This window comes from Lynx canadensis, chromosome B4 (genome assembly GCF_007474595.2).
Source record: "Lynx canadensis isolate LIC74 chromosome B4, mLynCan4.pri.v2, whole genome shotgun sequence".
NCBI lineage: Eukaryota > Metazoa > Chordata > Mammalia > Carnivora > Felidae > Lynx > Lynx canadensis.
This window is the reverse complement of record NC_044309.1, coordinates 108,930,655-109,002,743: the sequence shown is the minus strand read 5'-3', so window position 1 is coordinate 109,002,743 and position 72,089 is coordinate 108,930,655.

Below are 72,089 nucleotides of genomic sequence, written 5' to 3'. Positions count from 1 at the left end.
CATCTTTGATCGTAGACTTCTGTCTTCTAGAGTTGTGAAAAAACCAATTTCTGTTGTTGAAGTCACCTAATTTATGATATGTTGTTTGCTGGCCCAAGCAGCCTAATACAGATTTTGGTAATGTAAAGTGGAAGGCTCCTGTAACAGGTATCTAAAAAAAGTGGAAGTGGCTTTGCCCTGAGTAGAGAACAGGAGAATTTTTGAGGTAGGTGCTGGCAGAAGCCTAGATTGCCTTGAAGGGACAGTTAATAGAAATATAAATAATAAAGGCAGTTCTGTTGAGGAAGAAAAGAAGAGAGCTATGGGAGAAACCTCTGTCATTGTAGAGAATACATATATCATCATGAATAATGTCATTAAGATGGGCATTAAAAGCCATTCTGGTGAAGTCTCAAACGGAAATGAGGAATAGGCTGTTGCAAAATTCAGGAAAGGGTATCCTTGATACAAAGTGGCAACAAGTTGGGCTGAATTATATTTTACTGTTGTACAAAAGGTAAAACTTACAAGCAGTGAAATTGGATATTTTGCTGAGGATATTTCTAAGCAAAGTGTTGAAGGAGCAATTCCATACCTCTTATAGTAAAATATGAGGGGAGGGATACATTGAAGGAGTTGTTAGGCAAAAAGAACCAGAATTTGAAGATCTGGGTATTCAGCCTGTCCATGTTGCAAAAACTGAGAAGGCTTATTCTGAAGAGGACACTAAGGATGTGATTGAACAACCATTCGATGAGGAAATTAGTATGAGTATAAACTGGAAATTAAATCAGTTTTGTCAGTAGAAGCTGCAAATAGAGTTGGAATTATACCAGTAGAAACACTGCTGACTGGGAATAAAAAAAAAAGAAAAAAGAAAAAGAAAAAAAAAACAGAGAAAATGGGACAGAATGAAGGAAGATTGCTAACAAAACAAGGGATGACTGACCCTGAAGGTGATTCAGAGATCATCACTCCCACATAGGCCCTGGGAGCAAGGTATCTCCATCTCAGTTTGGGAAGGCAGGGCCCTTAATGACAGGTGGAGTCGTGGAGCCATGCTGGAAAGCATGGATAGCCGTTGCAGCTGCCCCTATGGGCCTGGAGGACAGAGCATGGAACCAAACAATATTATTCTGGAGCCATAAAATCAAAGGATTTTAATCAAAATCATCTTAATGGACACTAAAGGCATTAAGTAATCTTTTGAAATATTGTAATCTGATTAAGTAGATGAATGAAGACTTACTTACTATAAGAGGGGTATATTGAATTGAGGGGAAATGTTTTTTTTCTGACTGTTCAATGTACTCAGTCCCCAGATGGCTGAGTAAACACACTGCCTTCATGGGAAAAAAATAAAAAATAAAAGACTTTCTTAAGAAGAAAAAAAACCACACCAAGATCAAATGGAATTTAATTTGCTAGATTTTGGACTTACATGGTTACATCGGATCTGTTCCTCCTTTCTTCCTTGTTAGGTAGTCAAAGATTTTCATGACCTTCATCTCTAGTCTTGTCTTTAATTGATATAGATCACATGTCCGTGCTTAATTCACATATGATAGGGAAGGACACTAATTACTAACACAATGGGTTTGGAAGGAAAGGAGATAAACCCATAAGATTATCTATCATATTTCACTGATTAAGCCTATCAAGCCATCATATTTAAATGAATTGTTAATATTCATGAATCTACATATAAAGAAATAAAGTCTCAGGGCACCTGGGTGGCTCAGTTCGTTAAGTGTCTGACTCCTGATTTGCACTCAAGTCATGATTTCATGGTTTGTGAAATGGAGTCCCGCATAAGGCCCTGTGCTGATAGCACAGAGCATGCTTGAGATTGTCTCTCTCCCTCTCTTCTCTGCCCCTCCCTCATTCATGTGCACACATCACTCTCAAAATAAATAAACACTAAAAAAAAAAAAAGAAATAAAGTCTCTACAAGGTTATATAGTTGAAAAAAATCACCAAGCAGGTGGCAACTTATTAAATTCTGTCAAATAACTTCTTAACTTCATCCACTTGGCTGATTATCTACCGCTCTCAAGTCACTCCAAATAATTATAATCTCTTTACCGACTAGCACAATAGCCTCTAAACCATGTTCATTACCATCAATGTATCTCCTCTCCACAGTACAGCCACAGAATTTTCTTCCAAACATGCACCTGACTATATCATTTTGTGGCATAAAAGCACTTGGTGGCTTACCGATATTTTCAGGACTGAGACCAAAGCACTGCATGAACTTTCCTGACTACCTTTTAAGCTTCATGTTGTATCATTTACTTTTCCTTTCCCTGGTCTTTTTAAGTTTCTTAAATATGTTATACTTCTCATAACACAGAGTATTTACCTGTGAGATTCATTTGCTTAATTTTTCTTTGCTTAATTAATTTCTTGTTACCCTTTAGACTCCATGTCAAGAGTTGCTTTCTCATGTGTGCAATCTCAGCCCCTCCCCAGGCTAGGTCAGAATCCAGTACATATCCACATAGATTTATTTGCTTTGTTTTCTGTTTTTCTTGCCATTATGTCATTATTTGATGAATGTCTCATACACACGCTAGCTAATACACTATGAGACTAAGAAGTTTGACTAATTGTATACTCCGAGTCTTTAAGATGTTGCTTAACATAAATAGATACTCAACAATCTATTGTTGAATGAATAAGTGAGCCAGAAAGAGAAAGTATATTTTCAATGCTTATTATTGCAGAATACTACCCCAGAATAATAAAAACTGAGAGTAAGTTGTAATCCAAAAAAATAAAATATTTTATCATTTCAGTATTAACATTTGTAGTAGATATCATATTCTGATTCTTTCATAGTCTTACCATTTTAATCTATCATCATACATCACTACGATACAATCCATAGATTGCTTCCAAGTTACATGACAATGACTATATATAATAACATGGTTTTTAGTGGTATTTGAATGTAATTTCTTGGAAAAAAGAATTTTCACATTACCTAAAGAATTTTATCCATTTATTAATTGATTAATATTCTTGGTGTGCCTGAAAAGAACTGGAATTGAAATTACCTTCTTTTCTCGATAAAAATCATGGTACTTTCTCGAGATGCAGCATAGAGTATTTATAAGTGGTTTTGATGTTCAAAGTAGCCGCCTCAGTAGGATAGGAAAATAGATTAAGAAGGGTTTAAGTTTTATTATCTTTTTCTCATTATAAAATATTTTGTAAACTGCTCTCTTACTTATATTTCCAGTGCTTCATTAGCACAGACATAATAAAGTTTTATTTTTGCCTTTGATACCAGGGAAATCCTGCAGGACAAAGAAGAGTAATACTGGGTTCAAAAAAGAATTTTTTCCCCCAAAGGCCAGAACATTGCAACACCATTCACTTATTTTGTATCAAAACAGATTGTTTTGATATAAACTGAACTGTGTGTGAAAAATATATATAGTCATTCCTGGTAAGATAAGAGCTGTGTAATTTTCAAATCTTGTAACAAACTATGTCACCTGTTTGAAAAATGTGTCATTTTTATAATGAGTTTATGTCAGCACAAGGTGTCAGATGGTAGCCCTAGGGAGTGAAATTCTGTTTGTCCACTTACTTTGCATCCTATTTTTGATCTTTAAAAATAGACTGAAGTGATATGTGTGTCTTATGATTTTCTGGCTCTGCTATCTCTAACACCTTTCCTTATATGCACTTGTCAAAAATATAAGGATCTTTCATCACTAGCAGCATACTATATTGCTATACAAAGACTATGCCAATACTATGAGGAAAAATGAAAAAAAAATTAAAAATCTGGACTTTTCACTGAAAGCCCTTATTTCCTAGACATTTACATTTTCTTCTGCTTTGCCTAGAGATAACAGATGGCTGGGTGGTGATTTGGGATGCTAATTAGGCTGCTGTGGTTTTCAGCTAACCTTAGGTAGACAGAGTCCTTTGGGGGCTGATTACCACTATGCCTTTTAAAAATGCTAGCAGATAACCATTAAATACCCTTTCCTAATGAACTTTTTATAAACAATAAAACTATGATTAACTCTAGTATGTGTGTGTGTGTGTGTGTGTATAAATCCTATACCAGCAATTCAGTAATTAAATGCACTGTAGCATTGTAAGAGTGATTTTTCAAGTTTTAACTGAGCTCCAAAACTAGTAGGCACACAACAAATGTAGACTAGTAGTATTTTTATGTGAGTCATTGAACCGTCTGTAATACAGTGACACAAAGAGAACTCCAGGCGAAGTAGATTTTCCAGGGGCAGAGTTAAGAGCTGGGAAAATTTAGTCTAACTCAGTCATCTTGAATAAAACACTGAAAACTGAAGGGAAAGAACATGAACATTATCTCTGGTACGATATGTTAGGAAAGAACTATGATTAAATTCACGAATAGGTAATGATATCTTATACAAAGGGAGATTTTTATCCAATTGATGTATGTGTGTTTTAAGATACTGTAAATGATATCTACATCAGTATTTATTAAATAACATTTTAAGTTTATTAACTGATTAAAAGATGCTCATGTTATATTTAGAAAACATACTTGGATAGGAAAATTGTTACATGTGGGGCACCTGGATGGGTCAGTCAGTTAAGTGTCTGGCTCTTGATTTCGACTCAGGTCATGATCTCACGGTTCATGAGATCCAGCCTTGCGTTGGTCTCTGCTCTGACAGTATGGAGCCTGCTTGGGATTCTCTCTCTTCCTTTCTCTCAGCGCCTCCCCTGCTCTCCATCTCTCTCTCTGTCTCTCTCTGTCTCTCTCTGTCTGTCTCTCTCTCTCTCTCCCCCTCTCTCAAAATAAATAAACTTGAAAAACAAAAACTGTTACATGTTGAAATGGAATACCTTCTCCTGAGCCCCAAACAATATTTTTTAAAAATAAACATGAACACATTTCCTTTCAAGAATTGAAATGAAGTTATTTGAAATTGTAATTTGAACTGAGATCTGAAGTAACATTTAGATGTGCAAAGTTGTTGCAAATCTGACACTGAAGGTAAGTCTAATATTTGAATCAGTGCTGACTTTAGTAGCAGTATCAAACAATCTCAAGTCTCCCATAACAATGTGTTTATCTGTCCAGAAGCAGGAGCAGAGTAAAGTAGTTAAAAACAAAAGTTCTGGAATTAAAAAGTCCCTGGTTCAAATTCTGTCTGTAACATTTATTGAACTTGTGAAATTGGACACATTTTTTAACCCTTTTTAACTTCAGTTACCTCAAGTGACTTAACTCTACATGGCTTCTGTAAAAACTAAATAAGGCAATTCACACTAAAGATTTACCACTCAGCCTAAAATGTGGTAAATATAGATGATATCATCATCATCATCATCACCTTTGGAGGGATGTGAGAGATAAAATTATAGGTAAATACAGTATACATTCTAATAGCAAACACAGGTTTGAGGTTTGAGGTTAGAGAAATAATGTTAGAGAAAATAAGGTTAGAGAAATAAGGTTAGAGAAATAATGTTTTCTAGGAGTTTTATAAAACTTCATTCTATAATTGATCTACTCTAGTTCATGTGTTTGGTAATGGTGGTCAACACGAATTCAAAAGAATCAGAAAAAATTTAAATATACATCAACTGGATTTGGATTAGGAAAAACCTTTCTCTGTTCTAAGTTGGCTATGAAAACAGGTTACTTTTCAGTAGAGTTGCACTGGATTTATTGAACTGCATTTCCAATATATGGAAATTTTAGTGGCAAGAATATGTTTTAATTCCTATTTCCCACTATGTTAATATCCCCTCATTTCTAAGATTTGTACACTTCTATATCAAACATTGTTTGAGCATAATCCACTAAAGTGCATGCCCATGTGATTTAGTAGTTACCAAATAGTTTATATGTTAATAGTTTTGGAACAAATTCGTTAAAATCAGAAAATCAGAGATTCGGTTCTGTACTGGCATCAGTATTTTGTCTGCAGAGTCCAAAAGGGGTATTGCCTCCTGATGTGTCATCTTTTACATATTAATATGCAAATTTATATATATGTCAATGTGTTTCCTATTTTAAGTTAAATCAGTTGATTCTAACACAGAATTTCATTATTTCAAGTAAAATTTTACATGTGTTATTTCATTTTATTTTCCGTGGACTATTATCTCTGTTCCAAGATGATTCATTTTGAGAAATTCTACCCCATTTTACAGATTCCTCAGATTTATCTGTGAGGTACACAATATTCACTTAAGATAATTAAAGTTCAGAGAAACTAAAGCACTTGTCTAAAGAAACAGTAAATCAGGGGCAGAACTACAAGTGCAACCCAGATATTTTTAGTTGTATTGCAATGTACTTTCCATTACCTATTTGTTTCTTTATTTTACATATTCGTATGTGTGTGTGCACCTGTGTTTTCTTATAAGGAAAGGTATTTCAAGGCTCCTTAACTGGTACGTATTTGTCATACTATTCTTACATCTTGTATCTCAATTGTCCAATACACCTCCTCTTTATAGAAGTTGCTTTGGGGTGCCTGAATGGCTCAGTCTGTTAAGCGTCAGACTTTGGCTCAGGTCAAGATCTCCCAGTTTGTGGGTTCAAGCCCCACGATTGGGCTCTGTGCTGACAGCTCAGAGTCTGCAGCCTGCTTTGGATTCTGTGTCTCCTTCTCTCTCTCTGCTTCTCCCTGCTCACACTCTGACTCTCTCTTTCTCTCTCTCAAAAATAAATAAACATTTAAAAAATTAAAAAAACAGAAGCTGCTTGTTTACTCTCTGTGCTCCATTCACTCTTCAGACATGTTCAGCTATTTTGAAATTTTGATCAAAACAAAACTCATAAAAAATTTACTAATTTGCTTCTCTTAAAAAAAGGAACATTAAAAAAATAAGCAAATACTGATGTTTTATCTAGTCCAGGATTCTGAATTTGAAATAACAGCAGGGAACAACCAGTTGAAGAATATGGTATTTTCTCTGAAAATCTTGAAAGCCCGTTAACTTCAACTTTTCCATGAATGTAGCACAATATGAATGTACTGTTTCTCTGTTGATTTGTGTTGTTATTGTATTTATATTATGAATGTAGAAAACGCTTATAAATAAAAGACTGCTAACTTTGTGCAGCTTCTAGTCACAATACCATCCTTTTAACAAATCACTCTGCCAGGAAGGACCTCAGGTTTGGTGAACTAGGAAGACTCAGTCCCTGACTTTTTTAACTTTTAAATCTAGTTCAAATATGAGGGGAGATAGACTTATTGCTGTAATGCAATGATTTAGAAAAAATTAATAAGGAACATAGCGTATATCATACCAGGAATACCAATTAGTAGATGGCTGGCCCAATCCAGATAATAGGATTCAAAATATGGCAGTGGCAATGTGATAGAAAAAGAAGAATCATATCAAGGGTCAGTTTTTGTCTCATTAATGTTTGGTTAACTTACCCTGTTTGTCTCTTTTCTGTCTGTTTTCTGAAGGAAACATATTATTCTAGTTTCTTCCCTCACACTATCAAAAAATAACCTCTAGACATGAAGAAAAAAAATAGGCTGATTTCCAATTATTTTATCTTTTATTTTTTTATTTTGACAATTCATTACATTACATTAAAATTACAATCATAGTAAAGACAACACAGATTTCTCAAATGCTTACTTTTTATCACATTTAGGTTACTTTTTTTTTTTACCTCTCACATGCACACACAAACTCTCCCTCATGCACACACATACAAATGTACATACTTTTTTTTTTCTGAACTTTTTTAGACTATGTTGATGTCCCTTTACCCATAAATATTTGGGTGTGTATTTCCTAAAAACTAGACATAATCAGGGGCGCCTGGGTGGCTCAGTCAGTTAAGCATCCGACTTTGGCTCAGGTCATGATCTCATGGTTCGTGAGTTCCAGCCCTGCATCGGGCTCTGTGCTGACAGTTCTGAGCCTGGAGCCTGCTGCAGATTCTGTCTCCCTCTCTCTCTGGCCCTTACCCTCTTGAGCTCTGTCTCTCTCTCTCAAAAAAAGATAAACATTAGAAAATTTTAAAAACTAGACATAATCCTACAAAACCACTATACAATTATTTACTATCTCATGTGTTTCAATGTATCCAATCTAATCTTCAGCAACTCAATTGTCATTCTCTGGCATAAGGTCTGTTTTTCCTCATCTTTACTCTGCTTACCCATTTATTCATCTGTCTCATAAATTTAGATTTCCACGTACAAACCTCTAGCCAATTTCTAGTTATTCCTGGCCCTAAATTTAGGAACATGACCACATCTAACACATACCACAAAAAACCTATACTGACAAGTTGAGGTTCTGATGGAGCCAATAGTCATCTGGCCAGAAATGAGGTTTGAGCCTTCATGGGGCTCATCTGTTTCAGGGAGGAACACATTTTTCACACCAATGTCCATGAAGATGAACTGTGCTAAAGCCTATGCCCTTGAGCCTAGAAAATGGAAGTAATGAAGGTGATTTACTCCATGTAAGTCTAACTTCTACATGGGAAAGTGTTTCCTGTGGAAGAGAGGATGGTCAATGTACTGTACTTTTTCTCTCTCTTCCACCACCCCACCCCCAGGAAGGTTTCCATAACAAAACCAGATAAAATACTTCACAGGCAGACAGTAATCTCTTTTAAAAAAAAAGCTCCTTTAAAGTGCAAGTACAAAATAAATTTACATATTTATACAGCACATATTCTAAATAGTCTGTTACATGAATAATTATACTTTAAATATGAACCTTAAATAAATGCATTCTTCAGTAGGAAAATACATATTTAAATGTGATGTAACAACTCACATATTTATACAGGATATATTCTAAACACCGTGTAACTTCAATAATTGTACTTTAATGTTGTACTTCACATAAATGTTTTCCACTGGCAAAACACATCTTTACTATATAAAGATGAGCATAATGCCCTTTCTCATGAAATTATACATGTGTTTTTGTTTGTTTTTAAGGTAGGGAAAGAGTACCTATGGGAACTAATGTATAATGTCTATTGTGCTTAGTGTCTTATCTATTAGATTCTAATATCTGACTTATTGCAATATCTTAGAAACTGGTCTTCTTATTCCTGACTTGTCATTTCCCTAAATTATTGCCACTAACTAGTGGATACGTTTTGTTGCAAGAAATCAAGATGGCAAGTGTGATCCTGCTTCAGATGTTCGTACTATTTGAGATTACAAAACTGTAATTCACTAATTTATGATTAAGTTATATAACAAAATCATTAAGGGACAATATCTCTTTTCTTACTTATTTTGCGGATAGAGAAATAAAATATTCCACATAATTTCATTTTAGAATACCTCATGTAGGGGTGCCTGGGTGGCTTAGTTGGTTAAGCGTCCCACTTTAACTCAGGTCACGATCTCACAGTCTGTGAGTTTGAGCCCCGCGTCCGCCTCTGTGCTGAGAGCTGAGAGCCTGCTTAGAATTCTCTCTCTCTCCCTCTTTCTCTGCCCTTCCCCCACTCTCTATCAAAATAAAGAAACTTAGAAAAAAAGAATACCTCATGTATGTGGTGTTAAAATTATTCAGTATCTTGGGGCACTGTGTGGCTCAGTGAGATGAGTGATTGACTCTTGATTTCAGCTCAGGTCATGATCCCAGCATCATGGGATCAAACCCTGAACCGTTCTGTGCTGACTGTGGTGCCTGTTTGGGATTCTCTCTCTCTCTCTCTCTCTCTCTCTCTCTCTCTCTCTCTCTCTCTCTCTCAAATAAAAAAAAAGTTAAATTAAAATTAAAAAAATTAAAAAATATATTCAGTATCTTGACTGTGGTGGTGGATACAAAAATCCTACACATGTGGTAAAATTGTATGGAACTTTAAAATGCACACATACACCTACCAAAATGACCACAGGTAAAACATAATAAATCTAAATAAGCTATTGTATCATATCAGTATCTTGGTTGTGATATTACACTATTGTATTGCAAAATGATACCTTTGAGGGAAACTGAGCACAGTATACAAGGAACCTCTGTGTATTATTTCTTACAACTGCATATGAATCTAAAATTATTATGACAAAATTTTAAATTAAAAAAAATGATACTCTTAAACGATTTTGTTCCAGTTGAATATTATTAAGAAAAATATTTGATATTACACATTTATTCTGCATCAATTTGAAGTTTATCTCAAGGAATGTTGTTAAATATATTCAGTTTGCAATAAGACTCTAGGCAAATGAATATCATAAAACATGTACACTCAATATCTGATTATTTAAAATAAAGTAGGACTATTATTTATTATATTTTGGATAAAAATTAAAAATGTTAATTTGCCTGTAGCAATCAAAGAATTCATTATGTTGCTAATTGGGCTTGTTTTGTGATAAGAAAGGTAGATATTTTCTTATGTGTGTTTTACTCTCATTTCTCTTGCTTTCTTTTCCTTTACTTCCCAACTTCTACATCACCATTCCAATCCATTTTCCACGACACAGCTAGAACAGACTTTTTTAAAAATGCAAATGCTTCTGCTACTTCTCCATGCCAAAGTCATCAGTAAGTCTTGTGGCAAGAAGCAGATTTACCACAAAGCTAAAGAAATTTAATCTTTAGGGTCCCTTTCATGCACAGACTCTGCCCAAGGCTCTGTACTTATTTTAGAGTTTTTAATTTTCTGTTGTTTTCTTCAAGAAGGCAAAATATGATTATACTTCAAGAACCATGAAGCTGGAAGCCAACACTGCCTGTCATCTTTTAAATTATTTATTTATTTCAATTTTTAAATATTTATTTATTTTTGAGAGAGAAAGACAGAGTGTGAGTGGGCGAGGGGCAGAGAGAGAGAGAGAGGGAGACACAAAAGCTGAAGCAAGCTTCAGGCTGTGTGCTGTCGGTACAGAGAGCCCGGACACAGGGCTCAAACCCACAATCTGTGAGGTCATGACCTGAGCCGTAGTCAGAGACTTAACTGACTGAGCCACCCAGGAACCCCCTATCATTTTATTTCTTTCTATTTCTAGTGGTACCCTCCAAGCCCCTCATCCTCCTTTTGCCTGGATTGCACTAATGCCCAATGATCTTGTCTTCCTATGGCAAATAGGTCAAGCCTCCCTCAAAGTTCTAGTTCTAAAACTCTAGTCTTATTTATATCCACAGCTATTTCCTAGGCCTCTTCCTTAAAATTGGAGAAGTCCCTTCTTACCTAAATGTATTGAACTGGATTTCCCCCTTCCAACTCTCCTTCAACCAATTTCTTCTTTACTCGCCCACATGTTCACATTTTCCTTCAATTTTAACTTTTCTACATGCATATGTAAACTCATTCAGATTTGTTTCTGCTCAGACACTGCAGCAGCAACACAACTGTGAAGGACACACAAATAGGCCTTGGGATTCCTATTCCTATCTGGCTACTGCTTTTTATGTTACAAACTTCTTGTAAGTAGGCTCTGCACAATTTATGTTTCTCAGTTCTCCCCTCTCCCATTGTCTGAAACTTACTCCCAAGATTATTAATAAACTTTCTGCTAAATCCAGTGTTGTTTGTTTGTTTGTTTTTTAGTCAATCCTAGTTTATGGTTGGCCTGTGGCATGGCTACTTATTCCTTGAAATACACTTCCTGAGGCTCCACGGTATTCACCAGAACCCTGCTGTCCTCCTACTGGCCTGGGTGTTCCATTGGGTTCCTATTCCATTGTTTATCCCTGAAATGTTCCCATACTAGGCTTACTTTTTAAAAATTTTATTTTTTAGAGCATTTTAGATTTAGTTCAACATTGAGAGGAAGGTACAGAGATTTCTCATATAATCCCTTTCCCCCACAAGCAAGCCTCCTTTTTATTTTAATTAAAATTGTGTAGTGTTTATTTATTTTTGAGAGACAGAGTGTGAGCAGGGGAGGGGCAGAGAGAGGGAGACACAGAATCTGAAATAAGTTCCAGGCTCCGAGCTGTCAGCGCAGAGCTGGTCACAGGCTCGAATTCATGGAATGCGAGATCGTGACCTGAACAGGAGTCAGAAGCTTAACCCACTGAGCCACCCAGGTGCCACGGACATAGCCTCCCTTATCATCAACATCCTCCACCCAAGTAGTACATTTGTTACAACTAATGAAACTATATCTGTTAGCCATCACACCATTATCACCCAATGTCCCCAAATTACATTGGAGTTCACTCTTCATGTTGTACATTCTGTTTGGACAAATTTATAATGACCTGTCATTGTAGCATTATAGTGAATACTCTCACTGCCCTAAAAATACTCCATGCTTTGCCTGTTCTTTCTTCCCTCCTCTCTAACCCCAGAAAACCACTGATCTTTTTTCACTGTTCCATATTTTTATCTTTCCTAGAATGTCATAGAGCCCAAATCATATACTATGTACCTTTTCATACTGGCTTTCTTCACTTAGTAACATGCATTTAAGTTTTTCCATCTTTTCAGCACTTGACATCTCGTTTCTTTTTAGCACTGAAAAACAGTTCATTGTCTGGATATGAAATCCATTTACCTTTATCCATTTACCTACTGTTGGACATCTTTGTTGTATATAACTTTTGGAAATTTGTAAGATGCTATAAACATTTGTGTTCAGGTCTTTGTGTGGACATGTGTTCAACTCCTTTGAGTAAATACTGAGGAGCATGATTGCTGGATCATATGATAAGAGTATGTTTAATTGTATAAGAAACCTCCAGACTGTCTTTCAGTGTTGCTATACGATTTTGCATTCTCACCAGCAGTGAATGAGTTCTTCTTGATCCATGTCCTTACCAGCATTTGATCTTCTAATGTGCTGAATTTTGACCATTCTAATAGGTAAGCAGTCATATCGTGTTGTTTTAATTTGCATTTCTCTGATGACATATGGTGTAGAGCATATCTTTGTATGTGTATTTGTCTTCTCTGTGTCTTCTTGGTGAAGTGTCTGTTATGGTCTTCAGTCTATCTGTGTTTTTAGTGGGTTGTTTGTGTTCTTATGGAGGAGTTTTAAGAGTTCTTTGTATAGTTTGGGAGACAGATATGTCTCTTGTATGTTTTTTCTTCCAGATGTGACTTGTCTTATTCTCTTGACATTGTCTTTTACAGAATAGAGGACTTTAATTTTAATGAAGTCAAACTTACCAATTATTTCTTTCATGGATGGTGTGGGTGTTGTATCTAAAGTCATCACCATACTGAAAGCCATCTAGAATTTTTGCTATGCTATCTTCTAGTTTTATAGTTTCGTGTTTTATGTCAGATCAGTGATACACTGGATTTAATTTTTTATGAATGTCAGTTGTTCTAGCACCATTTGTTGAAAAGATGATCTTTGCTCCATTGTATTGCCTTTGCTCCTTTGCCAAAAACCGGTTGACTATATTTGTGCCAGTCTGTATTTGGGGTCTCTATTTTATTGCATTGATCTATTTGTCTATTCTTTCACCAATCTGAGCAAAAGTGATATGCTCATTAACCTTAATTGAATAATCATACAAATAAGTTGCTAAGTATAATCCATGATCATTGTTATTTAGGAAAAATACACTACTACACCCAGTGAGTATATGGCAGCTAGACCTGATATGGAAAGGGTTTCTTTGAGAGCATATATTTGAGCTGAAATCAAAGCAGAAGCAGGTATTAACTTACCAAAAAGAAGATAAAGTATTGCAGGCGGTAGTGGCAGCAGGATAAAGGTCCTGAGGCAGTATATGGAGCTTTTGAAATTTTGGCCATCTGTCATGAGTTGCAGAGACTTTTGTAAAAGCAGTTTAATTTACTTTTGGAATATTGTGCCTCCTCTACTGAATGTACTGGTCGTGTTGTTGCTCAAGTCCTTCTGTCTTCCCCTTGCCAGGGAATGTGTATGTAATCCAAGCGAAGACAGTCATATGTTTTTTCCTTCCAACATGACTTTGGAACAGGATTTTTTTTTTTAATGAAAATAAAATTGGAGCTCATTCATTTCTGTATGGACACATTAAGTACTTCTCTCTAGATTCCAGAAAATCTTCTTTTTCTTTCTTTTTTTTTTCTGTTCCTATTTTCCTGTTTTCTTGTCAGTTCTGTGAAGTCTTCCATTTAATTCTTGATAATTTACCTTTATGCTGAAGTTAGTTCAATTCAGTTTTAATTTTTCACATTGAAAGAACCTAGCGATATATATGAAAAAGAACATGGAATTTTTGAACAAAAAATTGGTCATTGTGGGTGAGTCAAAAGAATGAAAGAATGAACCAAATATAATTAGGGCAGAGAAAGGGATGGATAATACCCATTTTGAGTCTGGTTTAAGGATTATGTATTTTTGTTAAGATAATAGGAGAGCCATTATTATAAAATATTGAAGAAGAGTTACATGATCAGATTGATGCTTTAAAAACATAGTTCAGGATTGTTAGGAAAATACAATGTGAGCAGAAAGAGGAAATGCAATATCATTTAGGAAATTGTTACATTAGGGAAACAAAGTTTGGGAAGGAGAAAGCAGGTGAATTTCAGAAGTATTTAGGTGGCAAAACTGACAGATGGGTCTCTCATGGTAGCAGAAAGGAATAGTGAGTATATAGGATGACCCTTGGGTTTCTTGAAATATCAGATATGGCTTTCAGGATGAGTTTCTTAAGTCTCTGGTGTTTAGAACTAGATAATATAAAATGCCATTTGTAATGAAATGGGAAATAATTGAAAATTAGATTCAGGCATATTTTAGGTTAGGCTTTGAATAAGCTAAATTATTAGCAATTTTGAGCCATACAAATAAAGATGTCCTGTAGACATTGACTATTTGTGTCTGAGGCCTAAGAAATAGTTTTGGGGGTCATCTCCAGCCAAGACTTTTCTGAGTTCCGGATACATATGCCCACTTCCTGTTTGGCATCTCTATTTGGAGGCCTCCAATGCACTTCATACTCCATTTGTACAAAACCTGAAGTCTGCCTGCAGTCTCCTCAAAAAGCACACACTCTTCCTCTTCGACTACTGCTCATCTCAGTGAAGATCACCACTATTCACCCAGTTCCACAGCCAGGGATGATAATTATTTGTTCTTTCTTCTACAGTTCCCATTTCAAAAACAATCAACAAGGTCTTTTTACATCAAAAATTGTTCTCAAAATAAGCTTGACTTTATTATATACTTATGCCATACCATAATTCTTTGCTTTTATTATGCAATTGTGAACATTAAACTTTGCATTTTATCTAGAAGTTGAATATATTCCAAAGAATGATGTGTGTGATCCTTTTAATGTCAGACGTTATTCTCTCTGGTTTTACTATTGTTATTAGGTTGCTATATTTAAATTTAATGAAGCATTTATTCTCAATCAAGAAGACCAATGAGATGATACAATTCTATAAGTCGTGGTATGAAATCAGAGTAATAAACTTTATTTGGTGTGAGATGAGAAATGATTGAATATGCTTTCTATTCATTAAGATTCTTTTATTCTTCTTGTATGATATTTATAAGTCAAGTAAATAATAAAAGGTGTTAGATTTTTTTTTCCCCAATCTTTGCTGTGAACTTAAGTCATAAAGTGTAAAGGCAAATCTTCCTGGAGAAGGACAACCTGTTCCGTTTTATGATCCTAGGATGCAACAATATAAAACACAATTCACTTCTGACATCCCATGGTAAAGTCAATCTTCATTATAAATCTACTCTTCCTAAACATGTAAGTATTTTTAAAGGATAAGGTAAGGGGGGAAATAACACAAAGTAGTGTATGTTGCTTAATAAATATCAAGTTTTGAAATAGTTATTTCAAATGTCAACATAGGAAATTCAGAAATTTTGTACCCAAATAAAGGAAATTAGTGTATGTATTTATAGTGTGTTAATAAAATCTGTATAATGCACATACAATATGTGTAAACGTATAAAATAAAAATTTCTTCTATTGCTCCTAAATTAACTAGAAAAATAAGAACAAAGAAACAAAAATAATTCCTTTCTTAGGCAACTGTTTTTCAATTTTCTCTAAGCAAACAAGCAAAAACTATCCACATTTTGAAAGTTATTCATCCACTGAACTAATTGTTTTTAGTATTATTTTGCCTTGCATATTGCATCTTTCCAGTGCTATTCACATGTGAAGTATTTCTTAGATTTGATCCATGGACCACCACACTTACTAAATAAAAAGATTTCTGATCCCTGCCCCAAACATATTATAGCAGAAAAAATGGGTATCAGGTCTAAGAATGCATTTAAATTCCACTCAGTGATACATTAAATTTTAGAACGAGTGCTATTGAAAACTCCCCCAGGGGTGATTTTATTTTGCCATACAGAAAGTAATACAGAGAGTAAGCATCAAGCAAGAAAAGGCGATATCAAGTTTACATTGCTAAGAAGTAAAACTGATAACATTTTTGGACTTGAAATCCAGTCGCCCTCCAAATAAATGCAAATTTCATGGTGAATATGATCTTTCCAAAGCAAGGAAGAAAACCTAATAGAACAAATGTCATTGTAAGTTTTAGGATTTTTGCCCGTTTTTTTTTTCTTGTGTCTCTAACATGTAACCTAAAATTTTCATAGCCAGGAATAGATGTTTTTAAATTATTGATAATCATAAAATTCCATACTAATTTCAACCTTCTTTATTCTTTTGCACATTCTCTGTATGTGCAAATACAGAGTACATTTACATAGATAAATTTAGAAGGATAAATTCATTTTTGACATACTGTAATAAATTGATTTGGACCTACTAAATATTTTATTTAAGAGACTAAGCTATATATAACACAGGATTTTTGTATCTTCAAATATAGGCGAGTCCTCTAATATATATTTTATGTCATTAGGATTAAAAGATAAGTTGAGGGACCCTGAGTGGCTCACTCGGTTGAGGGTTGAGCTTCTGACTTAGGCTCAGGTCATGATCTCACGGTTGACGAGTTTGAACTCCACATCATGCTCTGTGCTGACAGCTCAGAGCCTGGAGCCTGCTTAGGATTCTGTATCTCACTCTTTCTCTGCCCCTCCCTTCTCATGCTCTGTGTCTCTTTGTCTCAAAAATAAATATAAACATTAATTTTTTTTAAAAAAGATAAGTTGAGAAATAGATGCTTATGAAGAGAATTTGGTTAGCCTAGATTCTGACAAAAGAGTTTATTACCTTTCTGTAGAAAGTACTGAATTGTTTAGTGATTCCTCACACTCCCTCCTCCTTTTTGGTAATTAAATTACTTTAAAAAATGATTTTTAAGTGTTTCCTTATTAGTACATGCCTATTGCTCATATTTGAGATAGATCAAATTTCAGCAAACTGTGACCAGAGGGCCAAATCCAGCTTGCTGCCTGTTTCTGCAAATCCAGTTTTATTGGAAAACAGCCAAACATATTTGTATTGTCTATGACTGATTTCATGATACAGCTGCAGAATTCGGTAGTTGTTGCAGAGACAGTATGGCCTACAAACCTTCAGACATTTACTATGTGGGTCTTCACAGAAAAAGTTTGCCAATCTCTGTGGAATACACCTAGCATACTAGACAACTAGAGTGAATCAATTTTTATTTCTTCCTATTATGGCACATTTACATTCAGTAATAACTGTGAAATGAACTGAAAATAATGGCTAGAAAAAATGCAGGCAGGCAGTGAAAAATTTCTTTTGTTCTGTGTATTTTTATATTCATGCCATTAAAAAATAACAAAGTAAAAAAATTTAAAAATAATGGAAGTATATAATACAAAAAAAGAGAAAAGGGTACTGTTTTACTTTTTTTACATTCAATTACTTTATTTTTAAATGGAAAACATGTACTTATAATTGGCCCATAACAGTCATCAGAAACAACCTCACAGTAATTTATAAGTGAAGTTTAATAAAACTGTCTGGAATGTCTATAAAATACATATTTTAGACAAACAGCAAGTTGCACCATTGATGCAATGCTTCTTTCCTCGATTTTAACAAACACGAATAAAGGGTAGAGAGAAGAAATTTAAATTTTTAAAAATTGCTCAAATATCTTTAGCGAAGCAAAACATTGCACTCAGAGTTTCTACTCCCTGCTTTAAATTTTAAACACAAGTAAAAACTCCGAGTGGAATTAGAATAAAAATGAACACAAATTTTGTTTCTTTGTCTTTACAATCACTGCACGATCATTGTTCATTTCTAATCTATTATTTAAACTCAGTGATATGAAGTACCACAGGAGCTGGAGACAGAAACTGTGCCCAAAGCAGTGCTGAATGATTTTGAACTGCTGTGAATTTATTCTTGAATGAAGTGTGGGTATTCTTCCAGCTGGAATACAAAGGTGTAAGTAATATATCTACATGCTAGTTTCAAGGTTACTATATTTTGAAACTTGGCAGTAACTTCAACAATTACATAGCAATTACTTTATAAATGATTTGTGTTTAAGTCTCCACACACTGTACTTTCTCATTATTTACACAGCTGTAGATATCTCCTATTGCCTGTTCTTGTTACACACTGTTTATGTTCTATTGAATTTTTGCAATGTCTTTATTTCTTAACAATTTGCTTTTCTGGCTCTTTAATATTTATTTTTTCTTTACCTAAAAAGTGAAAATATCTTCCCTAAATATCCTTACTTTTCATGCCACTTTATAAAAATTCCTTTTCAAATTTCAAGCCCCTTGTGTCACTTCATTTATTTGGACCTTTATAAACCCTCACATGCAGAACTATCAGCTTTCTTCTGTGCTCCTCTAGCACTTTATTCATACTGCAATTATACTACTTGTCATATTGCTAAGACCATTTCTCTCCCTGCCTCTCTTTCATTTTTGCCTTCTGAGGCCACATAATGTGCTATGATCATATGATAATCACGAAAGCTAATGCAGTACTCAGATTATACAGTAGGCATTTGGGAAAATTTCCAGAGACAACTGGAGCCAATCTAGATGAGGATTACAAGGGAATCTTATAGTGGAATTACATTTGTGTAATTAGAGTATTGAGTCTTTAATTTTAGCAACAAAAGTTGTTACATATTGGAAAAGATAATATGCCTTTTGAATTCTGTTTGAAGGAATTAAAAATGCACACACACACAAAGAAACAAAAAGGAATTTCCTCATTTCTTTTTCCAGTTTAATACCCCCGAATTTTCTTCTTCATCACCTGGGACACTTATATGAAATTTTTGCCACAGACATTTGATTGTAGTCTGTTTACTGATAGACTAGAGTAATTATTATTGTTGTTGATATTGAATATGTTAATATTATTTTTATTATGTATGTAATTGATGCATTCATTATTTTTTTTAATTTTTTTAATGTTTATTTATTTTTGAGAGAGACAGAGACAAGATACGAGTGGGTTAGGGGCAGAGACAGAGGGAGACAGAATCCAAAGCAGGCTCCAGGCTCTGAGCTGTCAGCACAGAGCCCGACATGGGGCTCGAACTCACAGGCTGTGAGATCATGACCTGAACCGAAGTCGGACACTCAACTGACTGAGCCACCCAGGCACCCCGGTGCATTCATTTTTAAAATAATTTGTTCAGGCAACTTTACCCAATGCCTACTTAAACATTCTATAAACAGGAAAAAAGTAACTACTTTGTGACAACAAATTACATATCATTAAGACAGATTTATATTTTCTTTCTGGAAAAAATAAAGGAGACATTCACTTATTGTTTCAGAAGCTTATAATTTACTTCATTTTCTTCTGAGAGGTAAACTTTTTTTTTCAAATTCTGTTTAGCTCCTTCAACATCCCTTATTTTCCTTTGAGAACAAGGTGGAATGATTCTTTTAGATGCTAGACATTAAAAGAAAGGAGAGAAAAGCTATTGTGGTACTCATTGAAATCTTAAGCCGTGATCTAATTGTGAAAAACACTTTATAATGATGTCTTATCATTTGGCCAAAAATATATTTTTTTCTCTGTGAAAGGTACATCTATCTTGATCTGGACACTGTAGAAACAAACAAACAAACAAACCAAAGATGTGCCTTCGTATTATGCAAGAATATTGGGAAGTTACATGAATTCGGTGCTCCAAAAATTTGTTTTTCTTGAATTTCACTTAGTATTTTTCAATAGTTTCTACTGAGGAAAGAGTGCCTTCTTGTTTTCACTTTAAGAACATGGTGAAAGATCCAGCAGGAAGAAAATTAGTAAGGACATAATTGAACTGGACAACACCATTGATCAATTGATAATTGGCATCTATAGACTATTTCATTCAACAGTAACAGAATAGACTTTTTTCTCAAGCTCACATAGAACATTTACTAAAATATATCATATTCTGAGACATAAGAAAGAAAAAATAGAAATCATACAATATCTGTTCTCAGACTAAATGCAATTGAACAAGAAATGATAACAGGAAAATTCCAAAATACAGAGATTAAACAACATACTACTAAATGACACATGGATCAAAGGAGATATCTTGAGAGAAATTTAAAAGTATTTTGAACAAAATGAAAATGAAAACACAATTTACCAAAATTTGTGCAATGTAGCCAAGTCAGTAGTTAGAGGAAATTTTATAGCATCAAATGCATTTACTAGAAAAAGAAAAGTTCTAACATCAATAATGCTAAGTTTCCACCTTAGATAACTAGAAAAATCAGAGAAAGTTAAACCCAAAATAAAAGGAAAGAAAGAATAAAAATTAGAGTTGGAAAGCAATGAAACTGAAATAGGAAATCAAAAGAGAAAATCAATGAAATCAGAAACTGGTTATTTGAAAAGATCAATAAAATTGATAAAACTCTACCCAGGCTAAGAAAAAGGAGACAGAGAAAGAGAGCTGGGGAGAGAGGGAGGGAAAAGGAAAGAGAAAAAGAGAGAGAGAGAGACATACACATAGATTACTACATCAGAAATAAAAGAAGGGAGATTACTAAAATATGTAGACATTAAAAGGATTATAAAGGAATACTATGAAAAGTTATATCTCCACAAATTTGATAACTTAGAAAAAGTTACCAGTTCTGTGAAAGATGCAATTTGCCACAATTTACACACAAAGAAATTAACTATCTGATTAGGTCAGTAGTTAGTAAAGACATTGGACCAATAGTTAATAACCTTCTGAAAGAAAGCAAAAGGCTCAGATGGGGTTCACTATTAAATTCTACCAAACATTAAGGGAAGAAATTACACCAATTCTCCACAATCTCTTTCAGAGGATAGAGAAAGAGGAGATACCTCCTAACTCATTCTATGAGGTCAGTGTTACCTTAATATCAAAAGCAGGCAAAGATTTTTTTAAGGTTTATTTATTAGTTTTTGAGAGAGAGAGAGAGAGAGAGAGCACGAATGGGGGAGGGGCTGAGACAGAGAGGGAGAGAGAGAATCCTAAGCAGGCTCCACACTGTCAGCACAGAGCAGGATGCAGGGCTTGAACTCATGAACCATAAGATCATGACCTGAACCGAGATCAAGAGTCAGAGGCTTGGGGCGCCTGGGTGGCGCAGTCGGTTAAGTCCGACTTCAGCCAGGTCACGATCTCGCGGTCCGTGAGTTCGAGCCCCGCGTCGGGCTCTGGGCTGATGGCTCGGAGCCTGGAGCCTGTTTCCGATTCTGTGTCTCCCTCTCTCTCTGCCCCTCCCCCGTTCATGCTCTGTCTCTCTCTGTCCCAAAAATAAATAAATGTTGAAAAAAAAAAAAAAAAAAAGAGTCACAGGCTTAACTGACTGAGCCACCCAGGTGTTCCCCAGACAAAGGCATTTTAAGAAAGAAGACTAAAGATTAAGATTTCTCATTAAAAAACATGCAAAAATCCTCAAAAAGTATTAGTAAATTGGATCTAACAATGTTTAAAAATAATTATAGATGCAACAAAGTGGCATTTATCCTGATATTTATCCCAGATGTGATCAACATTTGAAAATCATTTAATGCAATGTGTCACATCAACACACTAAAGAAGAAAATGCACACTATTATATCAAGAGATTCAGAAAAAGCATGTGACAAATTCCCACACCTATTCATGCTAAAAACTCTTAGTTAACTGGGAATAAAAGGGAACTTTCTCACCTTTATAGGGAATATGTAAAAAAAAAAACCAAACCAACAAACAAATAAATAACTTCTCCATCTAACATCATATGTTGGATGGTAAGAACCTTAAATCTTTTCCACTAAGATCAGGTAGGATGTCTCCTCTCACCAGTCCTTTTCAATATTGTACTGGGAATTCTAGCTAATAAAAAAAGACAAGAAAATGAAATAAAAGGTACAGATTGGGAAGGAAGAAGTAAAATTGTCCTTGTTTGCAAATGACATGACTCTTTAGTTAGAAAACAAAAAATTAGACCAAAAACTCCTGAAGCTAATACACAAAAAATTATAGTACAATGTTAACATATAAAAACCAATCATTTTCCTATATATCAGCAATGAAAAGGTGAAACGATATTATAAACACAATGCCATTTTTATTAATATCCCCCAAAATGAAATACTTAGGTATAAATCCAACAAAATATGTATAAGATCAATGAGAGGAAAATTACAAATCCGTGATGAATGAAATCAAAGTATTATTAAATACATGGTGAGTTATTCCATGTTCATGAAATGGACTACTCAATATTGTCAATATGTTCTTCCCAACTTGATCTATATACTTAAGGCAATCCCAATCAAAATCCCAGCAAGTTATTTTGTGAATATTGACAAACTTATTCTAAAGCTTACATTGAAAAGCAAAAGACTTAACAAAAAAAAAGAGAAGAACCATATGATCCTGTCAATCGATGCAGAACAGGCCTTTGACAAAATCCAGCACCCTTTCTTAATAAAAACCCTCGAGAAAGTCGGGATAGAAGGAACATACTTAAAGATCATAAAAGCCATTTATGAAAAGCCCACAGCTAACATCATCCTCAACGGGGAAAAACTGAGAGCTTTTTCCCTGAGATCAGGAACACGACAGGGATGCCCACTCTCACCGCTGTTGTTTAACATAGTGCTGGAAGTTCTAGCATCAGCAATCAGACAACAAAAGGAAATCAAAGGCATCAAAATTGGCAAAGATGAAGTCAAGCTTTCGCTTTTTGCAGATGACATGATATTATACATGGAAAATCCGATAGACTCCACCAAAAGTCTGCTAGAACTGATACATGAATTCAGCAAAGTCGCAGGATACAAAATCAATGTACAGAAATCAGTTACATTCTTATACACTAATAATGAAGCAACAGAAAGACAAATAAAGAAACTGATCCCATTCACAATTGCACCAAGAAGCATAAAATACCTAGGAATAAATCTAACCAAAGATGTAAAGGATCTGTATGCTGAAAACTATAGAAAGCTTATGAAGGAAATTGAAGAAGATATAAAGAAATGGAAAAACATTCCGTACTCATGGGTTGGAAAAATAAATATTGTCAAAATGTCAATACTACCCAAAGCTATCTACACATTCAATGCAATCCCAATCAAAATTGCACCAGCATTCTTCTCGAAACTAGAACAAGCAATCCTAAAATTCATATGGAACCACAAAAGGCCCCGAATAGCCAAAGTAATTTTGAAGAAGAAGACCAAAGCAGGAGGCATCACAATCCCAGACTTTAGCCTCTACTACAAAGCTGTCATCATCAAGACAGCATGGTATTGGCACAAAAACAGACACACAGACCAATGGAATAGAATAGAAACCCCAGAACTAGACCCACAAACGTATGGCCAACTCATCTTTGACAAAGCAGGAAAGAACATCCAATGGAAAAAAGACAGCCTCTTTAACAAATGGTGCTGGGAGAACTGGACAGCAACATGCAGAAGGTTGAAACTAGACCACTTTCTCACACCATTTACAAAAATAAACTCAAAATGGATAAAGGACCTAAATGTGAGACAGGAAACCATCAAAACCTTAGAGGAGAAAGCAGGAAAAGACCTCTCTGACCTCAGCCGTAGCAATCTCTTACTCGACACATCCCCAAAGGCAAGGGAATTAAAAGCAAAAGTGAATTACTGGGACCTTATGAAGATAAAAAGCTTCTGCACAGCAAAGGAAACAACCAACAAAACTAAAAGGCAACCAACGGAATGGGAAAAGATATTTGCAAATGACATATCGGACAAAGGGCTAGTATCTAAAATCTATAAAGAGCTCACCAAACTCCACACCCGAAAAACAAATAACCCAGTGAAGAAATGGGCAGAAAACATGAATAGACACTTCTCTAAAGAAGACATCCGGATGGCCAACAGGCACATGAAAAGATGTTCAGCGTCACTCCTTATCAGGGAAATACAAATCAAAACCACACTCAGGTATCACCTCACGCCAGTCAGAGTGGCCAAAATGAACAAATCAGGAGACTATAGATGCTGGAGAGGATGTGGAGAAACGGGAACCCTCTTGCACTGTTGGTGGGATTGCAAATTGTTGCAGCCGCTCTGGAAAGCAGTGTGGAGGTTCCTCAGAAAATTAAAAATAGACCTACCCTATGACCCAGCAATAGCACTGCTAGGAATTTATCCAAGGGATACAGGAGTGCTGATGCATAGGGGCACTTGTACCCCAATGTTCATAGCAGCACTCTCAACAATAGCCAAATTATGGAAAGAGCCTAAATGTCCATCAACTGATGAATGGATAAAGAAATTGTGGTATATATACACAATGGAATACTATGTGGCAATGAGAAAAAATGAAATATGGCCTTTTGTAGCAACGTGGATGGAACTGGAGAGTGTGATGCTAAGTGAAATAAGCCATACAGAGAAAGACAGATACCATATGGTTTCACTCTTATGTGGATCCTGAGAAACTTAACAGGAACCCATGGGGGAGGGGAAGGAAAAAAAAAAAAAAGAGGTTAGAGTGGGAGAGAGCCAAAGCATAAGAGACTGTTAAAAACTGAGAACAAACTGAGGGTTGATGGGGGGTGGGAGGGAGGGAGGGTGGGTGATGGGTATTGAGGAGGGCACCTTTTGGGATGAGCACTGGGTGTTGTATGGAAACCAATTTGTCAATAAATTTCATATATATAAAAAAAAAAAAAAGAAAAGCAAAAGACTCATAACAGCCAGTACAATAGTGAAGAACAAAGTTGTAGAGCTGACAAGACTTCCTGTAAAGCAACAATAATATAGACTATGTGACCTTGCTAAAATTATAAATAGATCAATTCAACAAAATATTGAGCCCAGAAATAGACTGGCACAAATATAGGCAACTGATTTTGACCAAGGAGAAAAATAAATTCACTGAGGAAATGACAGTTTTTCCAACAAACAGAAGTGGAACAACTGGATATACATATGCAAATTAATCCAGATCAGACCTTTTCACAAAAATCCACTCACAAAGGATCATAAACGTAAAAGTAAAATGTAAAACTATAAAATATAGGAAAACAAAGGAGAAAACCTAGATGACTTTGAGTATGATAATACCTTTTTAGATAAAACATCAAAGACCTGATCCACAAAAGAAATAATTGATAAGCTGGACTTCATTAAAACTGAAAGTTTCTGCTCTGCAAAAGTCAATGTCAAGGGAATGATGAGACAAGCCACAGACTGGAACAAAATATTTACAAAGGCACATCTGTTATCCAAAATATGCAAAGAACACTTAAAGCTTAGCAATAAGAGAACAAACAGCCCAATTAAAATGTGGACCAAAGACCTTAGCAGACACCTCACCAAAGAAGATATACAGATAACAAACTGGCATATGAAGGAATGATCCAAATCAGAGAAATGAAAATTAAAACAGTAATAAGATAGGACTACACAACTAGTCTAATGGCCAAAATGTGGAACACTGACAACATGAAATTTTGGGAGGATGTGGAGCAACAGGAACTCTCATTCATTGCTGGCGGGATATAAAATGGTACAGCCACTTTGGAAGAGAGTTTGGTGGTTTGTTATTATACTAAAATTAACCTTCAAGATGAAACATGCTCTTCCTAACGTCGAGCAATCATGTTCCTTTTTATTTACTCAAAGAAGTTGAAAACACACATTCTTCATTTGTCTTACAGTGTCTTTGATCTCTAGCATTTCTTTTTGTTTTTTCGTAGGATTTCTAGGTCTTTGTTTGCATTGGACATCTGTTTTGCATGTTGTCTATTTTATCCATTAGAATCCTTGTTATAGTAATCATAATTGTTTTAAAATCTTGGTCTGATAATTCCAACATCCCAACCATGTCTGGTTCTGATGCTTGCTACACCTTTTCAAATTGTGTTTTTGCCTTTTGATATGCTCTGTAATGTTATCTTGATTGGTGGACATGATGCCCTAGGTAAAGGAAACTGCTGTAAATAGGCTTTTAGGAACATGGTAGTGAGGTGTTTCTGGGGAATGGAAGCTTTTTATAGTTCTATGATCAGATCTCAATCTTTAAGTGATCCTATGCCTCTGGACTTTTTTTCACAAATGTTTTCAGTCCTCATCCCCATCCCCTTTATGTAGGACAGGACGGCTAGAGTAGGCTGGAGGTGGGTATTTCCCTTCCCTTTCCCTTCAGTGCTCTGATAACGCTTGAACAGGTTATGCTATGGTTAATGAGTTTCTCCTGAGGGCAGACCTTGTTAAGAGCAGAGTGTCCTGGCATATTTCAAAATGGTTCCTTTCCCGTTCCACTGCCGGAAGCCCAAGGGTATTTTTCTCTGATATTTACTGTGGGAATCTTCCAGAGCTCCAGGGATAAATTTCACAATATTATGGGGCCATTCTGATGATTGGTTCCTCCTGGAATTTTTAACCCTCATACTTGTGGGTCTGACACTAAGCCTCCAGCAATTCGTCAGTTATGGATCAGGTTTTCCTCCCTGAGCACTGGAACCAGTTCCTGTAGCGGTATCTGCTCAGGTAGGCACTGGCACCCTATATTTGTCTGTCTGTCTCTTCAGTCTTGGGGACAGCTGTTAGCCCTGTGTCTTCCCCTCTCTTATGGATCCAAGATGAGTTGTTGATTTTTCAGTCTGTTTAGCTTTTTACTTGTTGTTAGGAAGCACAAGTGGCAACTTTTAAGCTTCTTCCATGCAAACCCCAAATGGAAATTTAATTACTTCTTAAGATGTTAGTATGTATAATTTAGGAAAAGGGAATATGGATATAATTCATATCAGTTGAAAAGTAATCATGACAGCAGCCACTGTTTAGTTAGCACTATTTTAAGCTGCCAGGGACTGTGTTAAGTACTTTCCCTGCAGTTTGCTATTAATAGAAATATTAATATATGAGCTCTGAGAGTTCACATTTGAGGCTAAAGGGCACAAACCTACTTTTAATCCATTTTTGCAGCATTGCAACATAAAGTCATACAAATCACAATTTTAGATTCACTAATAAGGGAGTAACCATTTTATAAGAGAGAATTGCACATAGTTTTTCTGAAAGTGTCAGGCTTGTTCCAGATCATTTCATTTAAAGCAGATTGTTCAACAGGAAAACCTTGATATCTAGCCCATGGCAATGCATTTATCATACTATGTTCTTATTAAAAATATTTTCCTAGCAAGACACAGGTATCACTTAGATGATAAATATAAGAATCAATCTTTGCCCTCAAACATAATACACTTCTCCATAAAGTACTATGTACCTGGAAAATACCACTATGGAAAAAATATATAATAGCAAGCAAACAACAAAACAAATATCCCCAAAACACTTGCTCTTGATCAGTTTTCTTAAATGCTGTTTAAAAGCCTTTGCAAATATATGTGCTTTGATAACATAGCATAGTGATTTCTTAAAGTGAATTTTCATTTCACTATCAAATTGAAAATTGTATATTTTACTCCTGTCATATACATTTTGTTGTTATATCTATATCCATAAAAGTTAGGAAGTCATGGGGGAAGGAAATTCACTGAAGTATTTCTATAGTTGTCTTCTTTATGCCCTAACATTATGGTGCTGATGTAAATAATTCCAACAGTTGGTAACAGTATAAGGTGTTCAATATACTTAAATGGGTAATATATGCCTATGGAAATAATTTTCCGAAGGCTAAAATGATATGGTTTGTTGGTTTCCTAAAGTAAATATTTCTTTGTCTTCTACTCCTTTGTTCATATAAATAAAGCATGCTTAGCATACAAAATAATTGACATTAAATGTAGTAATGTTGTAAATTTATAAACATTTATCTTACTGTGTGCCATGTCACTGACTCCATTCACCCAACATAAATCAAAATCCCTGCTCAAAATATGTTGGGATGAAAAAAAGAATAGATAAAAATAGCTGATACCTCTCCCGTCAAAAAAAAAAAAATCAATGAGGAAAATAAAGGTGATGCAACTTACCTTCTTTACAGCTGTTCTTTTTTTTTTTTATTCCAAAATATAGTAATGTATTTTATTTTATTTTTTTTTCTTTGTAAGCATCTCTTTATTTTTTTTTATATATGAAATTTATTGACAAATTGGTTTCCATACAACACCCAGTGCTCATCCCAAAAGGTGCCCTCCTCAATACCCATCACCCACCCTCCCCTCCCTCCCACCCCCCATCAACCCTCAGTTTGTTCTCAGTTTTTAACAGTCTCTTATGCTTTGGCTCTCTCCCACTCTAACCTCTTTTTTTTTTTTTTTTCCTTCCCCTCCCCCATGGGTTCCTGTTTAGTTTCTCAGGATCCACATAAGAGTGAAACCATGTGGTATCTGTCTTTCTCTGTATGGCTTATTTCACTTAGCATTACACTCTCCAGTTCCATCCACGTTGCTACAAAAGGCCATATTTCATTTTTTCTCATTGCCACATAGTACTCCATTGTGTATATATACCACAATTTCTTTATCCATTCATCAGTTGATGGACATTTAGGCTCTTTCCATAATTTGGCTATTGTTGAGAGTGCTGCTATGAACATTGGGGTACAAGTGCCCCTATGCATCAGTACTCCTGTATCCCTTGGATAAATTCCTAGCAGTGCTATTGCTGGGTCATAGGGTAGGTCTATTTTTAATTTTCTGAGGAACCTCCACACTGCTCTCCAGAGCGGCTGCACCAATTTGCATTCCCACCAACAGTGCAAGAGGGTTCCCGTTTCTCCACATCCTCTCCAGCATCTATAGTCTCCTGATTTGTTCATTTTGGCCACTCTGACTGGCGTGAGGTGATACCTGAGTGTGGTTTTGACTTGTATTTCCATGATAAGGAGCGACGCTGAACATCTTTTCATGTGCCTGTTGGCCATCTGGATGTCTTCTTTAGAGAAGTGTCTATTCATGTTTTCTGCCCATTTCTTCACTGGGTTATTTGTTTTTCGGGTGTGGAGTTTGGTGAGCTCTTTATAGATTTTAGATACTAGCCCTTTGTCTGATATGTCATTTGCAAATATCTTTTCCCATTCCGTTGGTTGCCTTTTAGTTTTGTTGGTTGTTTCCTTTGCTGTGCAGAAGCTTTTTATCTTCATAAGGTCCCAGTAATTCACTTTTGCTTTTAATTCCCTTGCCTTTGGGGATGTGTCGAGTAAGAGATTGCTACGGCTGAGGTCAGAGAGGTCTTTTCCTGCTTTCTCCTCTAAGGTTTTGATGGTTTCCTGTCTCACATTTAGGTCCTTTATCCATTTTGAGTTTATTTTTGTAAATGGTGTGAGAAAGTGGTCTAGTTTCAACCTTCTGCATGTTGCTGTCCAGTTCTCCCAGCACCATTTGTTAAAGAGGCTGTCTTTTTTCCATTGGATGTTCTTTCCTGCTTTGTCAAAGATGAGTTGGCCATACGTTTGTGGGTCTAGTTCTGGGGTTTCTATTCTATTCCATTGGTCTGTGTGTCTGTTTTTGTGCCAATACCATGCTGTCTTGATGATGACAGCTTTGTAGTAGAGGCTAAAGTCTGGGATTGTGATGCCTCCTGCTTTGGTCTTCTTCTTCAAAATTCCTTTGGCTATTCGGGCTATTCCTTTGTCAAAGGCCTTTTCTGCATCGATTGACAGGATCATATGGTTCTTCTCTTTTTTTTTTGTTAATGTGATGTATCACGTTGATTGATTTGCGAATGTTGAACCAGCCCTGCATCCCAGGAATGAATCCCACTTGATCATGGTGAATAATTCTTTTTATATGCTGTTGAATTCAATTTGCTAGTATCTTATTGAGAATTTTTGCATCCATATTCATCAGGGATATTGGCCTGTAGTTCTCTTTTTTTACTGGGTCTCTGTCTGGTTTAGGAATCAAAGTAATACTGGCTTCATAGAAGGAGTCTGGAAGTTTTCCTTCCCTTTCTATTTCTTGGAATAGCTTGAGAAGGATAGGTATTATCTCTGCTTTAAATGTCTGGTAGAACTCCCCTGGGAAGCCATCTGGTCCTGGACTCTTATTTGTTGGGAGATTTTTGATAACCGATTCAATTTCTTCGCTGGTTATGGGTCTGTTCAAGCTTTCTATTTCCTCCTGATTGAGTTTTGGAAGAGTGTGGGTGTTCAGGAATGTGTCCATTTCTTCCAGGTTGTCCAATTTGTTGGCATATAATTTTTCATAGTATTCCCTGATAATTGTTTGTATCTCTGAGGGATTGGTTGTAATAATTCCATTTTCATTCATGATTTTATCTATTTGGGTCATCTCCCTTTTCTTTTTGAGAAGCCTGGCTAGAGGTTTGTCAATTTTGTTTATTTTTTCAAAAAACCAACTCTTGGTTTCGTTGATCTGCTCTACAGTTTTTTTAGATTCTATATTGTTTATTTCTGCTCTGATCTTTATTATTTCTCTTCTTCTGCTGGGTTTAGGCTGCCTTTGCTGTTCTGCTTCTATTTCCTTTAGGTGTGCTGTTAGATTTTGTATTTGGGATTTTTCTTGTTTCTTGAGATAGGCCTGGATTGCAATGTATTTTCCTCTCAGGACTGCCTTCGCTGCGTCCCAAAGCGTTTGGATTGTTGTATTTTCATTTTCGTTTGTTTCCATATATTTTTTGATTTCTTCTCTAATTGCCTGGTTGACCCACTCATTCGTTAGTAGGGTGTTCTTTAACCTCCATGCTTTTGGAGGTTTTCCAGACTTTTTCCTGTGGTTGATTTCAAGCTTCATAGCATTGTGGTCTGAAAGTATGCATGGTATAATTTCAATTCTTGTAAACTTATGAAGGGCTGTTTTGTGACCCAGTATATGATCTATCTTGGAGAATGTTCCATGTGCACTCGAGAAGAAAGTATATTCTGTTGCTTTGGGATGCAGAGTTCTAAATATATCTGTCAAGTCCATCTGATCCAATGTCTCATTCAGGGCCCTTGTTTCTTTATTGACCGTGTGTCTAGATGATCTATCCATTTCTGTAAGTGGGGTGTTAAAGTCCCCAGCAATTACCACATTCTTATCAATAAGGTTGCTTCTGTTTATGAGTAATTGTTTTATATATTTGGGGGCTCCGGTATTCGGCGCATAGACATTTATAATTGTTAGCTCTTCCTGATGGATAGACCCTGTAACTATTATATAATGTCCTTCTTCATCTCTTGTTACAGCCTTTAATTTAAAGTCTAGTTTGTCTGATATAAGTATGGCTACTCCAGCTTTCTTTTGGCTTCCAGTAGCATGATAAATAGTTCTCCATCCCCTCACTCTGAATCTAAAGGTGTCCTCAGGTCTAAAATGAGTCTCTTGTAGACAGCAAATAGATGGGTCTTGTTTTTTTATCCATTCTGATACCCTATGTCTTTTGGTTGGCGCATTTAATCCATTTACATTCAGTGTTATTATAGAAAGATACGGGTTTAGAGTCATTGTGATGTCTGTATGTTTTATGCTTGTAGTGATGTCTCTGGTACTTTGTCTCACAGGGTCCCCCTTTTACAGCTGTTCTTAATCAAGCAACTAAGTTTATGTGCTTTGCAGATGGATCAATAGTTGCTCACTTACAGAACAGATAGCTATAACCAGGGCACAGGTGTATATACTGATTCTTATTTGCCTGCAGTCCTCAAGTATTTGGGAAATAAGTATCTTAGAATTAAATTTTTACATGCAAAAAGGCTTATACTCAATTTTTATTATCCTGCATTTTACCTAAAATACATATAAAAAATAAAATAAATTGCCAGATACTTTGCTATAATAATTATAAAGAACATTTCTTTGAAGTAAATAGACAGTTTTTAAAACCAAATACCTTCTATAGTGTGTATACATGTGCACACATGTGTGAATTTATTTGTACTTTTTCCATCTTTGTGCATGTTATAATTTTTTAGGCCTAAAATTTCATTTCCACGATGGAATTTGCACAATGGGCAACCACCACTTTGTGCCTGGAAGCTTGAGGCTGATCCTCTAGATTCATGTCTGTTTCGTTCCTCACCCTAATCACAATCAAATTCTTCACTTGGTTCTGTGATTGGCTTGAGAACAATTTGGATTGAAATCACACGAGCAACACAGATGGTATCTAATATTGCGTCTCAGTTTTTGGCTTGACTCTGTAAGCTGCTTGCTCGGTGGTGGAGGAGAAAGGGAGAGCTGCTGACAGATGACAGTATTAGGACAATCATAGCCAAGATAGACTGGCACCATTAGAGTGTTCAACAATCTGTTTTATATCTCCATGTTTCTAAGTCCATATTATTAAACAAACGTGTCCTTTTTTACAAGGAACATAACACCTGAAACAGAGGCCACTTTTTACTCTGTAAATGTCTCATTAAGCAGAATGATTTTTTTAAAGATATCTATATTGAGTATCAGGCTACATGTTATAGAGGTTAACTCTATGTAGTAGTAATATATTAACTTCTATTAACTCATTTAAATATATAATATACATTTATTTTACATTTTTGAAGGCAAAACTTATGTTTCATTATAACCTGAAGCAAGTTACAGATGTGCATGTAATATTAATTCAGTAGTTGACTATTGATTTTTAATAGTTAAACATTTCAATTCACCATGGGTATCATTTTGAGAAAATTATAGGCATTTCAAAAGGGCAAGTATTCCTTTCAAGTAAATTATATGTAGAGTGTATTTCTTCTCTAAGATGAATGTGGATGCAATGCAGAGGGATTTTTAAAAATCAAAGTAGAAAATGCAAATCAAATATATTTCAATCACACAGAGATGATTGTTAACTTACAGATATAGTTTTTCTTTTCTATGTCAATTTCTCAGTATTTATGACGTATCACGTATGCTGTTTGTTTAGGAATAGTCTCTCTTTTCATTTGTAAGGTAAGTTGGAAGATGAGAGAAATTGGTTGTGAATATGTAGCAATTTGTACATAATATAATGATGGTTGCAACCAGAGTTATGAGGGTCTGGAATAAAAGAGTAAAAAGTCAATACTTATGTTTATCATATACTGAGGATTTTCTCATGTTCATCTAATTTGCTTTTAACAGCAGCCCTCTGAGATAGGCATTTTATTTCTCATTTTTCATTTGAGAAACTATTTTCTGAGAAGATGGAGAATTTATCCAAGTTGATGTAACCTGTGAATAATCAAATCAGAGTATGTTGCTGCTTTTTCTAAATCCAAATCATTATGTTTTTTTTTCTCTAAACTTTTGTCCAATAACAAAATTAGTAAAACCATGTGTATTCTGAAGAATATATCAGCAAAGTGGGTTAAATATTTTATGAAGTGTATTAAAGAAAAAATTAAATGTCTCTAATTTTGAGTCTGGAAAGTGTACATTTGGTTGGAATGAATGGAAGTAATGAATTTCCTTCATTTTTGTGGACACAGCCCAGATTTGATTACTTTCTACTCCACAAAAGTGATTCTACTAATTTTCCGGCAGCTAGATTATTATAATGGTTGGTAATATTTTTCTGTCTTAGCCAATGAACTATCAGTATAAGTTGCTTTAATGAGCCTTTTTCAAAATGGAAATCATGAAAAACTTAGATTGACCAGTTTGCCACAGAAAATTTAGTCTGCTTAAATGCTGAGTTTAAATGTTTTTGTTGGATATAAAAATTGTAGGAGAACTTGACAACACCTGATGTCTCTGTGTAATAATACTTCATACGCTCTTACCATAAGATCCAGGAATTGTGCTGCTTGGTGTTTAGGAAAAGGAGTTGAGCATTAATGTCCACACAAAAATCTGGACACATATGTTTATATTTATTCATTGTTGCCCTAACTTGGAAGCAATCAAGATGCCTTCAATAGGTGAATGGATAAATAATCTGAGGTATATCTGGACAATGGAATATTATTCAGTGAATAAGAGAAATAAGCTATGAAGCCACAAAAAGACATGGAAGAACTTTAAATGGCAAGTGAAAGAAGCCAATGTGCAAAGTCTACACACTGTATGATTCCAAGTATATAATATTTTGGGAAAGGCAAAACTATGGAGAGTTAAAGATCAGTGATTGGCAGGGGCACAGAAAAAGAAATGGAGAGGTGAATAGGTGAAACACGGGGCATTTTTAGGGCAGTGAAAATATTCTGAATGATACTATAATTGTATATACATATCATTCCACGTTTGTCAAAACTCATAGAATGTACAACACCAAGAGTGAACCCTAATGTCAATGATGGAGTTTAGTTCATAGTATAGTAAAAATATTGGCTCATCAATTATAACAAATGTCTAATGCAAGATATCAATAATATGGAAAACTGCATTGGGGAGGTTGGTGGCAGGAGGGTATATGGAAATTCTTTGTACTTTCTGCTTAATTTCTTTGTAAGCCTAAAAATGCTATAAAAATAAGAAAAATTAGGAGAAACTTAAATATTTAGTTTAGAGTTTGACCATAAATTCAGCAATATACACATTCTACAAAGTCTCTCTTAATTCTCTACCTCATGTTTCAACTAACACTAAATGCTCCATTTTCCTTAATAGCAAAACTAGAGATAGTTATCAATATTCACTATCGCCATTCTTCTTTTCTTCCTCCTTTTAACTCCTTCCATTTCTAAAGCTCAACCAAAGCTGTTCTTACCAAAGTCGTTGACGACTTACACATTGCAAAATCCATTGATCAATTTTCAGACCTCTTGTGAAATATTTGACACAGAATATCACTCCCCATTCCTTTCTTGCCTCCACACAATTCTGTTTTTCATATTCTAGGATGATATTCTCAGTCCTGTTTGCTGGTGTTTCCTCATTTCTTTGACCACTAAAGGTGAGGAGTGCCCTGGAGCTCTGCCTTTGGACTGCTTTTCTTCTCTCTCCTCATTAATTCATTTGTTCATTCTGAGTTTTTTTTTTTAATTTTTTTATTGTTTATTTATTTCTGAGAGTGAGACGGAGACAGAACATAGCAGGGGAGGGGCAGAGAGACAGGGAGACACAGAATCTGAAGCAGGCTCCAGGCTCTGAGCAGTCAGTATAAAGCCGGATGCAGGGCATGAATTCAAAAACTGCATGATCATAACCTGAGATGAAGTCCAATGCTTAACCAACTGGGCCACCCAGGGGACCCCATTTTCTGAGCCTTATATCCCACCTATCAGCTGATGAATCACAAAGTATAATGCCCAGCCTGGATCTCACTTTTGAAATATGGATTATGTATCAAAGTTTTTAGTCAATATTTTTAGCCTTACTATATGCCAATCAAACTGAATCCTTCCTGACCTACACCTTCTTACACCAAACCTACTTCTCTTCATGCCCTCTTCATCTCAGTAATTGGCTCACTATTCTTTCAGTTCCCTGGACCCAAGCCTTAAATCCATAAATCTACCTTTTTTCTCCCCCACAGCCCACTTTCAATATATAAGCAAATATCACTGGTTTGGCTTTCAAATTATATGTGCTGAATATGAATACTTCTCATCATTTCTATTTGTTATCTTCATTCTCATACTAGTCCCCATCACCTTTTCCTGACCAGATTAATGACACATCCCTGAAATTGGTTTTCCTATTTCTGCAACTGCCTCATAACAGGCTGTTCTTAATGATGAGCTATCTCATTGGGAGCAAAATCTGACATTGGACTAGAAAGCTGTATACCAGAGCAGACTGATGGAAATATTATGTGAGACACATATGTAATTTTACATGTTCCAGTTACTTCAATTAAAAAGAAATAAGAAAAAGGTAAAGTTAATTTTAATACTGTTTAAATATTTTACCTCTAATCATATCAATATGTACTCAGTATAAAAGTTATTAGAATATTAATTTTTTTTCATTGTAAGTCTTCAAAATCTGGTGTGTATTTTACATTAACCAAACATCTCACGTTGAACCAGCTGCATTCTCAAAGCTCAATATATTGGTCAGCACAAGCTTATAGAGTCTATCACAGCAGCCCTCACACCAATTCATTATCTCTCTGCTCTAAGCATTTACTCTACTTCTTAATTCATTTTAGCCTTGTTTCGTCTTTTTCCTGTGGTTTGAACACATCAGCCCCAACCCACTTCAAGATCACTGCATTGCCATTCTTTCTATTAGGAATATCTTCTCCTTGATAGCTACAGAGCTCACTACATCATCTCTGTTTTCTCAAATAACAGCAATTCTACTTTTCTAGTTCCCCTTAGGCCATTTCAATTTCTCCAGTCTAGATAATACTACTTTTCACCATGTGAATTTTTAAAAATTTTTTAATGTTTATTTATTTTTGAGAGAGAGAGACAGAGTGTGACGGGGGAGGGGCAGAAAGAGAGGGAGACATAGAATCTGAAGCAGGCTCCAGGCTCTGAGCTATCAGCACAGATCCTGACACGGGGCTTGAACTCAAGAACTGTGAGATCATGACCTGAGCTGTAGTCAGACACTTAACCAACTGATCCACCCAGGCACCCCTCACCACATGAAACTTTTAGCATTTAATCATTTTTCCTGTGTGTGTGTGTGTGTGTGTGTGTTCAGTTTGTATTTGTGCCATAGAATGTAAGTTGTTTGAAGGCAAAGATTTTTGTCTGAATTCACTGCTCTATTGCCAGCAACTAGTACAGTGATGGCTTATATTGGATAGTCAATAATTAAATATTTATTTAACAAATAATTGTAAACATTAGAAGGTCTAGACATTATTATAAATTAGAATAATATGGTGTGAGACTGCATTTAATTAAAACAATCATTTCTGGCAATATTTTGCTAAATGTATATATTTACCTATTCTTAGGTAAAAATCCACCTAAAAATGTAGTGGCTTAAAACAGGGATCAGCAAAACTTTTATGTAAGTGACTATGTAATTATTTTAAGTTTTGTAGTCCATAAGCTCTCTACCGTAACTAGTTGACTCTACGGTTGTAGCATTAAAGCAGTTGTAGATAAAACATGAAGTGGGTGCAACTGTGTTCTAATAAAACCTCATTTATGAAACAGGGGGCCAATATATGGGTCCTAATTTTCCAAGTCTTAAAATAACAATCATTAATATCACTTATGAGTCTGTGGGTCAGGTGGATGGCTCTGCCAGTTTAGACCAGGCTTGGCTGATCTTAGTTAGGCTTTCTAATGTGTCTCAGATCAGATGGCAGGTTTCCTGAGCTAATCTGGCTTCATTCACATGCCCGGTGTCTGACTGTTGGCGGAGGCAATGTGAATAACTGGAAATGGTCATGTGGAGGCTGGCAATGTTCCAGGGAAGAAAATGAAAACAAGTAAGGCTTCTTGAGAACGCATTCTATTGGCCAAAGAAAACCATGAGGCCATCCCAGATTCAGTGATAGCCTATCAGATTTACTGTCATTGGAGACACTGCAGAGTCAAAAGGCAAAGAAGTATGTTTACAGACAAGTGCAAAATGATATCCAGTTTTGCAAGCTATCTACAATTATATGAATTTCATACATTAAGCAAACAGTTTCTATGAAATAGCCTATTATTAGAAATACTCTGTGCCAGTGTCAACTATAGATACAAGCCCAACATTATTTTCTACTTAAAATAGTCACCATTATCTTAGCTTAGAGCACTGTTTGAATTTGACAATTAATCTTTGCCAATATCTGTAGGTATCCGTATACTACTTTGATCATACATGTCCTATTTTTATTGTTATCTAACTTATCAGAGCCATCTGGATATGTACAATGACTTTTAATTTGTAATTTTAGCTAATGGTTCTTAGGATTTCTATTTCATTATTTATATTATGGCTGAAGTGCATCTCTAGGGGTGCCTGGGTGGCTCAGTCAGTTAACCATCTGACTTGGGCTCAGGTCACGATCTCACGGTTTGTGCGTTGAGCCCCGTGTCGGGGCTGACAGCTCAGAGCCTGGAGACTGCTTTGGATTCTGTGTCTCCCATTCTTTCTGCCCCTCACCCACTCATACACTGTCTCAAAAATAAATAAACATTAAAAAAAAGAAATAAGTCTCTAGTCAAGTTATGTTAATTATCTTATTTTGCTAGAGAATACTGAAACTTCATCTCCTGAAAATAAAAAATTCTAGATTTTAATCTCTAGTGTTAAATATCACCATGATGCCTTTTATTTTGGTAGTACCCTAGAGGTAGTGATTCAGTCAAATATTTTATTACCTGCTTATCTCTGTTTGTTCATCAAGCTGTTTAGAAAATGAAAGCAGATGGAGCTGGTCAGAAATGTAGTTCATAAAGACTGTTACTCATTAAAGTTTGTAATAGATCTAAACAGGCAGTGCAGAAAAAAACTTTATTTTTTTTGATGGTAGCAATTGATTTTTTTTATATACTGTCTTATCTACCTAGAGAAGAAAACACTCTCTAAAATTATTTTCAGAGTAATTTACTATTCAGAAATATATATAAAACTAATGAAAGGTAGGATATGTTCTAACAAATCTACATTTTAATCATAGGGAAAAATTAATAAATATTTTTAAATGGAAGATATTAAACTAAATAATAGAAAGGTATCTGTCCTATACTTAAAACTTCATCTATATTAGAAGAGGTTAGAATTATAAATTAACTATACAAATAATTTCAACTTATCAGGGCAAATTTTCCTCAATTGTCTAAATCTTTTGAGTAACTTATCTTGAAAACTATCACATTTGTTCTTTTGATTTTGAGTTAAATTGATATTTCTTGACACTGGATGGATTGACATGGATATTGAGATGCACTTTGGTATATTGTCTGAGTATCTTCAATTTGAATGATTAATGGTGAATGTTATAGCTATTTATGGAAACATGAAATTAATTTACTCTGGAAACATTTCTGGCTAAAGTAAGCTATTGTAAGGAGAGATATTGATTAGAACTGAATGTATCATGAAAATGCTTACATTACTTAAGTATTTGGCATTTAAAAACATTTATGCATTTTATTATGGAAAAATATTTGGCTTAGAGTATTCCTTAAGGTTTCTTTACATGAAATACATCATTAGTGGGGTACCTGGGTGGCTCAGTCAGTTAAGCATCTCACTTTGGCTCAGGTCATGATCTCATGGTTTGTGGGTTTCAAGCCTCGCCTTGGGCTCAGAGCCTAGAGCCTGCTTCTGATTCTGTGACTCCTTCTCTCTCTGCACCTCCCCAACTCACACTCTCTCTTTCTCAAAAAATAAATAAACATTAAAAACAATAAAAATAAAAAGAAATACATTATTAGTAAAAGGAAAAACTTAATATTAGGACATTTTCTCTCGGATCAGTGTTTTAACACTCTTGAAAACATAAATCCCCCAATTATTCTTTACTCAGAAACAGTGGCTTTAGCTTCAAAAAGCCTCAAGCACTCCTAAGTTCACACATATATAGATGTGCACACATACATACACACGCATATACAAGCATTATACTCATACACAAAGACAATAAAACCTGGCATATATTGTATTCCCTTATTGTCATATGTAAATTTTACAGTTTTGAGTTTAAAATAATAGTATTCCTAAGGTTGCAATTTTAATTCTAGTATTTCTGTTTTCTCACCTTATGCAAAATGAAAGTATGTCTTTATCTAAAGGGTTAATTGGCATATTTAAAGTTGAAATATAATACGGTAGTAAGATGAAAAGGGATTTAATCATAAAATATTCACTCTTCCATAACAATATTTACTCTCAAGTTTGCTTTCTTTCTTATTTCTTGATAGACTTAAAGAAAAACAACTTTAATTCCTCTCATCCAATTATTATTTTAATGTTAAAATCCCTCTTGGCTTTGGATCCACGAGTTCCACTCAGCATCCTTTTATCTTCTTTTGATTGGGATAGCTAGCTACTCCCTGACTTAGCAAAAACAACACAAAATAAAACAATTTTAACAACCTCAGGTTAGAAGAGAGAAACAAACTAAAAGAGAAACTTTCCTTCCAAGATCTCATTTTTTTGCCCCCATTGAATCCTTGTAGCAGGAAACCAGAAGAGAAGATTATGGCTACTTATTATTTCTGCTTACCAGTTATTAGAATCCTGAGATAGCTGTTTTCACAGAAAATACCACAATTTGTTTCACAGTGAGGAAAATTTTCAATTCTCCTTAGATATATTTCTATTTCACTCTGATAACTGTTACTGATTAAACTATAAAAATTGTAGGTTTTCAGGAATTTCTGGATTAGGACCTTTGCAATTAATTCATTTAAAGTGTTCAAAATTCAATAGAGTATAATTTAAATTTTGTAATTATAATTTTTGTATTATAAAAAGTAAAATGATATGCTAAAATCAAATAATCATTACACATTTAGTCAGCCTTTATATGTTACAGAAATATTTATGCATGATCTCATCAGTAATAATGTAAGCAATTTTTACATAGTTTGAGCCTTCAGAAACTGAAAATTTTTAAATATCATTATTCTTGTCCTGTATCTCCATGATTTCTATTAGTTTGCGTAGCTTTTAATGTCCAAGAAACATGAAAGTTAATGGTTGTGTATTATTACATAGTCATTTATATTTCAGATGTATTGTTCAAACATTTGAGTCAAGATACAGGAAAATCTATTTTTTTTACACTAGTTATAAGGAAAGGGTAGTCACCCAAGAGACCAAAACATCACCAAAACCATGCCGGAGAAAGAGTTACAGACAAGGATCATAGCAGAAATCTTGACTTTAGTCACTACATACCTGGAGTAGCCTACTAATAACAAACACATCCTATCACTAGTTATAACTTGCTCAGCAGCAAGCCATAATGCTTGGTGGGTGTTCAGGAAATGTTGGAAGACTGCTATGCCAGAAGTAGCTGTATCTTTTTGCTAGGAAAGGAAAATAAGAGTATGTGATATGGGAGAGAGATGAGAGATGATGAGAATATTAGTGAATGCTGCTGCATATGATTCATGGACCTTGTTGTTATTTTAAATACATGGATTATTGGGACACCGATGTTGCTCGGTAGGTTAAGCATCTGACTTCAGCTCATGTCATGATCTCGTGGTTCCTGGGTTTGAGCCCTGTGTAGGGCTCTGTGCTGGCAGCTCAGAGCCCGGAACCTGCTTCAGATTTTGTGTCTCCCTCTTTCTCTGCTCCTCCCCTGCTCATGCTCTTTCTCCCTCTCTCTCAAAAATAATAAATAACCTTAAAAATTATTATAAATACATGGATTATTTTACATGCATATATTAACCTGACAGAATAGAGCCCGATAAAATATAGAATGAGAGGAGGGCAATAAAATAGAAGAAATGAAGAGTGCAAAGGGACTTTCTGATGAACTATCCTAAATGAAGTGAGCTGAGCAACTACTTTTGTAACATAATTTTACCTACAGAAAACACAGGCAAGTTAATCAAGAAGACATTTGATAAACAAGTAAGACTGAAGAGCTGGGCATCAGGGAAGTCACAAAGGAACTGCAACATTTTTACAACTATTGTTTTCATGCTTTATTTTCCTGCTCAGTTTGATAATTTTTGTTCTTTTTTTTTTTTTTTAATAGGCTTCCTGCCCAGCATGTGGCCCAACGCAGGGTTTGAACTCATGACCATGAGATCAAGACCTGAAAGAGATTAAGAGTCTTAGAGTTACTAAATACACATATATATAGCAACCCAGTCTCCCCCCCTTTTTTTTAAATGATCTGTTGAAGCCCTTTCTTCCATTTACATCTACCAATTGTTTCCCCCCATTTTTAATACAATTTACCTATTTTCCCTCTCTACCTTTAAATATTGTCAGTTCCATTTCTCATTTTTCTTTCAAAATTCAATACAAAATAACAAAATTTATTTTGCAAAAGATGTTTTTTTCCAAGCACACGAAAATAATTTAATTTAGAAGGACTTCTTATAATTCACGTTCATAATTTCATATTATGATGCACATTATGAGATGCAACCTATAGTATTTGAAACTCTTTTTATCTAAGCTGTGAATTTTTATAGCAATAACAATGTAGGTGAACTTAAATAAATGTTTAATGAAGAAAATATACTATCTATATCAATTTTTTGACCCCAATAGTCACTGTCTTGACTGACATATTAAAATAATGTGAATTTAATTGAATGCCATATTTTACTCTTCTTTTTTCTTTGGATATCATATGCAGCATAAAATTTTTCAGTAAGTTTCTATTTTATAATATTGCCTCAGATGATTTTTATTTTATAAAAGTAAGGCTTAGAGTGCAGTAAACACAATGAAAGTGATAGTGTATAAAACAGGGACATGATTCAACAAAAAATTAAGTTCATCAGTCAATGAATAGGGCTAATGAGAAAATATACAACATACTTAGTACATAGTAAGCACTGCATAGTAGGCACTATTGACTAGTAATAATAACGATGCAGATGATGTTGATGATGGTTCAGATTAATCACCCTTAATGGTGATGAGAACTCTGTTAGTAATGAAGCAGGTTCTATTAGGTGGAAAGTACAATCTAGATATTTAAATACATGACATAACCTGTAAAATGGAGTAATATCAAAAGGTTTGAGAATATCACATGGTCCCAAGCTACATTCTGTGGTTATTTTATTTTCTAAGTGCCACGGTTCACGTTCAGAATTTATGTCTATGCACATATATCCATGTTTTTTGTTTCTGTTTCATACATATTTTGTCAGAGACTTTTTTTCCTCATTGATTTGGAAAAGTTATGTTACAACACTGAGTGTGGATCTATTTTTTTTTCAACAGTATAATAAAATATAAAGTTCACTATAGACAATAGACCAGACAGTTTTAAAATTCATACAACTGCTTAGTTTAATATGTTAATAAGGGACAAGGAAATATTACTAATTATCATTTTATTTTTCATGCTTAGAACGCTAATACTTGTAGGTCATTTCAGATAGAGAATTTTCCACTGTTTGTTCTTCCAAATAAAAGATCCAATTTAATACTCTTTTTCATAAGCTAGTATCTGGTTGATTTTTCTCTAATAAGGAAACCAGGAGTTACCTATAGTCGTTTCATATTTAAATCTTTAAATGTGGTTTCTATTGACCAATCTTTATCATTTGTTATTGCATGAATAGGTGTTATTTATCTTTTTTTAATTAGCTTTGACACTAATAGCCAGGGAAAAAGATTTGTGTGGATTTTTGAAGTCAAATTTATAGACTGGCTTGATGAACATTTAATAAAACTATACAATGCCTTAGAGTTAACATTATATTCTTGTATGTATAGTTCAAAATCATGCCATTCCATAAAGCAATTACTTCTTGTGGAATAAAATGTCTGAATGATAATGACTACTGTATTAATGCGATAAATTTTAAACAATGCTAAAAATATTTTATTTTGTTGTGGCAACATCTTTCTAATTTACTCTCCAAATTTAAATGTGCTACTTAAAGCCTGGAGGATAAAAAGGAAACCAGGGGTGCCTGGGTGGCTGTTAGGTAAGCATTTGACTTCAGGTCAGGTCATGATCTCGTAGTCTGTGAGTTCAAGCCCCGCGTTGGGCTCTGTGCTGACAGCTCACAGCCTGGAGCCTGCTTCGGATTCTGTGTCTCCCTCTCTCTCTCTGCCCCTCCCCTGCTCACTCTCTCTCTCTTTCTCTCTCTCTTTCAAAAATAAATAAACATTAAAAAAATAAATTAATTAAAAAATTAAAATGGAAACCAGACTGCTAGAGTTTCTGGAATATTCTGATTATACCAATGGAAAATAAAAGACTACTTTATTTTTTTTAATTTTTTAAAATGTTTTATTTATTTTTGAAACAGAGAGGGACAGAGCATTAGCAAGGGAGGGGCAGAGAGAGAGGGAGACACAGAATTCGAAGCAGGCTCCAGGCTCTGACCTGTCAGCACAGAGCCCGACGCGGGGCTCGAACTCACGAACCATGAGATCATGACCGGAGCCGAAGTTGGACGCTCAACCGACTGAGTCACCCAGGTGCCCCAGAAAAGACTGCTTTAGATTCAGGTTATACACTTTTAAATCTCAAAGATATTTCTGAATTAATTATGACAAATGACACTAAATACATAGTCACATGACTAAACGAGCTCTAGTACTAAATAATACTTAAATATCAGGTATATTTAAGTATCTAACTACTTGAGTCTTCAAATATGCCACACACTTTCCTGCCTTGGTGCCTGTTCATTATTCTTTTTTTTTTTTTTTTTTTTTCCCAGTGTTCTCTCCCAGGTAAGCTTATCCTTCAAGGCCCACTTAATTATCAACATTTATCTTAGTCTTTCTGTGATTTTCTTCCTGCAATGAATCGCTTCTGTTTCTCTGCTTCTTTAAAACCTTGTGTTTAACCTCCACTACAACACATTTTACACAGTGTTATAATTATTTCCTTAGGTATTTGTCTCTCCATAAGATTTCATATTTCTTGAAGAGAGTGTCTAATTCTGACAGATTTTGAATCCCCAGCTCAAAGCACACAGCGTGCTACATCTTGATTACCTAATGCATATTTGCTGAATGAATGAATACACAATCAGTCAAGAGAGTCAACCAATCCCAGATTTAAGGCCAGAATGAATGATCACGCTGTGACCTCAGAAGGTTGTTAAGCGAGATACTGACAAGCCAGGTGGGATTGTTTTGTGGGATGGTAGTTCTTATCTAGCTGTTTGTGGATGTAGTTTATGTGAGCCAACTGGCCTGGCCTGTATATGAAGTTAATACTCCTAACTCTGGCTTTCTTATATGAATCACACTTATGTGCTGCCTAGTGAGTGTTCTGAAATACCAGTCCTGACACTTTCTCCAAGTTAATGAAGATAACTCAATGTATAGGATCATGTATTTTATGGTTCTAAATTCATTGGTTTAAAACCTAGAATAAAACTGTAATGCATACAACACATAACTATCTTTGTGAGACCCATTGGAATAAACTTATCAGAGGAGGCTGTCAAATGCATAAGTTACTTTCTGAGTATGTCTTTCTCTAAGGTGTTTTAACTCCTATAGGTCTCTAGAAGAGCACTTACTAAATTAATATTATAACCCTTCTGCTCTAATGTATCTCCCAATGAATTTGCTGTATTCTGACACTCTACCTATACCTATGCTATAGTCAGCATGTATAGGTCCAAAATATTCCTTCCCTGAAGGCTTCATTTTTATCTGGATAGAACTGTATTTAGTCAAGATATCCTTGAAAAGCCACTTGGATTTAGAACTCCTAAGGTTTTATATTTTTTGCAGTTACTGAATCTTCACATTGCCTCCAGTCAGTCACATAACTTCTCCATATCTAGATTTATTCTATTGGAGGAGTAGTATAGCATAAAAAAGTCTTTAGATTCACAAATTAAAGGTTTTTACAGAGTAAAACCCTCTTTGGTTACTTACACGTAAGAGAAAGATTAGCCCTGCTAATATTACTTAAGTCAGCTCTATATACTTGCCAGCAACCTGAAGCTGGGCCTATCTAGGTGGGTACCTGGCTAACTTTGCTTGTTCTGTTTCAGTTAATGATTTCTGTCTCTATTCTCTGGCATGAGCATACAATGGATACTCGACAAAGAGTCTCTGAATGAAGTAATTAATTCATCACTCATTCATTCATCCAAAAGATACTTAGCAGTGGCAAATATCAAACTGCTGGTGCCAGAATCTTACATTCTATTAATTCTGAGGATTATTTTTTCCCAGCATTTTAAAAGGCAAATTAGTAAATAAATTTTCTGCTAATGTTGAATACTATTGACAAATGTCACAGGGGAAAAGACTTCATGATTTCCAAAAAGATAAGGAAAATAGTAAGTGTAGGTGTTGATCATTTGTTACATACAAAACCCCATGGTGAATAATGTATTGATAATATTTCTTCACAAGATGTCTTTATGAGATATTTACAGGTAAAGAAATTAAGGTCAGGAGAAGTTAGCAAACTAAGTTCATACAATATGTGATGGTGTTAATATTTGGAAACAGGTAGGTTCTAAGATCTTAATAATCACTGCTGGAAGAGTACTAGTACTTCTGTTACCAGAAATTTTGTTAATATTTGTGTGTGTGTGTGTGTGTGTGTGCACACATGCACATGTGTAAGCATTATAGTCATCCTTCCAACTACTAATAAATTGTCAAACAATTAATAGAATATACTTCAACCTGGGTGGTTAATAGACCAGAGCTCTACTCTTAGACAATCTCTTCAAACTTTACCCTTTAGAAAGAAGACTATAATTATAAATAATTGGACATAATTTTTTTCAAGATTGGAAAAGAGGATTTAATAAAGCAATACCAGGTTAAAGTTAAAGAAATGAGACTTTATTAAAGGTCAAATTAACCAAAGCATTTTTGGGGAATGGAATAGAATATTTTTATTTCTTAGTAAAATTTTATATTTAAGGTGTTGAAATTTATATTTGTTAAAACAAAAAGAGAAATTGTGTTTTCCTTCCAATGGGTTAATATAGAGATGGAGTTAAAGCAGTCCAAATGACTGCTATAGTCCTACAATTAATAGTGTGTATCAGAATAGGTAGTTCTTGCTAAGCTAAAATTCCTCAGATCTTATAGTTTATAACAGCAGTAATAATAGAAATAATACAGATTCATTTGTGGTTCATGCTGTGTGTCCATTGATGGTCAGCTATGGATTCTGCTCTACCTTATTCTGACTCAGAAATGCAGGCTGAGGGAGGCTCTATCTCAATGCTTCTGTGATTGCTAAGGCGGGAGGCAAAGGATGAATAAACCACAATTTGGCTTTTAGAGTCTTTTCTGAGAAGGATAGTATATCATTTCCAATCACATTCTTTTGTCCAAAGCAAGAAATACTGCCATTGAAAATTTTAAGAGACATAAATAAGTGAAATATTACTATATACTACTAAAAGAGAAAACTGGGAATGTTTGGGGGACTAGCACACTGACAAAGAAACCCAGTAAGAATTTTCATGAGGCCAACTGAGGAGAGATGTTCCTTCAGCTAAGTTATCTGGACCACAACCATAGCTGTATTTTATAGTTACTAGAGGATTTGGAATATCAGTTTCTAAAACTTCCTTCCCACTCAGAAGTAAACTTTTATAACAAAAAATTATTATACTTCAATTTTACAAAATTATCAAAGTAGCCATCTGCCATTTTTCACTGTTCAGAAGTTTTTCCAACACCCCCCACCCCAAGGAACACTCTTCTTTACATTCAGATTTTCATTGTAGAGAAGTGGATGATTTAAGGTAGTCTGCAAATTATAAACAATTTTCAGGGACAGGTTATCATTGCCATTGTATTTTACAACTGATGAATGTACATTAGTTTCTTTGTTTTTATTGAGATATAATTGACATATAACATTAATTTCAGGTGGATAACATAATGATTCAATATTTGTGTATATTACAAAATGATCACCAAAATAAGTCTAGTTAATATCATCTTTATATATAATGGCATTATTTTTTTCATAAGAGACCTTTTAAGATTTATTCTCTTAGCAACTTTCAAATAGATAATACATTACTATTAAGTATTGTAACCATGCTGTGCATTAAGTTCCCATGAGTCATTTATTTTATAACTGGAAATTTGTACCTTTTGACCCACTTCACCCATTTTGCCCACCCCAAGCCCCCACCTCTGGCAGCTGTCCATCTGTTTTATGAATGTATGAGTTTTTGTTGTTGGTTTGTTTCAGATTCCACATATAAATGATACACAGTATTTGTCTTTTTCTTTCTGACTTATTTCACTTAGCATAAAGACCTCAAAGGACATCTATTTTGTTGCAAATGGCAAAATTTCTTTCTTTTTTATGGCTGAATAATAGTCCGTTGAATCTTGCTCTCTCTTTCTGTCTCATTTTAACCTGATTATCTGTGATGGACACTTAGATTGTTTGTATACTTTGGCTATTGTGAATAATTCTGTAATAAACATAGGGATGCAGATACATTGTTTTGAGTTAGTGTTTTCATTTTCTTAGGTAAATAACCAATGGTAGAATCACTGGTTCATATGGTAGTTCTATTTTTAAGTTTTTGAGGAGCTACCATACTGTTTTCCATAGTGGCTGTACCAATTTGCATTCCCACTAACATTACACAAGGATTCCCTTTTTCCACATCTTCACTAATATTTGTTACTTCTTGTCTTTTTGAGAATAGCCACTCCAACAGTGTGAGGTGATATGTCATTGAGGTTTTGATTTGCATTTTCCTGATGATTAGTGATGTTGAGCATTTCTTCATGTACCTGTTGGCCATCTGTATGTCTTCTTTGGAAAAATGTCTATTCAGATCTGCCTTTTTTTTAAGTTAATTTATTTATTTTGAGAAAAGAGAGCGAGCACAAGCAGGGGAGGGGCAGAAGAGAGAGGGAGAGAGAGAGAATCTGAAGCAGACTCCATGCTGTCAGCTCAGAGCCCGATCTGGGGCTCAAACACACCAACTGTGAGACTGTGACCTGAGCTGAAATCAAGAGTTAGGCTGGGTTTCTAACTGACTGAGCCACCCAGGCACCCCTGGATCTGCCCATTTTTAAATTGGATTGTTTTTTGCTATTGAGTTTGTGTGAGTTCTTCACATATTTTGGATATTAACCCCTTATCAGATATATGGTTTGCAAATATCTTCTCCCATTCAGTAGGTTGCCTTTTGTTATGTTGACAATTTCCTCTACTATGCAAAAGTTTTTTAGTTTGATGTAGTCCCACTTGTTTATTTTTGTTTTTGTTGCATTGTTCTTTTCCGTTGGTGTTTTCTTGCCTAGGAACTGCTGGTCAATGCAATTCCCACAAGCACAGCTTTTTATATATATATTTTAATAGTAACATCCTTGAATTCTTTAATCAATATCATGTTTTTGTTTTGTCTTTTTTTGTCTGTGTTTGTGTTATTCTTATTCAAATAATAAAAAAGTGCTAAACTGGACTTTTGCTCTTAGCTACTTGGTGAGTTATATGAAACAATTACAAACAAATCCATTGATTTTTTTTAGCCCTTTTTAAAAAACAGTTTTAGGTTTATACAAAAATTGAGTAGAAAGTACAGAGAGTTTCTAGATTTGCTCTGTCTGCACAAATTTCTGGCCATACATAATTTCTCCTATTATTAGTGTCTTGAATTTGTGTGGTATATTTATTATAATCAACAAACCGATATTGATACAGTATTATTAATTAAGGACCATAGTTTACATTAAAGTTCATTTGTGTGGTTCTGTGTATAGTTGTATAATGCCATGTATCCACAATTAATGTGTTGCTACAGGCAAGATAGTTGTGTATCCTCAAAATTTGTATATTGAAACCCTAAACCCCAGTGTGATGGTATTTAGAAATACAGCCTTTGGAAAGGCTGGATTAGGTAATAAGGCTGGGGACCTCATGATGGAATTATTGTCCTTATAAAAAGAGGAAGAGACACTCAGAGATTTCTCTTTCTCTATTCCCATGCACCAAGGAAGACCATGTGAGTATATAACCAATATGAGGGCACTCACCAAGAAACCAACCATGTTGGCACCCACGTCTGGCTTCCAGAGTCCAGGACTGTGAGAAATAAATGTTTGTTATGTAAGCTATCTAGTCTATGCTAATTTGTTACAGCAGCCAAAGTAAACTAAAGCAAATATCATACACCCTTAGTTTTCCACCTGTTCATCCTGCCGTCCCTCCCTCAAACTCCTAGCAACTGCTGATCTTTTTACTATCTCCATAGTGTTGCTTTTAGAAGAATGTCATGTAGTTGAAATCATCTAGTATGTGGACTTTCAGACTGGCTCCTTTTATTTAGCAATGTACATTTAAAGTTCACCCATATGGCTTGATAGTTCATTCCTTTATATTGTTCATTAGTATCCTATTGTATGAATACACCACAGTTTATTCATCCATTCACCTATTGAATTCACCTGTTTGCTTACAGTTTATATGGGTTATGAATAACACTACCATAAACATTTATATGTAGTTTTTTTGTGTGTTCTTGTTTGCTTTTCTTTTTTAATGTGGAGATAAATTTTCAGATCAGTTAGATAATACCTAGAAGCATGAATGCTGGATTGTATAGTAAGAAAGTGGGGTGAGGAATGGGCAAAATTGGTGAAGGAGAGAGGGAGATACAGGCTTCCAGTTATGGATTAAATAAATTACAGGATTAAAAGGCACAGCATAGGGAATATCATCAATGATATTATGACAGTATTTGTTGTATGGTGACAGATGGTAGTATAGCAGAATGAATAGAGAAGTTGAATCACTGTTATATACCCACAACTATACATTGTGTATCAACTATACTCAAAAAATTGCTTAGAGTGTTATAAGGTAGAGGAGGGACAGTAAAGTGTCCTCCAGACAGAGAAGGCCCCCTGCCTTTTTGTTGTTGTTGTTGTTGTTGTTGTTGTTGTTGTTTTTGAGTATAGTTGACATGCAATGTTACATTAGTTTCAGTAGTACAACTTGGTGACTTGACAAATTTATGCATTGTGCATGTTCACTACCAGTATAGCTACCATTGGTTCCATTACATTGCTATTACAATATCATTGACTGTATTCCTTCTGCTGTGAGAAGGCAGTTTGAGACTGAAAAAGGAAGCAAGCCACTCGATACCATTCATACGGTTTGACTCAGGGGATCAGGTGGATGGGCAATCTAGGCACTAGGCAGCTATTCTCTGGATTGGACCTTAATCCACAGCTTTTATGGAATTAGACTTGTGTTGAGTCAACACATAGTTATCTAAAGTGGCACCACCTTCCCACATTCCGGTCAGGGCATATATTATAACCACCAAGGGGCCTGGAACTTATAGCCTTGAGAGAGGTCATTGCATTGGCATGAACAGGGTAGAGGGCCAAAGATGGAGTCAATGCTGTCAACACTTCTATGGGTTTGTAGGAAACTGCTAAACTGTTTTCCAAAGCAGCTATAACATTTTGTATTCTCATCAAGAATGAATGAGTCACTATTGTTCTACATTCTACCAAACTGGTATTGTCACTGTTTTTTTTTTTGTTTGTTTGTTTGTTTTGTTTTTTTTTTGGAGGTGGGAATGGGATTTGGCCATTCAAGTAGGTGTGTAGTTACATGTCTTTTTGTTTTAATTTACATTTACAGCAAGACAAATGGTGCTGAGCTCTTTTCATATGCTTATATGCCACACACAAATAATCTTTGATATGGTGTTTGTTCAGAACTTTTGTCCATTTTTAACTATTTATTTGCCAACATTTTGTTGACTTTTAAGTGCTCTTCATATATCTAGGATAAAAGCAAAGATTTTCTCTTAATCTGTGGCTTGTCTTTCCTTCTTTTAACTATTTTTTTCACAGAACAGAAAGTTTTAGTTTTAATGAAGTCCAACTTCAAGGTGAGCAGAATATCTCTCTGTTGCTTCTTTTTAAATATTCACCTGGTTAGATGAGGCCCATAATGATAATGTACATTATAAACAATGTAAAGTCAAGTAATTAGGAACCTCAATTCTATCTGCAAAATTCCTTCACCTTATCTCATAACCTAATATTAGGATTAATATACCATTATGGTCACAAGTCCTATTCATGCTCCAGGGGTGGTATTGCACAGAGCATATACACCAGAGGGTAGGAATCCCAGGGAACATCTTAGAATTCTTCCTACCACAGTCCACCCTCTGTCCCTCAACTACCCACAACCTTTCCAAATGCAAAATGCATTCACCCTCTCTCCAGGTTCCCAAGAGTCTCATCCCATTGTGACATCAGCTCACAGTCCAAAGTTTTTTCATCTAAATCTAAATCTCATTAACTCAAAACCTCAAAGTTCAAAATTGTCACTTCTAAAAAGATGTAGGTGAATTTCTTGGGTATAATCCATTAAGTACAGCAACTTAGGGCACAATTTATTTCTCTGCTCATCCTAAGCTATTTATATCATTGAGCCAAAGGCACATGGGTTTTCATTTGTTTGGTCTCTCAAAACATTAGTACAGAAACTCAATAATGAAAGGAAGAAAGTTTCTGAAGTAGAGTATCTGCCTTAATGGAAACTTCTTTGAAAAATGTTGACAATCCATTGAAATAGAAAGTCCACCTTAATGAAAACCTTTGAAAAATGTTGACAGAAGAAATATTTCACAAATATTAGTGTCGTTTTCATATCCCTTTGAAAAAAAAAAGGAAAGTTCCATTTCCATACATCATTTAGTATTATTAGAAATTATTGATCCATTGATACTAGAATGAAAAAAGTGGGCCATTTAGTTAAATGTGTAATCTGTGTGAGCTTTTATAACAAAGCCCAAATATGGTTTTGATCTTACAGCTTTGTGAGGATATATTTTCATTTTGATGGTGTAGATTTATGTAGAGGAGTTACTCCCTTTCTTTCTGAGGAGTCTTAAGAATATGTCTGTATATCTACATTGTTTTAAAGTCAAAGTACTGTAAGACTTATGCCAATTAAAAAAACAGGAGACTTACCTTTTCACTCCCTAGGGACAATTATTTTCAGTGCCTACACTTCTTATCTGTGGCATTTGCTTCTGTATTTCTGTAGCTTAACATTTATATATTAGTTTCTTCATTTTATTTTTTTATTTTTAAAAAAAAATTTTTTCAACGTTTATTTATTTTTGGGACAGAGGGAGACAGAGCATGAACGGGGGAGGGGCAGAGAGAGAGGGAGACACAGAATCGGAAACAGGCTCCAGGCTCTGAGCCATCAGCCCAGAGCCTGACGCGGGGCTCGAACTCACGGACCGCGAGATCGTGACCTGGCTGAAGTCGGACGCTTAACCGACTGCGCCACCCAGGCGCCCCTAGTTTCTTCATTTTAGATAAGAAACTATCATGTTTTTATGATACATGATTCTACCTTTTCACATACCCATATTATATTTATATGGTTGGTTTCAAAAGATGGCGTAACTGGATTTTTAGTATATGTCTTAAAAGATTTTCCCATGTTAGTAAGTAATATTCTGGTAAACTTATTTTACTTGATGCATATGAATCAAGCATATGCTTGATCAAGTGCAAGTGCGTATGAATCAAGCATATGAATGAAGCATATGAATGCTTCATTATTTATTTAAACAACATTCTAGTGTTGGAAATTTACATGTCATTCTAATCAATTCTTTCATTCAATTAGTGACATGTGTCTTATCTGTGGAATACTGGTCTGAAAATTTTAATTATTTAGGCCATAGCTGAGAAACTGAGCCTTCTCAAAAATGCAACCCCCCCCATCATCTCATTCTCCACCCCCCCCCCCCGTCCTCGAATCTGTTAGGACACTTTTTTTAAAAAAAATTTTTTTAAGAAGGTAGAAACCAGCAGAAACCCACTCAGAGGTTAATTTACCATGAAGTAGAAGAACAACTCTGAGGTTGTTGTGTTCAAAGGATACCCCCAGAAGTAGACACAAAACAGCCAAAACTAAGAAGTAGGAGCCTGACATCAAGGAAGAAGAAAGAAAAGTCTGGAAATCAGAACTCAACATCAGAGTAATCAGAGATTCTTTAACTTAAAATTAAATATTTATACATTCCTGAATAGCCCATCAATGCATCATTAGATTCCAATATGCACATAGAATCTTTTTTTTTTCTTTTCTAATTAGAACCAATTAACCATAAAGGTAGAACTGATTTTGATAGCCACTGTTAAAAAGAATAACAGGGATTTTAAAAAAGGAATGAAGGGAATTATATAATATATCTTAAAGTTCCATATTTAAAAATTCAGGTTTTGGAATATTTTTGACACTTAGGAGATAATATTAATTTCTGAACATTTGATAGTCAACATGTTTGTGAAATAATAAGAAATAGATACATATTGGTCTCTGCCTCAGGTTCCTGCTAGTATTTTCTGTTTAATCCCATTTCCTGACACAATGTTCTTCAAAAGTATCCTTGTAATTTCCTGAGTGATAGGAATGTCTGATACAGAGCTCCTAAATCCCTTGGAATTCCCTGAGTGATAGAGTTTTGTTCTTTTGTTCTGATGAGGTGACTCTTAGTGGACCTGCTCCTGCATGGGGCTGGTCACCAGAAAAACAACACTGATTAGAAGTTTGAAACTTTGAGTCCCACCCCCTATTCTCTGGACAAGGGAGAGACACTGGAAATTGAAGTAATAGTTGATCATGCCTATCTGATGAAGCCTCCATAGTAATCCCTAATATACAGGGTTAGAGATCTTCTGTGTTGGTAAGCACATCCATATGCCGGAAGGGGGCACAGTCTAACTCCAGGAGGATGGAAGCTCCTGTGCAAAAGACTCTTCTAGACCTTGCCCCATGTATCTCTTCATCAGGTTATTCATTCATATCCTTTAAAATATCCTTTGTAACAAATTGGCATTAGTAAATATACTGTTTTCAGGATTCTGAGAGACACTCTAGCAAATTGTCAAACCCAAAGAGAGAGTCTTGGGAACTTAAATTTATAGCCAATTGAACAAAAGTTGTGTGTAACTTAGGAACTGACTAGTTGTGACTGACATCTGAAAGAGAGGTAAATCTTGTGGGACTGAAATCTCAACCTGTGGGGTTTACACTAACTCTAGTTAGTGTCAGAATTGAACTGTAGGATATCTAGCTGATGTCAGAGAATTGGTCAGTGTGGAGAAAACTTTCACATAGAACTCACACAGAAGTAGAGGAGAAACACAAGATTATATCTTTATCATGTAAGAAAACAAAACAAACAAACAAACAAAAACAAAAAAAAAACAGAGGCTTTCAATGGCCAGGTCTATATTTGGATCAAAATCAGCTATATAACATGGTGCCCATAAATGAATGTGCCCAAATTTCAATCTTTTCAAAATTAGAATGAATATATTGAGGAATATATCTGTTACACAAAAAATCCTGGCATATAGAAAACATGTAGTAAATGAATCCTATCTTAATTATTCACTGACATTAAATTCTTCACACTCTGATAACAATGGAATTAATGTGAAACTGTGACAGAAAAAAAAAAAACATTGTTGAAACTTTCTATCTACCTCATAAAATTTTTTAGTTTTAGAATACGTGTTAAAAAATATTCTTATCAACTTATACTTCAAAATACTTTTAAAAAATTACATGTACATGAAGAAATACTATCTCTCCCTCCAAGGCTGAAGTAAACTGTATTTGACAACATTTGAGCAATTCACAAAACTTTGAAAGTCCCATTTCCTCTTAGCATTTTGTCCTCCACATCAGACAAGTTTATGTTTGTTTCTGTACTGTAGCAATGACGTCTCCAATCAATTTACAGTTGCTTTCAGGTTGGATAGTTCACTTCAATGAATGCTCACATGGGTATTCTGCCCAAACAGCATGAGTGCAAATGCAGCTGGCATATCCACAAGAATATGGTATCATGAAGCTTGTGGTTTAATTATATCAAGTATAGAATTTTAGCCATTCTCTAATTTATTCTAAAGACACATCACTTTAATGGGGTTTCAATGAACTGTGTGCCAAAGGCATGGTTTTAAAAGCAAAATGTGCTGTTTTTTCTTTCCTCTGCAGAACCAAGGGCATTGATCAGGCCTGTGATTAAGTGCTAAGTGAAGAATATATTCCATCAGCATAAGCCCTCATTTATTTCCCTTTGATTACAAAAAACTATGTGCCAGGCTACTATTTTTGGCTAAGCACTGACATACAGTAAATGTAAGCATGGTCAAGGAGTCTCTGCAGATGAATTGAGAAATGCAGGGAGTATGAACGTGTGTGCGTGTGCGCGCGTGCACGTGTGTGTATCAGCTGTTTTCATCCAGTAATTATATATTGCCTGACATTAATTTTGTCTGTATCAAGTGAGGAATCTGGGTAACTTTATGAATGTGTGTACTGGATGGAGAATGTGAGATATACTGTTATCATTCATTCTTTCATTTATTCAACCATTGGAGCCCTGATCTTATGCTAAAAGATGCAGACACTTTGTGAGCACATGAATATATAGGTGTATTTTTCTGAAGCTGAAGTTTATGAGGGAGATGAATGCCAAGAAAGGATCACACACTCGTGGCATTATAGGAGAGTAATACTGAAGAGTTTAATAAAGTCACAGAGTGTAGGATTTCCTAAGACAATAACACTTGAGCTCAAGGAAAATAGCAGTGAACCAAGTAGCAAGACACATGTGTCTACATTTTGGTGACTTGACTTTACTACTCCCTGGGAAAATCACCATTTTAGAGATGCCCTTCCATGATAAAAGGGGATTATTCTTTTATATGGGGAAGTTCTTTTTAAATTTCCCCTTCCTTGTCTTCTTTGTATCTTCTTCTCGCCTTCAAGAATTTGGATAAATGATTCACTTAAAAGAATATGGAAATAAACTGGTAATGTTCTTAGAAAACCATAAATCCACAGGTAATAACATTAAACTTTGAAATGCTTTCCCCAGGAGCTTTAGCTTCTTGTTATGCCTTTGAACTCCTGGCCAGGTAGAAATACAGAACAACATACATAAAGGAACAATCTTTGTAAAGAATAAATTAAAGCAGTTTTCTCTGACAGAAGACTATAATTAACTGAAAATTCAGGAAAAAAAATCTTCCCTTACAACTTTCTCAACTGGCTTTTGTGTTAAATTTGTGAATCTAGAAGTTTCAGAGGATAATTTAAATGAATTTTATGAGTTTCTCTAACTACTTATATTTCTCCTTAAATGTTAGATTCATATAGTCTAAAGATCATGCAGATTTATAATTAGACCAAATAAAACCTAAAACATACACCATTTTCTTTGTAATCTTCGTGAATTTGGAATTGCTATTTGGGAGAACATCAGGAATAATTTGTGTTTATAATATCATTCTATTTAAATATATATTGCATGTTCCTGTATATCTCCGTTACCATGTGATTGCTTTGCAATAACAGGTTCAAATTATAACACTATTTTTTTTAGCTCTTTATGAATTTATGTTTGATTAATTCTTTTCAAATACAAACGTAACTTTGAAAAGATCTTATAAGGTTATCTGTTTCATTCTTTTAAACCCTGGAGCCTCATCTAAAATTTATAATGTGGTCCTTTGTCTATCTTGTTTCAATTGAAGGTGTAACACCCACTTTCGTCCACGTAACCCTTATTTCCCTAATTCTTAACCAACCTGTCAACACTAATGGGTTTATAGGGAACCAGATTTGACTGCCATCTTGTCTGTATAATTTAAACAGGCTTTTAAGGATGTCTGGTACTTGGTTGAGGGCATCTGACTTGTGGTCATGAATAAGTTTATTACTATTAGGTAATTTTTTTTTTTTTTTTTGCCAAAGTGACAGACTGCTGAGGCCACAGACAGGATAAGTAAGAAGACCCGTCCTTTCATTGCACTGTGTTGTATTAGAGATTATCCAAACTGTACGGCTTGTTTCCACATAATTTACAGGATTTTCAATGAAACAGATCTTTCAAATCTAACTCATATTGTCCCTCCACTCTGTAAGGATTATTTGTCAAATATGGGCTGGAACATAAGGGACAACTGAGATAAAGACCCAGTCATATAATCAAAATCACTGTCTCTGATGCGTTCTTTTCCTGGGTTTAGCTTGCTTCCTTGCTTCCTGTTTCCTTAAGAGTCCTTCAAAGATGGGGCGCCTGAGTGGCTCAGTTACTTGGGCGTCCAACTTCAGCCCAGGTCATGATCTCATGGTTGGTGGGTTCGAGCCCTGTGTCGGGCTCTGTGCTGATAGCTCAGAGCCTGGAGCTTGCTTTGAATTCTGTGTCTCCCTCTCTTTCTACCCCTTCCCTACTAACACTCTGTCTCTCTCTGTCTCTCAAAAACAAATAAGCATTTAAGAGTCCTTCAAAGAGGCTTTGATCTTGCAAGTAAATAAGCTTCTGGTGACATCACTGCATCAGTTCCCTAGACATACCTAAACATGTTGGAATTCCAGTTGGGACTCAAACTGAGACTTTCACTAAATGCTTACTACGTCTTGACACCATATGTAACCCTAAAAGTTCAGAAATCTGATACATTGCTCCTATTCTAAAGTAGCTCAAAATCCTACTGGGGATTTTGCAAATAATTTCAATACAGTGTGAAGTCACTACAACAGTTCTTTGAGGGTACATAAAAACTGATGACTAACTTTTCCATAACTATATTCCAGCTTAGTTTTGCTTTTGTTTGTTTTGGTATTTATCTGATAGGTGATCTGCTTCATCTAAGTGTCCCACAGAAGTCTTAAATAATATTGAAGGACCAATTTCTTTGGAAAGACATAGAGATAAACCGATTTATACAACAACAGCAAACATGTGTGCGTGTGTATGTATGTGTGAATGGTTTTACTGTGTGCTGTGTTAAATAGTGTTCCTCCAAATCCACGTCCACCCAGAATCTCAGAATGTGACTTTATTTCAAAATGGGGGCTTTACAGTGTCAAAGAGAGCCAAAGCTATACACTGATTAAAGTAATAAAGATAAGTTTGTTTGTTTGTTTCTTCCAAGATTTTATTTAAATTCAAGTTAGTTAACATATATATAGTGTAGTATTGTGTAGTGTAGGTTTCAGGGGTGGAATTCAGTGATTCATCACTTATATATAACACCCAGTGCTCATCATAAGTCCCTTCTTAATGCCCACCACCTATTTAGCCCATCCCCCTCCTACTGCCACTCCAGAAACCCTCAGTTCATTCTCTATAGTTAAGAGTCTCTTATGGTTTGCCTCCCTATCTGTTTTTATCTCATTTTATTTTTCCTTCCCTTCTCCTTGTGTTCTTTGTTTTGTTTCTTAATTCCACATATGAATGAAATCATATGGCATTTGTCTCTCTCTGACTGACATATTTTACTTACCATAATACACTCTAGCTTCATCCACATCGTTGCAAATGGCAAGATTTCATTCTTTTTGATGGCCGAGTAATAGTCCATTGTATGTATGTGTATATGTATATATGTATGTGTATATGTATATAAGCATATACACACCACATCTTCTTTACCCATTCATCAGTAGATAGACATTTGGGTTCTTTCTGTAGTTTGGCTATTGCTGATAGTGCAGCTATAAACATTGGGGTACAGTACCTTCAAATCAGTACTTTTGTATCTTTTGGATAAATACCTAGTAATGCAGTTGCCAGGTTGTAGGGTATTTCTATTTTTAACTTTTTGAGAAAACTCCATACTATTTTCCAGAGAAAAACTGACTGTACCAGTTTGCATTCCCAGCAACGGTGTGAGAAGATTCCCCTTTCTCCACATCCTCGCCAATATCTGTTATTTCTTGTGTTTTTGATTTTAGGCATTCTGACAGGTGTGAGGTGATATCTCATTATAGTTTTGATTTGTATTTCCCTGATGATGAGTGATGTTGAGCATCTTTTCATGTGTCTGTTAGCTATTGGTATGTCTATTGCAACACAGGGGAAGATACTTTAGTATGGAATAGAGCTCTATTTTGAATATAACAAGTAAGAGTAGGGATATAGAGTTAAGAAACAGGGTGAGGGAGTCCCGAGGGTGGAAAATTGCTAAGAGCATCAAAGGTAAGGGTATTCTTGCTAATCCTGCTTAACAGGATTCTTGCTGAAGGCAGGCCAAGGTGATCAGATATCAAGGATGGGGATGAGGAACATGATCAGATATCAAGGGAGATCGTATAACAATGGTATGGGAATGACCTAGCAGGATTTTTTGCTAAGTCTGGGTGGGCAGGCCAAAGAAGGATTTGGATCAATGTTGAAGCCTCATCTAGAAGAGATCTCAGAGGAACCTGACTAAAATTTGGTGGAGAGAGATGTAATTAATTAAGATGAGGTCACACTGGATTGCGGGGGTGGGGTGGGGGAGGCTTAAGTTCAGTATGACTAACAGCAAAGACATGGCCAGACTGGGGAAAATACCATATAATTCTGGGGCAGAGATTAGAGTGACTCACATACAAGCCAGGGAATTCCCAAGGACAACCAGAAGGTAGACAACAACCAGGAGCTAGAAGAAACGTGAGGGAAGGAAGATTCTTTCCTAGAGCCTTCAGAGGAAGCATGACCCTGATAACATCTTGATTTTGGATTTATAGCCACAGAACTGTGAAAGTAAATTTCTGTCATTTTTAACCACCCAGTTACTTTATAATGGCAGCTCTAGGATGCCAACACATAGTGTTATGTTTACGTGAGCCCAAGGAAATGGAGAGTTGAGAAGGATGCACATACAGCACAAACGGTGCTTCTGTTTTGGGAGGGAGGGGGAATGACACCGGAAATGGGGTACAGGAGAGGACTTCACACTGTAAATTTTCTTTTCTCTTTTGGGGGCACACTCTACATTTTCTATATTTCTTTTATAAGGTGTTTCATCTTTTTTTAGCTTTGTCTTTTTAGTAGTATGCAAATATAGCATTATGAAAGAAAGAAAGAAAGAAAGAAAGAAAGAAAGAAAGAAAGAAAGAAAAGGAATATAGACAATGGACATGGGGAAAGTTTAAAACTTTAGAGGAAGGCTGAGAAAATGTACCTATGCATCAGTTAAGTGAATATCACTGTGTTGGGTTAGGGTTCGTTGGCTTGCCTCTTTACAATTGCCCCGAACAGACCCTGAAGTATCATGAATATACTGATGGGAAGCTTTAGTTTTTTTTTACATTTTCTATATTAATATCTTACTATTTGGGGTTCTATATTTCAAGTGGTTCCTTACATATAAGTACCAATCTGACAATACGTATCAAAAGGGAAAAATGTCAGTGTTCATGCTCACATTTTTGTAACTTATATCTGGTATCTCACCCACTGCAAAATATGCAAGTGTTCTTCATCATTGAAGATCTCTTTTCCCTGCTAATGACACTCTGATACTGTACCAGTGAACTGCAAAATTAAATAGGTATGTCCACAAAATGATTTTTAGAATATTTGGACATTTATGTTATAAAGAAACACAATGTGGTTGAGCACATATGGTACTGACCTAGAAGTCAAGAGTCTATGTCGGGAGTCATCTCTTTGTCAGGTCTCTTAGTCTCAATATTTACACTTTTAATTGGATATTGTCACCACATATTTTGAATATATGTAAAAAATAAATATTTAAACACTTACCTTCAAAGAAGAAAATACGTACAATCACATGCTCCATGAAAGCAGAGATTGTTATCCATTTTGTTCACTGCTGAATCCTCAGTTCTTTGAACAATATTTTTGCATATGGTTGTGTTCAATAACTATCTATCCATAAATTAATAAATGGACATAATAATGCATATACTAACTAATGCATGACTTAATTTCCACCAGGAATTATTATCTCTGTATTTTGCCAAGAGTGCTAGGAAAATTATATAAATGACACTGACCCAGATATTCAAACACAAATGAATTCTGCACAATAGCATTCAGGTAAGATCATATTTTCAGAAAACCAAATTTTCGACTAATGTGATTGTTAATTGGTTTTTTACAAGGGTTTTATTTAACCCATTAGTTTATCTGCCTAGGTAAAATAGAGACCAATTACTATAGTTTGCAAATTTCCAATTACCCTGATTAATTATTAAGGGTGTGATATTCTACAGAGGCATAATTGCACTGACATAATCTCTCAGTGTCCAGAAGACTGTATTTGGTGACTTATAATTTTTCAGCCTTTTTAACATACCTATTTCACTGAAAATTACTTCCTCTTTATGTTATTGCTCTTACAGCTTGATTATATTTTACTACAAACTATTAGGAATGCTGACATGCTTATTAGACTTATGGAGCTTTAAACAGCATTTTTTAGATTCATGATGAATGTAAATGCATGTGAAGAAAAACCTTACGTCTTAACCATTCTTTTCATATATGTGTGTGTGTGTGTGTGTGTGTGTGTGTGTGTGTGTGTGTATGTAAATGGGTATAGCGATGTCTCATTGCTTACTGGCTATTACAAAGAAAGCAAACATGATATTTTTCACATAATTCCAGATTTAATAAGTGCCTATATACTTTTTTGTGCTATATTAGAAAATATACTTGCAGGCTTTTTTGGGTTATATTATATGACACACTGTCACATTAGAAAATAAATTCCATCTTTAACATCACTAGAATATGCAATACACAAATTACAATGCTTAGAATGATTTCTGCCACTGAAGTAAAGATAAGTTCAAAGATAATTAGATAACTTTCATTTCAATGGTTTCTGGATAAAGCTACAATGAGCTGTTCATGAGAGATCAAATATTAAAAAAAACAAACAGATAAACAGAAGCACAGGAAACTCATTGACTTTTCAAGGAAAATAAACATTCATGAATTACTTACTATACCCACAGCATATGGGACCCTCAGGTAAAAAATAACTGAATTGTTTCTGGACTATTTCCCTTTGGACTGAATGGGAAAGTCTTAGCTTATGCACAGCATGTGACGGAAGAGTGTTGCAACAGTCTAGGGATGAGGCTGGGAACCACACATCCCTCTTGTTGCTGTTGTCACTTAATAGATATTGAGGTCCAAGTGCAGTAGAGAACACATAATTAGGCATGGTTTCAGAGCAGGATATTAACAACTTTTGTTAATGGAAAATGTCTGGACACAAACAATTTATTCTCCTCGTCTTTAGCAACCTTAAGGCATATCAGATTAGGTTTCCTATGAGAGATAAGTTTTGTGGAAAGATTGTAAAGTCCAGAGAGCTTAAGAATCAGACTTCTTAGAATGACCTTGGTCTCCCCTGTCAAATGTCATTAAGACTAAATTATTGCATTCTCTGGATACAAGTTGATTCTATTTTAATTACAGAATATAAGTTTCTTCATTGGTTAGCCTCCCTAAAAAGTTCAAGCTGTTCCTTGAGCATTTTCAGTAGATATATCTGCCTTTGCCTTAATATATTGGGAAGTACTAATATATATATGATTAATTACTGTGGACCATCTTATCATATTTTTCTAGTATAGCCAAATGTAATAGAAGGTAGGGTTGACAAAAGAATAGTCAATGGTGGGGTATTCTTTTGCCATAGGAAACTAATTAACTATATGGACATGAGGAAAAAAAATAATGCAAAAAGATGTAAATAATTGTTGAAAGAAAAGTACTTATTAGTATACTTAAAATTACATTCCTATCTAACATTGAAGATAAAAAACTGTGAAATAAAAATTATTTCATAAGAGATTTTAATAGAAATTTCCTTCTTCATCCACTATCCCCAGGATATGTGCATCTGTGTGTGTGTGTGTGTGTGTGTGTACACACACACACACATACACATATTTTTTATTATTATAGTGTATATAGATTGTATATTTTTTCTGGAAGGAAATATATGCATATATGTCTATCTATATTTATCTATCTTCTTATTTCCTGGAATAAGATTAAGTTAATCACACCTTCATCAACATGTCATAAGAGGCTGAATGGCCAGTACAGACGTTATTGCAGGTGATAACTGAGTTGAATATGAAATTAAAACATGTATATCATGCAATAGTTGGTTCTCTTAGAATTGGTCCCTCAGACTCCCTTTGTACAACTAATAGATCTTAAAGACATATCTAATTTCCTGCCTTTGTTATTCTAGCTTGAAATTTTACCTAATACATTTTGCATTCTTTAACCAAGAATATGATGTACTGGTTCTAGATAACAGTTTTAATTACTGTTTAGTTTAGAAATAGGAACATAAATCCCAATAGAAATAGAGTAATAGACATAATTTAGACTCAATTAAATGAAAGCATGTTTTGGACACTTCAGTGATAATACTGGTTGTCTATAGTAATTAGACTTTATTCAGTTCTTCTACTAAATCAAAATTCACTTAAAGATTCTTAAGGCGAATTTCTTTTTTACTAAGCTTACTTTTTGACAACCCATATTGAGAAGAAATATCTATTGTTAGAAAAGGTAAAATTAAACAGCAGAGCCATCATAGTAAGATGGGTTCACAAAATGTAAATAAATATACCACAAAAAGGACTTCACCACAAAAGGGAAAGTATCTACTTTAACAAAACATTTCTTACATATCAATATGGAATAGGTGGAAAAATCTAAGATGAGGTGAGAATATATTGAAGACTAGATTACCAGTGTGACATACTTCAGTCCACAAATGCACTATTTTTCTTAGTTTCTAGAATTTAAGAGGAGAATTAATGTTCGATGAGAACTTACGATTTTCTAGATAGTGTGTTACACGATTTCCTTAGGGTGACTGTGGTGGTCCTCTTTTTAAAAATGTCAAGTGTACCTGGTAGTGACAACACAATCTAAGTAATTATCAGATCTCTTTTCCTTAGACCGGAGACTTGGTGAAGCGGAGTTCCCTGGGGAGGAAAATGGGGGAAATGAATAAAGAAATAAGAGGCACACTCAGACAAATTTTGAGCTTGAATCTCACAGGTTAAGTGGGTAAGAATCTAGATTCTCTGTCAATGAAGAAAATTCTTTATGAATATATAAGTGTTATTTTCAGCAGTATTACTAAAAGATGAGGGAAGCTTCTGAACGATGTTAATTTCTGATTACATGATACATATTTCACTCATCATTTTCTTTTATTATTCTTCAAATTATGTACCTTTTTTCATTTTTGCCATTTTAGGAGGTGTTAAAATATACAAGAATTTTGTTTTAGGTGCTGGAATCTTTCCCAGCAATGTGGGACCTAATAGATTGGATTCCAAGAATAGGCAAACTGCAAAATAAAGCCCACTTGTGTCAATGGCTGGAGAGACAGAATAACAACCCAAATATCTAATCCACATAGGTCATTTGTGGAGACTAAAGAAATCAAAGAAAATATGTCCGAAGAAAGTATGTCCATGGTTGACGAATGAGGAAAAATAAGTTCTGGGTAATGAGTAGAAGGTGGGTTGAGGTTATCCTTTTAGGGGCGCCTGGGTGGCGCAGTCGGTTGAGCGTCCGACTTCAGCCAGGTCACGATCTCGCGGTCTGGGAGTTCGAGGCCCGCGTCAGGCCCTGGGCTGATGGCTCGGAGCCTGGAGCCTGTTTCTGATTCTGTGTCTCCCTCTCTCTCTGCCCCTCCCCCATTCATGCTCTGTCTCTCTCTGTCCCAAAAATAAATAAACGTTGAAAAAAAAAAAAAAAAGAGGTTATCCTTTTGTAAGATGCCATTAGTTCATTGTATCCTCTATGTATTGGTATGCATTGTATGCATTGTATGCATTGTATCCTAACGATGTATTGTTAAAAGCATAGTCAAAAAAGGTTGAGTTGACTTTGTGATTCTTTCAAGTTCTAGAAATGTTTTTATGTGAATATATTTGTTCTGATATACAGCCCTGGGCAAATGTTTTCAGCCTTTCCAAAAATGAGATTATTAATCTGTAAAACAGGGACATACCACTTAGTGTTCTTAACAGGATTATATAAATGCTGATAAAGTGTCCAACATAGTGTCTGGAACCTAGGAAAGAAAAGAAATTTGTTAACTGTGATTTATGGTTATTAAGTCACATAATAAACTGTTCAATTCCCTATAATCTAGTTCTATAATCAGATTTAATTTGTGTAACAACATTTTATTCTAAATCTGTTAGTTTCAGGTACACTGAGATCTGTGTTGGCTTTATGAACAATTTAACTATAATTTGCTTCTGTCTCCAAATAATGTTTGCTTTTCTTTTTCTTTTTTTAGATAATACATTTAGCTGAATATTTATGCTAGCATTAATGGGCTTAAATTGATATACTAAAGGAAAGAAGATAGACAACAAAAATATTTCTCTTTAATATTAACAGGAAATGTCATTAAACAGCACTTGTCATATACATGTGAGACTTTATTTTAGCTAGAATGATAGGTTATGTTACTTATGTCTTTTTGTTTCTTCCTTAGAATGAGTCATCAGAGCTTTTTGGTTATAGTTCAATATTAGCAGAAACTGAAAAATGATACCATAGAGGTTAGATACCTAGAACTGTGGGTCTACAGATGGATTATCAAAATGTTCACAAGTTTCTATTAGGCACCTTCCCCCAAAAAACAAAATTTGAATTAATGTATCACTTGCCAATTAACTACTGACAATAATATTAAAACCGCTCTTTGGGTACCTGGGTGATTCAGTTGGTTAAGCATCGGACTCTTGGTTAGGGCTCAGATCATGATATCAGGGTTTGTGAGTTTGAGCCCTGCTTCTGGCTCTGCACTGGTAGCCTCCAGCTTGCTTGGGATTCTCTTTCTCCCTCCCTCTTTCTGCTTCTCCCCGCCCCACCTCCCACTTCCCAAAATATATGAACATAAAAAAAATTAAAAAAAAAGAAAGAAAACCATTTGAGGTGTCAAGGGGAGGGAGTTTTCTATGATTCACTCCAGCAAATAGATCAGTAAAAAGGTATAGTCTTTATGCAAAGGTTTGTAGTTAGCCAGGAAACAAAGGAAACATTCTGGCTAGTTATCATGGAACTGCTTTAAAATTGCAGATGCCCTAAATTTATAGCTTCTGCTATTTTCTATATCACTTTGCAGTTTGCAGTTTAAGAGAAAATGCCATTGCTTAATGACAGAGAGTTATGTTTGGGTTACACTTTCCTTAGTGGAACAGAATTAGCACTCTAGGAAATACAAAATTATGTTTGCTCAGCCTGGTAGCTTCAAAGATGTAGAAAAAAACATACAAAATGAAGGTACAAAGGAAAGGTAATGTGGGAAAAATAACAGGTTTGTAAATAAGTAAACCTTTACAAACTTAGGATGTCTATTTCAAGATGTTTTTATATGTCTATGAAGTGACTGCTTGAATAAGCTGCTTACAACACCTCTTCACCTAGGTGTCTGTCACCTTATTGAAAACCAAGACTTTAAAACATGTCTTTAAAAAACACATTGAGTCTTCTAAAGAACTCATTTCTGAGCCTCATTTTAGTGTTGTTTTTAATCTATGTGATACATATTTTTATTCTCTGACATTTTTATAGAAATTTCATTAGCAATGTTATGTGTACTTTTCCTCAATGATCTGTTTCCTTTTTATTTCAGTCAATTTTAATATGGAAGTTTTCTCTAAAAGAAATGTATGCTCATTTTTCATTGCACAAAAATTGAAAATAAACTCACAAAAATTGAAAAGCTAACGTGGTCTGCAAGATTATTATATTGCAGACTGTTTTACTTCCGATGTTTCAGAAAATATCAATAATCTAGAGCAGAGGTTGGCTAACTTGAGATGTTCAAATGTCAAATAGAAGTACTTTAGGGGTGTCTGAGTGGCTCAGTTGGTTAAGCGTCCAACCCTTGATCTCAGCACAAGTGATGATCTTGTGGTCCATGGGTTTGAGCCCAGTGTTAGGCTCTGCGCTGGCAGTGTAGAGCCTGTTTGGGATTCTGTCTCTCCTCTCCCCCTACCCTGCTCATGCTCTCTCTCTAAAGATAAATAAACTTTAAAAAAAAAACAAGTATTTTAGACTTTATGTGCCATGTGGTCTGTTTCCATGACTTGACTCTGCTGCTGTAGTACAAAAGGAGTCCTAGACAATATGTACATAGTAGGTGTGGCTATGTTACAATTAACATTTATTTACAAAAACAGTCCATAATTTTGTCTGATCTGTAGAATAAGGGACTTATCCTAGGTATCAGAACTTGCCTCATTAATATTTTGAGTATCTTCTTCAAGTCACTTTTTCTTGAATAGGAGTAGGTAGATATGGATAATGGATAATTGTATGTGTGTGTATGTGTGTGTGTTTGGCCTGTATCTAAATTTTCTGTTTGTATTATCTTCCACTTTGTGAATATTGGGATTTATATCCTACTATAGGAAAGTGAGATACTCACTTTCCCACACTCTCTTACAGATAAAACTAGTATTTTAAATTAGGCATACTGACAATATAATTGAATATACAAAATTATGTAAAGAATTATGTTTCAGGAAGAATACCTTCAGGCTGGGGGTGATAGCAGAGACCACGGCAGGACATACATTAAATTCCCAGGTGCAGTTGCTTGCAGAGACCAGGACTGTCATAGCGGGCAATGGGCAGTGCTCTGTGCATTGTTAAGCAATGGAAGATTAATGTATTCATCGGATGAGCATTTTGCTAAAGCCTTGCTTGTTTCTGACTGTTTGCCAGTTCTTATGCTTGTAGGTTTTCTTGTACGTGTGCTCTCTTACCAAATACCCTTTTAATGAATTACTTGTGGAGGTGTTCAATGGGAGGTTTTATTGCTTGAAACTAACATCTCTGATACAGAAATTTGTATTTGGAGAGATCGTGGTGAACTGAGGGAATGTTAGATTGAGGAGTTGGAACCAAAGGTAGTAAAAATAATGCTAATAAACTGAGAAATAGTCTCTGGAATCCCAGAGCTTTCAAAATTGTAACTGGTTAAATTATTACTGAATGTGACCTAATATGAAGTGACCATCAAAGACAAAGCTTATCAAGAACTTGTAGCTGCTCTAATAGAACAAAATAAAGTTAAGAATAATTCAGAATTGGTGTGGTAGGAGTTATCACTAACTCCACTACACAATCTGAAGAGAGGAATGACAACATGAGTTTCTAATTTCAATTTTTTATCCTCTGGCACAGACTTTCTCTTATGACACTAAGTAATCTCTTGTAAATAAAGTTGAAACACCATAATATCACTTCTGAGAAAAACACCAAAGTTTGATTCTGTAGGCTTCCTTATTGCAATATTAGTGAAACCACAGCCTTATCAAGTACCTTAAATGAAAGTTAGGGCATTGAAGAAAAAAAGAGTGGGACCCAAGGAATAATAATGTGAATATTTGGAAAGATTGGAGGACTCAGGTTCATCTGAATTCCTAAACCCAATGAGCTTTCCTTGTAAACTGAATAAATTGTCACATTTTTTGTCTACTGTGACAGTCCCTCCTTAAAATGCTGAATGTCTTTGTCTAAGGAATTTGTTTTACATGAGGGAGCCAATGTGCTTAATGCACCCATGTCAACAACATATTGTTTTAGCCCAACTTCTAAACCGAATCAGTTTCCAACAAGTGCTTGAGGCCACTCAACTAGAGTGTCAAATTGGCAATACAAAACATTCACATGATTTGGCATTTTACTTTTGAATACTGTATTAGTTTATTTTATTGAATACTTTATTATTTTAAAGAACTATTTGTTCCTCCTTGAGAGGATTATACATCAATATCCTAGCCATGTCTCTTCAGCTTATTATTAGGCATAGACACTTCGTTTATTTTGGCCAATGGAAAGTGGGAAAACCTAAATTGTGTTAAATATAAGTAGAAGCTATTAATGTGATTCTGATTGAACTTCGCACTTTACGCTCTGCCCCCTTCCATAAGAACAAATGGTACCAGATAATAAGTCCTCCTTTAGCCTTGGCCCTAGAATGAGATTATACATAAACTAGAGACACAGGTGATCCAAAGTCCATGAAGAATATAAATAATGTTTCTGATCATAAAAAAATAAATGTTCTGTTGTAAGTCATTGAGACTTGGTGATTTTTTTTGATACTGGAGTAGCATTGGTGAAAATATGAGGAATAGATTTGGTAACAGATTCTAAAGCTGTTTCCAGTGACAAAATTATGTAATGTTAATTTGGACAGAAACCACCAATATACATACATTTCCTACTTATTCTATATTCAGTCTTTTCTAGAAGAGCAAATAATTTGAATTGTTAAGCTCATAGGTTTAGAGCACTTAAGTAAATAAGACTGTTCAAATACATTGATCATGTGTAACCTGTCAACCTACTTCTAAATATGTCTCCTGAGAGGGCCCAGAAGACAGTGCTTTCTGTAAGAATACACTAGGGAGGTCATCACTAGCATTCATTATATCCATATTCATATCTTTAATGCATAATATATATTATCTTCAAGGAATATGGGACACAAAGGTGAAATGTGCTTCCTGATTTCAAAAGATACTAGGGTCTCAAGGTGACAGAAGACAAATGGTAATTTAACTTTGGTGGCAAGGTGGGAGGGTTACCATGACAGGTAACTTAGCCAACATTTACCCAGTGGTACAGAGATGAGCATGTTGTTAATGTCTTAATGCTTTCTATAAACAAAAACACTGTACCTAATCCGAGCACTTTTACAGAGTCATAGAACCCTATTTACTTTCCATTTCTGAGTTTGTCAAAGTCTTAGAGCACCTTGAAGGAAGAAATGTGATATACCAAATGTATAACAAAGCACACAGGAAGCAACTGATAGGATACAGAGTATAAGATGATTATGTATTTCACATTTCTAGAAGGGTGGTAGAGGAGGAAAGTTATATAACTTTCAATTTCTGGAGATGGGGAAAGCTGGAACAATAGGAAAGAATCGGTCTGAATATTCAGGGAAGATAGTACAAGCAATAATTTGCAATCATTAAATTATAAGTTTCAAGAGTAATAAAATATATTTTCAAAAACCTAAACTTATTTATATTAAGAGTTTTGTCCATTTGTCTACCAAGTTTTTAGTAAATTGAAATAATTACTACAATGAGAACAACAAATTTAATTAGTAATGGATGACATTAATTTGCCTTAGACTACATAGATAATTTTAAAAATTATGAGTGTTGATGTGAATATTGAATGATTCATATCATTACATTGATTTAATTACTTTTTAATTATTAAAGTCCATAAAGCAATCACATTTTAATCTTCTTAAATTAATAAATTCCCATTTAATTTAGAGAAATAATTTTGAAGATATATTTTTTCTGGCTATGACTGAGATTTATGAATTGCTGCTTTAGGCATTTTACTTAAAGAACTACTAGAAAAAGGACATTTTTTTTCTGGTATCAGCTTTAAAAAAATATTGTGTTTGTATCTTGCAATATGTTTTAATTTTAAATCCAGTGAATGGTTTCGACTTTGCTAAAGTTGCAGGAATCCCTTTGATTGGGTGGAAACAATATCACATGATGGGTAACAACATTAAATATGGGGACAGATTGTCTAGGTTTGCACCCCAGCTCCAACCTTACTATTCCCTAATATATTTACGTGTAATTTCCTCTTAATGTTGTTGTTATAATGAAATGAGTAATGCATCTAAAATATTTGCAGAAGTGCCCAGTACATATTAAAGAGTGCCTATGTGTTAGATAAATCTTAATCTTGACAAAAATGATATGTGGAATTCAGATATACTTGAAAAAATCAGGTATTAAAGTTTACATTTATATAAAGAAATACTTGACTGGCATCAAAATACCCAGATGATTCCTATGGTATGTAGAAAGGTCTTGTTAGGATACCTGAATTATCATGACCTTATTGTTTACGTGCTTTGTAATTTCAAGGAAGCAAAAGTCATTCTTTAAAGCAAAAACAATAATATTGAGCTTAAACCATAGGATTGAGATAATTTAATGGAATAGCTTCACTCATGTGTCTTATGAATTTCTGATGGGAGTCCACAGGTCAGTTTCTGTAGATGGGATTCTAATAATTAGGGCTAGATATGATAATGAGTGGGCCTGGCCCACACTCTCAGGACAAAAAGCCCATGTAGGATTTTAAGGTCAGTTTTCAAGCCACAAATGCAGGACAGGCCGGTGGAGAGAAAGAACACAATCATAATAGGTGGCTCTGCAAAGGACAGGCAAAGTGAAAGATACAGGTTCAAAAAATAGTCTGGAGAGACTGAGAAAGGGAAGGCTTTTTAAAGCCCATGAATGGCAAGAAAATGCTTTACTATACTAAATTAGATTAGCCAGCACACTGGAAAGTACCATCTAAGTTTATAAGTCATAAGTATTAAACAGCAACCTCCACCCACTGCTGTCCCAGGTAGACATTATTGTTCTCTTCACAGAGTTTTAATTAAAGCAACCACTGTGGTCCCCCATTAATTCACTGTTATGAAAGACTCATTACTTTAAGATAGGGAGTTTTCCTAAGCTCTATGTTGTAGATCCCTTGTTTTTTGGTGCTGATTCCTCTTCAGGGAGCTTAAGTTGCAAAAGAAGCAGAAGAAATAGTATGTGGCATTGATTCTGGATAATTTCTCATCATAGCAACTATC